Genomic DNA, 72,089 nt, shown 5'->3' with positions numbered 1-72,089 from the left:
GTGTTGAGAATCAGTGAAGTGGAGATGTTGTTTCCTACCATAACCAACTGGGGGCGGCCCGTCAGGAAGTCCAGGAGCCAGTTGCACAGGATGGGGTTCTGAACCAGGGCCCCAAACTTGATGATGAGCTTGGAGGTCACTATGGTGTTGAATGCTGAGTTACATTCAATGAACAGCATTCTTACATAGGTAGGGCATTGTGTGATGGTGGTTGCATCGTCTGTGGATCTATAAGGGCGGTAAGCAAATTGAAGTGGGTCTAGGGTGTCAGGTAACGCGATATGATCCTTGACTAGTCTCTCGAAGCACTTCATGATGACAGAGTGAGTGCTATGGGGCAATAGTCATTTAGTTCAGTTACCTTTGCTTTCTTTGGTACAGAAACAATGGTGACCATCTTGAAGCATGTGGGGACAGCAGACTGGAATAGGGAGAGATTGAATATGTCCGTAAACACTCCAGCGAGCTGGTCTGCGCATGCTCTGAGGACGCTGCTAGGGATTCCGTCTGGTCCGGCAGCCTTGGGAGGGTTAAAATGCTTAAATGTCTTACTCATGACGGCCACAGTGAAGGGGTGCCCATAGTCCCTGGTAGCGGGCTGCATCGGTGGCGCTGTGTTATCCTCAAAGCAGGCTAAGAAGGTGTTTAGCTTGTCTGGAAGACGTCTGTGTCCACGGCGTGGCTGGTTTTGGTCAGACCAGCGTTGAATAGTCCTTAGCACGGGTACTTCCTGTTTGAGTTTCTTCCTGTAGGAAGGGAGGATCAAAATGGAGTCCTGATCAGATTTGCCGAAGGGAGGGCGTGGGAGGGCCTTATAGGCATTCCGGAAATTGGAGTAGCAGTGGTCGAGTGTTTTAGCAGCGCGAGTACTATAGTCAATGTGTTTGTATTTTTGTTGGTATTTTATTAGGATCCCCATTAGCTGTTGCAAAAGCAGCAGCCACTCTTCCTGTTGATGAGAACCCAACTGGTTGTACGTGTTTAGACAGTGTATCCCAAGAGAGCCATGTTTCCAAGTATGTTATAATCCCTGATGTCTCTCTGGAAGGAAATCCTCTCCCTGAGAATGTCAATTTTATTATACAGAGACTGAACATTAGCGAGTAATATTCTCGTAAGCGGTGAGTGGTGTGCACGCCTCCTGAGTAAGACTAGAAGTCCACTCCAAATACCTCTTCTCCGCCGGCGATGTTTGGGATCAGCCTCTGGAATCAGTTTAATTGCCCTACATAGGATCCAATTCGGGAAAGTCGTATTCCTGGTCATAATGCTGGTAATGCTGATATCCAAACGTTCTTCCAGGCTGTCATAAAACAAACACAATTCTTGGCTAATAATGTAAGAAATAACACATAAAAATCTAAATAGTGCCAATTTGCCTAAGAACAAGAAGTTTAGAACATCTGTCGGCGCCATTTAACATTGTTAGTATTCAGACCCCTTGATTCTTGATTTAAAAATGTCCCTCATCAATCTACACACAATACCTAATGACAAAGCAAAAACAGGTTTTATTAATTTCTGCAAATATATATTTAAAAAAATAAACTGAAATATCACATTTACATAAGTATTCAGACCCTTTACTCAGTACTTTCATGGGTATTACGCTACAAGCTTTGCACACTTGTATTTTGGGAGTTTCTTCCATTCTTCTCTGCATATCTCTCAAGCTCTGTCAGGTCTCTCTCGATCCGTTTCAAGTCCGAGCTCTGGCTGGGCCTCTCAAGGACATTCAGAGACTTGTCCCAAAGCCACTCCCGCATTGTCTTGGCTGTTTGCTTAGGGTTGTTGTCCTGATGGAAGGTGAACCTTCACCCCAGTCTGAGGTCCTGAGTTCTCTGGAGCAGGTTTTCATCAAGGATCTCTCTGTACTTTGCTCCATTCATCTTGCCCTCAATCCTGACTAGTCTCCCAGTCCCTAGTGCTGAAAAACATCCTCACAGCATGATGCTGCTACCACCATGCTTCACCATAGTGAGGGTTTCAGGTTTCCTCCAGATGTGACGCTTGGCATTCAGGCCAAATAGTTCAATCTTGGTTTCATCAGACAAGATAATCTTGTTTCTCATGGTCTGAGAGTCCTTTAGGTGCCTTTTGGCAAACTCCAAGCGGGCTGTCATTTGCCTTTTACTGAGGAGCGGCCTCCGTCGGGCCACTCTACCATAACTGCCTGATTGGTGGAATGCCCTTCTCCCCTCATTTTGGCTTGGCAGCCAGCTCTAGGAAGAGTGTAAGTGGTTCCAAACTTTTTTCAATTAAAAATGATGGAGGCCTTTTTGTTCTTGGGGACCTTCAATGCTGGTACCCTTCCCTAGATCTGTACCTTGACACAATCCTGTCTCGGAGCTCTACGGATAATTCCTTCGACCTCATTGCTTGGTTTTTGTTCTGACATGCACTGTCAACTGTGGGACCTTATATAGACAGGTGTGTGCCTTTCCAAATCATGTCCAATTCATTGAATTTACCACAGTTGGACTCCAATCAGGTTGAAGAAACATCTCAAGGATGATCAATGGAAACAGGATGCACCTGAGCACAATTTTGAGTCTCATAGCAAAGGGTCTGAATATTTATTTTCGCTTTGTCAATATGGGGTTTTGTGTGTAGATTGATGAAGAATAAGTTTTATTTAATACATTTTAGAATAAGGCTGTAACATAACAAAATGTGGAAAAAGGGAAGGGGTCTGAATACTTTCAGAATGCGCTGTAGTTGACTGCAGAAATCAAACTGCACCTGCGAGTAGTGTGAAGATGGTTATCATCTCTACGGGCAAATGTTGGGATATATCCTGTATTCCTGTGCCTGCTTCACAGGCTGTATTCTACCTCATCAAAACACAGGGCTGTGGTTCATAATTAGGTAGGTGTAAGACACGGCAATCTGTTGCATGGAGAGCTGTCTCTTTTTTAATTATTAAAATGAATATACTCTTATCCCTATTTGCATAAGTTAAATTAATATTTGTTCTGCACCGCTAGGCAAACACATTCCCGTTCCTAACAGTGTACAAGCTTTCTTACTTGCAATGTGTGCGTTTTTGTGGATCCTACAGGAGCAATATAATCCATAGCTCCACTGATAGCAGAGAGAGGACACAGTTCAATGGCATTAAATATGACCCTATCATATATGATTAATCTCCTTTCAATGCTGTCATGACACTAACTATTTTAAGTGATTCAAGTACTGTGCATTCCTTGAGGTCAGACCAACAACACCCGTTCCTTTTGACCTTTTGACCCTGTGACCTTTGGGGTCATTATAGGGCTCTGTAATCGCAATATTGCCTGCCTTACTCCTATCTCCATCTCTGCCTTCTGCTACTAGTCCATAAGGATCAAGGAAATAGAGCCCAGCATATGAGTCTTATTGATTGTCATGAGCCCCCTACTCCAAACTGATGTTATAATATTCTTGTGATGGAGCATAGTCCCATTGCATCAGTCTGCATGGAATACATTTTGGAGAGGCTTAAAGCCAGTTCAAATCAATACATTATATAAAGAGAAAGGTCTGTGAATAATTTTGGGGGGGATTTTGTGCTTTTGTGTCCGTATTGCATTCCTCCCTGAGCCTCAGAGACTTCCTATTGTCTGGGAGAATGTAGCTAGCAGTCCAGCCTGCCTGGGCAGGTTACATTTACAGCTTGATACTTTTGTGATGGTCAAAGTGGTTGAAGGTGAAGGCAATAGTAATTACAAGGTAGTAGACTTGCTGTGTAACTAACCACTGTGGCCCATCTGTTTACATAATGTTGTCTGAAAGTCAAATTGAATCATACTTAAAACCCCTTGTTACCATGGTGTCCAGGCGCTTGGCCGTCCAAGATTGTTTCAGCGGAGAGAGAACCAGCATTAAAAGCATAATAATTAAGTCTTATATGTTCAAGCAGTGCGGTTGTAAATAAATTATTTCCAGAAGCTTCCCGGATAAAACTGCTTGTGTTTATGCTAATGTTTTGTTATAGCAATGAGTTCTGTGTTATTCTCGTCTGCTTGGAAGCTTTAAACACAGCACAGAATCCCCCTGGTGTATGCCAGTCTATTTATCATACCTGCTCGAGGTGAATGAGCTTCTCCCTGCGTGTGAGGTAAAGAGATGTATTAATAATTTAATTTACAGATGTTTACTCTGATTTATACCACAGTATTGTTGAATACTCGTTTCTGATTGGTTAGAAGGGCATTCTAGAATGGACAATGTTCCTTTATTAAAGTGTTTTAATTACATACCATTACAATCAGATGTAGTCCTGAAAAAATGATGACTCCATGTATTTTTGTCTCAAGGTGACATAGATGTATGTAGGTGAGTTTTTTATGTTAATGTATTGTTGTGCGGTACTTGAGTGCTGCACGTGTTTATATGGTCGTAGTAAGTGTTGCCTAACAGATGCAGTGAAAATTACGGCGCAGGATTAGCTGACCTTGTTGTCTGGCCTTGACTGTTTATGTTGCTGCAGGTTGCCTGTCCTTGGTGGTGACTTTGTCCTGTTCAGTGTTCACTTGTCAACAGTTGAGCTGAGACGGGAGATGGCTGGCGAGCCCTGCTGCCTGCCTTTGTACACACTGTGAGGGGTGGTTGGGTGCCAGCATCGTCTGGGCTGGGGGGTGGCGGGCCACTAAATCTCCCCCACACTCATCCATCAATCTTCCCATATTTCTGCTCTCTTCTCGCTCTCTCTCTTCCTCTCTCTCTCCCCTATCTCGCTCTCTTTCTCTCTGTCTCTTTCTCGCTCTCTTTTTCTCACCTTCCCTCCCCTTCTCTCTTTTAGCAGAGGCTGAGAAACCTCTCTGTCTACACAATTCCTGGGCTGCATGATTAATCCCACCTCTCATATCTCTGCTGATGTGTCAGCACTGTCACTGGTTTATAGGATTATTTTCAGATCAAGTGACAGTTCCACACTAAAATATCACCAAATTAAGATCACTGGCATGTGGAAACAACACAAATATAATTCTATATCGTCAATAAATCTTTGAACCTGGTTGTTTTAACACTTCATTGGCCAGTAGTGCTGTTGTTATTCACTGGATATCAAATACATGTAGTGTGTGTATAATCAGTTTACTATTAGCCAGTGGGGACATGTTTATTGCCTATACAAGTACATTCAGAAAGTATTTAGACCCCATGACTTTACCCATATTTTGTTACGTTACAGCCTTATTCTAAAATTGATTAAATAAAAAATGTTCCTCATCATTCAACACACAATACCCCATAATGGCAAAGCAAAAAACAGAAATACCTTATTTACATAGGAATTAAGCCCTTTGATATGAACCTCGAAATTCAGCTCAGGTGCATCCTGTTTCCATTGATCATCCTTGAGTTGTTTTGGCAACTTGATTGGAGTCCACCTGTGGTAAATTCAATTGATTGGACATGATTTGGAAAGGCACACACCTGTCTATATAAGGTCTCACAGTTGACAGTGCATGTCAGAACAAAAACCAAGCTATCAGGTCAAAGGAATTGTTTGTAGAACTCTGAGACAGGATTGTGTCGAGGCACAGAGCTAGGGAAGGGTACCAAAACATTTCTGCAGCATTGAAGGTACCCAAGAATGCAATGGCCGCCATCATTTTTACTTGGACGAAGTTTGGAACCACCAACACTCTTCCTAGTGCTGGCTGCCCAGCCAAACTGAGCAATCAGGGGAGAAGGGTGTTGGTCAGGGAGGTGAAGAAGAACCCAATGGTCACTCTGACAGAGCTCCAGAGTTCCTCTGTGGAGATGGGAGAACCTTCCAGAAGGACAACCATCCATGCATCACTCCACCAATCAGGCCTTTATGGTAGAGTGGCCAGATAGAAGCCACTCCTCAGTAAAAGGCACATGACAGCTCTGTTGGAGTTTACCAAAAGGCACCTAAAGGACTCTGACCTTGAGAAACCAGATTAAAAACCTGTTTTTGCTTTGTTATTGTAGGGTATTATGTGTAAAAAAAATATTTAATTAATTTTAGAATAAGGCTGTAAAGAAACAAAATGTGGAAAAATTGAATGGGTCTGAAAACTTCCCGAATGCACTGTATAAGAACATGTTATACAGATGAGCTCTACAGAGTTGGTTTTGAGAGAAACTTTTCTGATCAGAGATGATTTATTTATCTTTCTTGTCAGTTTTCCATAAACCTTTTACTTCTAAGTATTCCTTTATAACCTCAAGTAATATTTTCAACCCACATCTTTATCCAGAGCATATTTACTTTGAGCTTGTATCAAGTCACAGGGAGCATTCTGTTGTGTAACAACTTGAAAGTTTGTCAGGGTAAGTTTGTCAACTTGGTGGAAGTGTGAAGCACTTTGACGGGGAGGGAAGGAAGGGAGCTTCTCCCACTGGAGTCTAATCCAAGGCAAGGCCCTGCAGTAGCCCCGCTGTGTAGCAGACAGATGGGGAAGGATTTTTACTGTGCAAATTTTAGAGAAACGCTTACAGTCTGAGATCTGACTTACCTGCATATGCATGAAGTTAATTTGCTAAGTGTGTTGAATCCGCCAGAAAAAAAACATGAAATAAGCTCCATCTCAAACACATTGTTTTGGCACAGCTCTGTAACCACATTTCAGACTGTTCAAGCATGTTTGAGTTATCACCCATCAGGACGGATTTAGCCCTGCTACTGAAGGGGGCTGGAATTTCATTTCTCAGATCTACCAGAGAAATTATTTTCTCCTTTCCATCCGCCATAAAATACAGGCAAATGTGAGACAGAGGCCTACCTATCAATATTCTTCATTTCTCTTTGGAACTGGAGGGATTTATCTCACGTTTACCCAGAATGCTTTGCACAACGATTAAGAAGCAGGAAGGGAAGGATATAAATGGAGTTCTGTAAGCTGTCCTAAGCGTGTTGACAGATGACAGCAATTATGGAAAAAAATCAAATACACAGAATTATTCAAGAATATGAGAAAAAGGAATATGATTATTCCATCTGAGCTTTCAGATATTTTCTTCCCCTCAGTTGGGTTTTTTTCATGCACAGAGTATCTGTGCTAGGCCTACTAAACTGGGCTGAAATGTGACAACAGCTTGCGGCTAATTGTATTGACAGAGAAACATACATCATTTAGGCCATTTACATTTTCATCAGCTGAATCATTATCACTTTGACAAGACCAGCTGAAGGAGAATGGCATTATGAAGTCTGCATTTTCTGCTTTGTTTATGATCAGCTGTCTGTTGAATCACGATGGAGGGATAAAAGTGTTAGCTCACCTTTTGGAGCATTGCTTTGTATGCAAGTAACTGGCCACAAGCAAATGGCACTAAAAGTAATGATGCAATGACCTTTAATTCTATACAAATTGGATGCCTAGGTCCCAGACCTGAAACGTTCAATCAATGCGATCAAAGGCGGCCATCGGCCATCCTGTTGTGCTCTAAATGTTCCAGCAGAAATATCAAAGTTCTGCACTACTTACTGCCCCTCTCTCACCTTCAGGTGCTGCAATATTTCATCAACTCAATAGAATATATTGTTGGGCTGGCTTATTTATGGATCGACGGTGTTCCCTTTTAGTTTGCAGGGCAGAGCTCGGCCACGCTCTAATGAGGCAGAACACGAGCTGAAATCAATAGCTGCTCCAAGTGCAATGCAATGAGTTCTAAGCCAAGGCAACACAGCTAAGACACCAATAATTAAATGTATTTCACCATGTATAACAGCAGACTGGTTAAAGGTTGTAGGACCAGAGAATTACTCTGTAGATGCTGCCTGGCTGTCAGAATGGAGGTTATTCATCTGTTGGAGGGAGACCATTTCACACTGGCCCTGGTACTGAAGAACGTTTGCTTCTAGGGTTAGTGTACGTTGAAGGCCTGTTAGTTTTCACTGTAGGAGACGGAATACTTTGGCCCCGATGTTAAAGCTTGATGTAGCACAAATGACTAACATAGGAGCCGTTGTACAGATTTGCTTGGTTGCTCTCTTGGTGTGCTGTACAGCATGGAAATGTCAGATGATTCCCTCAAGAAGAATAGAGTGTTGGTTTGGAACTGCCCTTGCATCTCCCAATCGCTCCACACTTCAGGGTGAATCAAGGAGTATCCATCAGTCTCTGCTAATAAGGGAATGGAGTCAATCCCACCTTACTGGACTAGTCATGGGTATCAGGAATCAAGGTAAGACCCAAGTGCAGACTGTGTGAAGTAACAATGTTTATTGTAACCCCGGTAATCGGTAATCCAGAGCAGGAGCAAATGTACAGGAGGGCAGGCAGGCTCAGGGTCAGAGACAGGCAGTGGACAGGTGGGTGGGTGGGTGGGGGGGGGTACAGGGTCAGGACAGGAAAAGGTCAAAAACCAGGAGGATGAGGAAAAAGAGAGACTAGGGAAAGACAGGAGCTGAGACAAAACGCTGGTAGGCTTGAACAAACAAGACGAACTGGCAACAGACAGACAGAAAACACAGGTATAAATACACAGGGGAAAGTGGGGAAGATGGGCGACACCTGGAGGGGGTGGAGACAAGCACAAGGACAGGTGAAACAGATCAGGGCCTGACAAGGTGGTGTAATACAGATGTTCAAATTTAAACTATATGTAACGTCTGAAGAAGAGGACCAAAGCGCAACGTGTTCATGATTATTTATTCAAACTGAACACTGAAACAAAATAACAAAGTGGAACAAAGGGAAACAGTTCTGTCTGGTGCAAACACAAAACAACTACCCACAAAACACAGGTGGGAAAAAGCTGCCTAAGTATGATTCTCGATCAGAGACGACGATAGACAGCTGCCTCTGATTGAGAACCACACCTGGCCAAACACACAGAAATAGAAAACATAGAAATAAAGAAACTAGAATTCCCACCCTAGTCACTCCCTGGCCTAACCAAAATAGAGAATAAAATCCTCTCTGTGGCCAGGGCGTGACGCTATAAGAGATTTACAGCTTGTTTTAGGTTTTGGTAATACAGTATGTAGTTTTAAACAATACACATTGCACTCAGTTCTTGGAAATAACAGATATTAACATCAGGGTCTGCAAGAGAACACAGCAAGCTTTTGCATCATAACCTCAGTAATGTCTTGTATTGACACAAATAATCAAAAAACACCACTTCCCTGTTTTATAATTAGCCTGTTATAATTTCCATATTTCCTATTATTCAAGAGTTTCAGAAAACAAAGGAATATTCAGGGCCACTGCTCCAGGCACTGTGGCTTTATATTGCTGTATCCCGGTGCTAGGCAACCTTCCTGTGGAGGGCCATAATTGAAGTTGATATCATGAGAGGAACAGGACGAGGTCATCGGAGGAATACATCCAGCACGTGGCCAGATGACACGCTGGTGCAACCGAGCAGTCTACTGCCACCAGGGCGAGTGTACACAGTGGCGAAATGGATGCATAAACCACAGCCTTTCAAACAGGCCTTTGCCTTAGATACTTTGGCATAATTACATTTTGTATAGAGGTTATTGTTATCATTTTGGTTGAGATGTACAGTGGTGTATGAGCTATAAGAGAATGTAGTTTGAAGGACAACACATATTTTTTAAAGAGAGTTGAGTGACTGTGTTCTTCTGACATACTGTATACATATGACAGTGCTCTTCACATGCAATAGACTTGATCGTTTAGAAGACTACAACAGTGAGAGGTTTTTATGGAAGGTTTTGTCTGATTAGCTTTGGCAGAAATAAAGTTTGAGTTGAAATAGATTTGTTCGGGTTTGAGAGTAAATAGCAACATGTGTTAACAGTTTAATTCCACAGGTGATTAATTAACAGTCTAAATGGCTTGCAGGTTCTGTAGCCCAGATGGGGAAAACACAATATATTATATTCTGGAGTCCCAATTCACACTATCACACATTGCATGTTGTTTTTTGTGTGTTTTTTTTTCACCCCCCAAATATTCAACGGATTCTAATCATACGCTTGTCTAGTTTCTACTGACAGGATTATACTGTGCATCCTCTCACTGAAGTAGGAAATTGGATACATACTATATTTCATTACACTCCAATACATGAACAGTTAATAGAGTTGATCTCTGCCTACATTTGTAGAACCTATAGACTGGAATATCTCCTAATGGGCCACTAGTGACATCTTCTAGACAGAGCCTGTAAAGTACAGTGCGACGGTATGTAAGAGCGTGTGTATGAAGTCTTTATCCTACCCCAGAGTGCTTGGACTCTATGAGATATTCCTAAGATCACAGTCAATGCATGGCTTAGATATGTTTAGCAAGCACTGGGTTCACCAGGCACGTACACAAAATGAGAGAGAGAGAGAGAGGAGAGAGAGGAATGGTGTTATTCAGCAACACAGCAACACACTGAATCCATTATTCATGAGCCGTGTACTCACTACAGTCTTCATTTCGTGTAACAAGGCTTTTCGATTCCATCCACCCGGCTTTGGAGGCAGAGCACCCTTCTATATGAAATGGTGGGTTTTGCCTACCTAATGTGGCCTTATAAATAATGAATTGTAATAAGTAGAGCGTCCAAGCTTCTATGTTTTATTGCCTCCCTCCGTCTGCATTGCCCTGGCATTCCAGAACTGGCAAATATGTCTGGAAATGGCCAGAGCACGTTAATAATAGAGAAGGCTTTAGTTATTTTGAGACTCGACTTCTCTCTCTAGCATGGCTTCAGAGCTGCACTTCTAGTCCACATAGCAGGATTTTCAGCTCCGCGTTAATGGCCTTTCCTTTTATCGCTTCCATTGTGCAAATGTTATGATGGATATAATATGGGGCGTAATACATGTTTTTAGACAAAGCTTTATAAGTCGTTCATTAAGTCACCAGAGCCACGTGCTGTGGAACTGAAGGGAAGTTTTGGAAGCAGGACAAATGTCAGAACCTATTTGAGCAAAGCTATACTATGCAGAGCAATATCCGTACCTCTTCTTCTCTTTCTTCTCTCTCTTCCTTCCCTTTCAGTCTTCCACTGAGCTCCAAATTCTCAGCTAGGACAAATGCGTGGCCCATCAGTGCTGTCTCTCTGCAGAGAAAAAAAATATTTCATTATTGTTCTCCATGCATGAGATAAATCCACCTCTCCACACTGAGACATGGGTTGACTATAGACTACTACTTTGAGCTGTTAGGTAATACTTCTCCTCTGTGGCTTTGATTGTTCTAACAGATGGCTGAAGGTACAGGACAGGCGCTGCTACTGCCCATGTTGTCGTCCCTGATGAAGGAGTAGGGATGCACACAGAGGTTAAAAACATGGATTGTAAGTTATTCCGTGCTGCTTTATTCTGTCTCATATGCAGCTAGTGAGCTGGTTTTAATCATACTGCTAATAGATTTGAGAGAAAAAGAGCCTGCTACAAATTCACAAATACCCCCAAAATATGATAACACGTTGGGATATGATTTACAAAAGAAGCATGCAAACAATGTTCTCTCTCACATGGGGTTTTGTAGATGGACATCATGTTTATTTCAGTTTGATTGTGTCTGACAAAAAATAAAACAGAGCCTCTTTCTAAAAGTGAATCTGTTTCAAAGTCTGTATTAGACGACATCGACAGGAGCACAAACAGGCCAGAATAAATATTTCATTCCTAGTTGAGAGGTATTCCACAAACAGAAAAACATGGCTGCATATATTTAGAATACATTATTAATAGCACATCAGCTATTTAATGCGTTAGTATTCTCCGAAGACTCAATTTGATTTGACTGCTTTGCTGTATGAGATGGATCTTATGAGCCAGTTCTTCAGTGACACCATTAGTCGGGAGTGAGGGGAGATCCATTAGAACTCATTTTCTGTTTCGCTCACGCAGGTGATTCTGTTTTACCTTTAGTAGTGATGGACAAATCCTCTAAGAGTATGACACATACTTTGGTGATGAAGCTAATGCATAATGACACCTTTTCACTTTGTTTGGCAACATGGTGAAACAGGCACTTAAGGAAAGAATCCGAATGTGCCGCCAATTAGTTTAGAGTGTGGCAAACCACCAGAAGTTGCCCGCCCGGGGCAACAGCACACTAGGCACACTTATTGGCCTAGATGGTGTGAATCTCCCCAGTGTTCAGTGGTAGAGAGAGGGTCTTCCTCCCACAGTGGGGTCTAACATTGTGTGGCAGTTCCACTAATCAGCTGATCTGCCGCGGCAATCTCCACGCTGTGGTTGGTCAGTACGATCAATCGCCTGATTGACCGGAGACATTGACTGGGCTTGATGGAGTGTGATGGAGGAGGACGAGAGTCTAGAGACAATAAATTGTTAAAGGAGTGGATACATGATGTAAACAGAACTGACCAGCATTGGGACGACAGTAGCTATGTACTCTATGTGGGTTTAGCTATTGTCAGCTGACATTTTAATCCAAAAAGGAAGCATGTTGTCAGTGGTGGAAAGTACTTAAGTTAAAATACTTTAAAGTACTACATTTACTTCACTACATTCCTAAAGAAAATACTGTACCTTTTACTCCATACATTTTCCCTGACACCCAAAAGTACTCGTTACATTTTGACAGGAAAATGTTCCAATTCACACTTATCAAGAGAACATCCCTGGTCATCCCTTACTGCCTCTGATCTGGTGGACTCGCTAAACACAAATGCTTTGTTTGTAAATGAAGTCTGATTTTTGGAGTGTGCCCCTGGCTATCCGTCAATAAAAAATAAATGCTTAATATAAGGAATTTGAAATGGTTATACTTTTACTTTTGATACTTAAGTACATTTGAGCAATTCAATTTGCTTTTAGACTTTTACTCAAGTAGTATTTACTGGGTGAATTTCACTTTTACTTGAGTCATTTTCTGTTAATGGTAATGGTGGTGAGACTTTAATGAAAGTTCCTAGTTTCACATTTTTTCATGATTATTAAGTTATAACAGTGATGATTCAACTCAACAGGGTTAAAGTTATCTGGACAGCGGACACCACTGAGGCAATTGCCATGGAGCCCATTTTGTCTTCTCCACCTTGTTCACATCTCCCATTTTTCACTCTCGTAGACCAGACGAGGCCTTGAGCGGTGCACACTAACAAGGAACCAATTACAGAGAGAACATGGTGCTCAGGATCAGCTCATTACAGGGACTAAAGGAGTGTTCGCTTCAGTCCGTTACAGCAGGGGATAAGTATCTACAACCATTCAAGTGCAGGGAACAGTGATGGGGATCTCACTCACTCCAGTTCTCCACTGTGAATTTCCATTTAGATTCCCTGCGAGAACAAACTGCTTGTGTGATTGAAACATGAGATTGAATCTATCGATCCGGCGCTTGATTCAATATCATTGTTTTCCACCCCAAATGAAAAAAGTGTCAAATGCTAATATTGATTTGATTGTACGTGGCTGGTCTACTATTAAAGACATAGGAGACAAGACTATAACAGCATTAATAGGGATGTCCTGCTGTGCTGAGATGGGCTGTTTGCTGACAACTTGATAGAGCAATGAAATCCTGGGCACCAATAGGTCTCTGCGGATCAGAATGGATGAAATGTTAAACAGCTTGGTGGGGTAGATTCTTTATGCAAGCCAGAGCAGCAGGCCTGTCACTGATAATCAGAATGATCTTGATGGCTGTACACAGAGAATGTTCTGGGTAAGAAGAGCCTGCTGCATATATGGGTTAAAAGGTCCATGTGCATTTTGTTGTCTCTTGCCAGGGGGTCCCCCCACCCAGAACCCCTTCTCCCCCACACCTCTCCCCCACCAAATCGACCCTGTGCCCATTACCCATGAGCACCCAGGCAGACACCAATAAGCCTCATCTTCACCACTGCTGGATGACAATTGAGAGCTGTGTGCACATGCATTACCACAGTAGAAGTTACATTACTCCATTTTCATACCAATATCTTGTGATACATTATCGTGTGCAATATGTCTGAAATTGATATCTTTATATAATGTACTGATGCTTCAGCACTAGGATATAAAACCTTCTTAAATGCAGATACCCTTGGATGTTGCATTGCATTGCAAATGAAACCTTCAGAGAGGAAGAAGCAGCCAGTATGAGGAAATGCTGACCCAAAAGGCTGGGATATGTTTCACATGACTCACAGGGTTGCATCTCAAATGTCACCCTATTCCTTATATAGTGCACAACTTTTACCAGAGCTCTGACAGGAGCCTCAGAGTCTGATAACTTACACATTAGTCAGCTTTTAACCTCCACGTGCACCTGCCTTGATCTGCTGTCCCTCAGACCCTTCATAGACCAGCTTTAAAATCATGGATGTGTCCCAAATCCCAAATGGCCCCTTATTCCTCATATAGTGCACTATTTTGACCAGCTCTATGTGCCCTAGTCTAAAGCAGTGCTTTTTAGGGAATATGGTGCCATTTGGGATTCACACCATGTGAGACCGATGACCCTGTTAGGATAGGCCCTCTCACTCTGAGCTGTGTGTGGATGGCAGAGTTTATTTACTCAAGTGTGTGCATGCATAAGCCCTTGATAAGATCTGGTCTTGTTATCACTGGGCTAATGGCGAATGTGCTTTCATCTTTTGACACCTGCTTGTTTCTCTCTCGTGCCATATCATGGGAAAAGCATTGTTGCTGATCTGCAAGATGATCCAGTGTTTGCTGACTGGAACAAATATGAAAATACCTTAATAACAGATTATTAAAAATAGATGTATTTTATACATACAATTTAACAAAACAAATGTAGTGATCTTGCAGTCTTGGGCGATGGTCTTCCATAGCTTTAGGCGATAGGCAGTTCAGAAAGGTAGTGGCCGCGTTCCAGAGCCTAGGCGTTGCTGACAGCGCCCAGTATCTTGAGAGGAGGAAGCATAGATGGTACAGCCAGACAGGGAGGAAGAGATATCTGACAGAGGCCACAAAGCTCTTCATTGAGCACCTCGTTGTCTTTAATAGCCACAGCTTCTTGTCTGTAGGTAGGCTGGATCGTCTACTACTGAAATTTAGCAGCCACCTGGGTGATGCTTCGGCAACTGTAAAGCACCAGTAACATCACCACACCTCAGCAGTGGTCCAGAAAAACCCTCTACGAAACGAGCCTTTGCATCCCCTCACACCGCAGTCCACTTCCCTCTAGTTCCTGGGGCAGGGAGCCAAAAAGCTGATGCTGTTGATCTGGTTTTGCTGCATCATTCAAATGGCTAGCTAGCCAAGCTCAATAAAAGCAGACTTGCCGTAATCAGTCCTGCAATTCAGTGGGTCACCACCAGATATTTCAGTTCATATATCAACAAAAAAACTCTCTGCCTAGGCTACCTCACGGCGCCATGGCAACCCCGGAACATCCTTGTACCTCAAGACACACACACAGTCCACACAGACACACATTAATGCACGCTCATGCAGGCATGTCTTCTTTTAGATCCTGCCAACAAAAAAAGCCCTCTAGTCAGCGTGCTATGTCTAGATGACGGTATCCGTCTAGGAAACATACAGGCACGACACTGTTCTACAGAACTAAGCTTGTCTCCCCTGGATATCTGGATTAAGTTGTTTCCACTTGACAACCTCTGTTTTAGCCGTGTCTGCCCAGTCTCCTAGCTAGCTGTAATAGTGGGGGGCAGAGCAGTGCCCAGTACAGCCAGGGAACAAAGTTCATGTAGCAGTAATGGAATTGAATTAGAGGAGTTGAAGCAGCAGCAGTCACTCTGGCTCTCGGGAGCTTGTGATTGTGCAGCACTGCTCCTCTGGTGGAGTACCAGACAGACAGACATACCGACATTAGCCTGCCGATGGCCGAGCCGGGCGCTTTACTGAGCACTGAGCACAGCCAGCCAGCCTACATGGCCCAGCCGGCCTTCAGAGGAGAGTCTGCTGATAGGGAAGGGGGGTTGGGGGGCACAACTGTTAGGGGATCCAGCTGTTCCAGAACAGAGCCCATCTGTCAGATGTGGCCCAGGTTCTCCCCAGAGAGGAGAAAGGCAGCCACAGGCACCCCATAACCCCCTTGTACACCCCCACCTTATTGCATTCCCACACAACTAAAGTCCATCACGTGCCTCCCTCTCACAAGTAACATTTGCATATTTAACTATAAAAGTAAAAAAGGCCTTTCTTCTATTAGCATACTTATCTACAATGGTAAAATCCCCCCTTCCCTGATACACGTGTAAATATTGGACTATAAATTTGTGCCTTCCTATGTTATACTGATGCTAAAATGTCTATTCTATTCTACTGAGTCATTTACGTTATGTTCGTATTCTTTTATCATTTCTTATTGTTGTTGCATTGTTGAGAAGGAACTTGCAAGTAAGCATTTAGTTGGACAGTGTATACCATGTGGTACCTGTACATACACTTTATATACAAAAGTATTTGGACAGCCCTTCAAATTAGTGGATTCTGCTATTTCAGCCACAAACAGGTGTATAAAATCGAGCACAAAGCCATGCATTCTCCATAGAAAAATATTGGCAGTAGAATGGCCTTACTGAAGAGCTCAGGGACTTTCAACGTGGCACCGTCATAGGATGCCACCTTTCCAACAAGTCAGTTCATCAAATTTATGCCGTGCTAGAGCTGCCCCGGTCAAGTGCGGTTATTGTGAAGTGGAAACGTCTAGGAGCAACAACGGCACAGAACGGGACCCCGAGTGCTGAGGCGTGTAGCGAGTAAAAATGGTCTGTCCTCAGTTGCAACACTCACTATCGAGTTCCAAACTGCCTCTGGAAGCAACATCGGCACAAGAACCCATCGGTTTCTCGGCCAATGAGTTTCCATGGACGAACAGCCAAACACAAACCTAAGATCACCATGCGCAATGCCAAACGTCGGTTGGACTGGTGTAAATCTCTCCGCCATTGGACTCTGGAGTGTGGCAACGTGTTTCCTGGAGTGATGAATCACTCTTCACCATCTGGCAGTTTGACGGACAAATCTGGGTTTGGCGGATGCCATGAGAACGGTACCTGCCCCAATGCATAGTGCCAACAGTAAAGTTTGGTGGAGGAGGAATAATGATCTGGGGCTGCTTTTCATGTTTCGTTTTAGGCCCCTTAGTTGACAATGCAGGGTATCTCGTTAGTCGTCAGTGTCTGTGATGATGCAGGGTATCTCGTTAGTCGTCAGTGTCTGTGATGATATGATGCAGGGTATCTCGTTAGTCGTCAGTATCTGTGATGATGCAGGGTATCTCGGTAGTCGTCAGTATCTGTGATGATGCAGGGTATCTCGTTAGTCGTCAGTGTCTGTGATGATGCAGGGTATCTCGTTAGTCGTCACTGCCTGTGATGATGCAGGGTATCTCGTTAGTCGTCAGTGTCTGTGATGATGCAGGGTATCTCGTTAGTCGTCACTGCCTGTGATGATGCAGGGTATCTCGTTAGTCGTCAGTGTCTGTGATGATGCAGGGTATCTCGGTAGTCGTCAGTGTCTGTGATGATGCAGGGTATCTCGTTAGTCGTCAGTGTCTGTGACGATGCAGGGTATCTCGTTAGTCGTCAGTGTCTGTGATGATGCAGGGTATCTCTTAGTCGTCAGTGTCTGTGATGATGCAGGGTATCTCGTTAGTCGTCAGTGTCTGTGATGATATGATGCAGGGTATCTCGTTAGTCGTCAGTATCTGTGATGATGCAGGGTATCTCGGTAGTCGTCAGTATCTGTGATGATGCAGGGTATCTCGTTAGTCGTCAGTGTCTGTGATGATGCAGGGTATCTCGTTAGTCGTCACTGCCTGTGATGATGCAGGGTATCTCGTTAGTCGTCAGTGTCTGTGATGATGCAGGGTATCTCGTTAGTCGTCACTGCCTGTGATGATGCAGGGTATCTCGTTAGTCGTCAGTGTCTGTGATGATGCAGGGTATCTCGGTAGTCGTCAGTGTCTGTGATGATGCAGGGTATCTCGTTAGTCGTCAGTGTCTGTGACGATGCAGGGTATCTCGTTAGTCGTCAGTGTCTGTGATGATGCAGGGTATCTCTTAGTCGTCAGTGTCTGTGATGATGCAGGGTATCTCGTTAGTCATCAGTGTCTGTGATGATGCAGGGTATCTCGTTAGTCGTCAGTGTCTGTGATGATGCAGGGTATCTCGTTAGTCGTCAGTGTCTGTGACGATGCAGGGTATCTCGTTAGTCGTCAGTGTCTGTGATGATGCAGGGTATCTCGTTAGTCGTCAGTGTCTGTGATGATGCAGGGTATCTCGTTAGTCGTCAGTGCCTGTGATGATGCAGGGTATCTCGTTAGTCGTCAGTGTCTGTGATGATGCAGGGTATCTCGTTAGTTGTCAGTGTCTGTGATGATATGATGCAGGGTATCTCGTTAGTCGTCAGTGTCTGTGATGATGCAGGGTATCTCTTCGTCGTTAGTATCTGTGATGATGCAGGGTATATCGTTAGTCGTCAGTGTCTGTGATGATATGATGCAGGGTATCTCTTAGTCGTCAGTGTCTGTGACGATGCAGGGTATCTCGTTAGTCGTCAGTGTCTGTGATGATGCAGGGTATCTCGTTAGTCGTCAGTGTCTGTGATGATGCAGGGTATCTCGTTAGTCGTCCGTGTCTGTGATGATGCAGGGTATCTCTTCGTCGTCAGTATCTGTGATGATGCAGGGTATCTCTTAGTCGTCAGTGTCTGTGACGATGCAGGGTATCTCGTTAGTCGTCAGTGTCTGTGATGATGCAGGGTATCTCGTTAGTCGTCAGTGTCTGTGACGATGCAGGGTATCTCTTAGTCGTCAGTGTCTGTGATGATGCAGGGTATCTAATGACAGTTCACAACACAACACCTGTGTTATCAAGCAATTGACTTCAAGGGATATCTCCAGTTTACATAGAGGTTGTGAATATCGTTTGTTTGCGCATATATGATTCGTATTTCATCAGTGTCTGGGATCTATGGTGCCATTCATGTCATCTTCAGAATGGGTGGGGAAATTAGATGTAGAGTAAATGCCACCCTATAGACAGACTTTGTCTTGAGGGGTAGAAGCATAAACCTTGTATCTCTCCCTCTCTATCTCCAGGCTGTGAGTTTATTGCATCAAGGTCGCAGCATAGTCAGCAATAAAGCAGATATTGTATTTTGAGTTAATTGCAGTGATTCTGTTTATTATTTCACCCCACTAGTTAACTTCCTCCGACCATGTCTGCATGACCTTTGTATGGATATTCTAAAGACCTCTCAAAGGGACTCCTACCAATTTGTGTCTTTATATTTGGCGTTGTGTCTGATAGCAGCTTGCCTGGAGTTAAAAGGGAAAGCTGGCATTTATGAAGAGCTGAAGCACTTTCAGGTTGTCTAATTGAGCCTGACATTAGTAAAGTCGCTTGACAGTAGTCATGTGCTGGGAGGATCAAGCCTTCACAAAGACATGAATGGCTTAGTCAGTTACCCTCAAAACAGCCTCAAATCATCAGGGCATGGACACTACAAGGTGTCGAAAGCCTTCCACAGGGATGCTGGCCCATGTTGACTCCAATGCTTCCAACAGTTGTGTCAAGTGGTCCTTTGGGTGGTGCACCATTCTTGATACACACCGGAAACTGTTGAGCGTGAAAAACCCAGCAGCGTTGCAGTTCTTGATACAAACCAGTGTCAAGGGTTTGTGGTACTACCAGTCACTTACATTTCTCAATTGTCTCAAGGCTTAAAAACCCTTCTTTAACCTGTCTCCTCCCCTTCATCGACACGGATTGATATGGATTTAACAAGTGACATCAGTAAGGGATCATAGCTTTCACCTGGTCAGTCAATGTCGTGAAAAGAGCAGGTGTTCTTAATGTTTTGTATACTCAGTGTATCATTTTGATATTAGCTTATTATGTTCCGTTGTGTACTGTGTTTGTCTTTACTGTGGAGCCAAAGCAGCCACCAACTGCTTCTTTTGATATGTAAATCATAACATTATCCCAATGTTCATGGCTTCTCTGCTGTCTATTTCCCCCAAATCACATGTTGATAATTCTCTCACTGTTGTGTCACATACAGCTGGAGTGTGAGGAGTGAGATCCTCTCCACGGAAATGAACAGCACTTTTGAAATGTATTTTCAAATAACAGAATGCAGCACAGCGTAGACTTATTGAATATAGGGTCATTCACTATCCATGTCAGTGTGGTATAGAGCTTCAAAGTTGACTCACTGGATGGACACAAGCAGGGGTGTGCGTGCAAGCATGCGTGTGTGTGTGTGAATGTGTGCATGTGTGTGAGGGGGTGTGTCTGTGGACAATGAGGGGTGGCGGCTGGGCTGGCTGCAGCCAGGAGCGGACTGAGGCACGCAGACACGTTGGTGCCAGAGGAGAGTTCAGGACAAAGCCAATGCAGTGTGCTGGTGATAAATAATGTAGGTGTAATATCACAAAATGAAGGCTTGGCGAGGCTGGTGGAAGTGCTCGGGTGGAGGCTGGATGCAAACAGAAAAGTAAAATCGTTCCCCAGTGCATAAGCATACAGATCAATAATAATAATAAACCTCACACACAGTGGTGAATTATTCATAACCATTCTGTATTTTTTCATCTCTTTCATCCCTCCATGTTGTCCTCAGATGGCATTGCAGGGCATTAGATGGAATAATGGTGCCAAAGTCTGTCTCCATTAAACTTCATTGGGATTTTTTCATTAACAAAGAGCCACTTCGAAATGTGAGAGATCCAATAATATATGAATATGTTCGGATGAATGGGATGGAATGTTGTTTGGCCTACATCAATAGTCTGTATCCTTCCTTGTGCACCGTCTACTGCCCAATCCCAGTCTTCTGTCAACTATGGAGAATGAGAATCCTATTAATCCCAGTATTCTGTCAGCTATGGATAATGAGAATCCTATTAATCCCAGTCTTCTGTCAGCTATGGAGAATGAGATTCCTATTAATCCCAGTATTCTGTCAACTATGGAGAATGAGATTCCTATTAATCCCTGTCTTCTGTCAGCTATGGATAATGAGATTCCTATTAATCCCAGTATTCTGTCAGCTATGGATAATGAGAATCCTATTAATCCCTGTCTTCTGTCAGCTATGGATAATGAGATTCCTATTAATCCCAGTATTCTGTCAGCTATGGATAATGAGAATCCTATTAATCCCTGTCTTCTGTCAGCTATGGATAATGAGATTCCTATTCCTGTGTCAAGTAGACTGTCAATTCTAGTGGTAGTTTCTCTGCTGCTGGACTCTTGCCAGCAGCAGTGTTACAAATAAATGGTATGAGGTAAATCACTCAACTCAATGTACTTGCCCCAAAAGTAAGTGAATTTCACCTCTCATATTCAGCAGTCACATTACATGAGCATAACTCAAGATGGGACATGATTCTGAATAAAAATATAGTAATTTGCTGTGAACAATGACTCGTTTGAGGAAAAAATGTTCCTCCTGGAAATAGTTCCTCATATCACTTCTTTGTGTGGATCATTACCATTTCCTAATGTTCCGCTCAATCCCATAGACATTCTGTTTCCCCAATGGTTTATTTGAAGTGGAGAAAATGGTATTGATCTGACATGATAGTTTAGATCAGAGACAATGTGTTTCTCTAGACAGTTCTTATGGTATCCATGTGATGTGACACTCCACAGTTTCTGACTGTTGCTGTTGCTGCTACTGCAGGTGTCCCTGTGCCCTAGCTGCCTGTCTGTCCTCATGGTCCTTGTGACAAACAGGGAGTAGCCTAGCAGCCAGTAGCCCTGAGACCCTACTCTGTGAGGCTCTTGGGGGGCAGGCAGGACCAGAGACTAGGGCGGGTTGAGGTGGGGATAGGGGGTGCTGGGGGTCTTCCCTGGCTTGTCTATCAACACTGGCCCACTCAGGTGTTCTACTATGAGCTCAGACGACCATGGACTCCACTGAGACCAACTGCAGCACTGATCTATTCTTACCACCCGACCACAGCATGATGTCCTGAGAATTAGAACAGCAGCATAGCGGTGTACACATAATTAGCAGAACACAGCAAGCACCTTAATAAGTCAACAAGATTTTATGCAGTATCACTGTCTATAAGCACATGCTACAGTACACTAATATGAGGGCTTTATTATAGGGTGCAATAGTCTATATTGAAATGACTGTTATTATGTAGCCTGTAGATATTAAACATTTACTCGATGTCGCATATAATGATCTCCATGCTATTTGCAATTGCAGAGGACGCATTGTGGTAAAAAACAACAACATTGTATTTTAAAGCCTATGCTGTACTTCAGAACTCATGTCAGTCAAAATAAATGTGGGAAACAAATAGTCTGCCCTCTAGCTCTGATTTGCATACAATAAATATTTGAGAGGTAAGAATGCTCTGAGACAGTTACAGACATGCTCTGGAAATTTTTCGACTAGTAAGTCATTTTAAAACCTCCCGCTTTGAGTTGGATGTGTCAATGTGTAGTTCAGACATGCGTAATCTATGAGCAATTTCCGGGGACCACTTTTGGCTTATGAACGTTACTTTCTGAACTACTGGCTAAAAAGTATACAAAAGGTCAGGAGCATAGATGAGAAAAAATAGAAAATTACTGAATAAAAGGTTATTGATCTGAGAACTGAAATATCAGAGTGCCTTATTATGGATATCCATGCTTTGATGTAAAAAAAATCTATACAAGAGACTACCAGATTTAAGATTAGAATCCCATACATTAATGTAAATTCCTTGTGTTGTCTGTTAAACTGTATATTTGCTCAGTGTTGGACAGAGCAAGACTTTTTGTAAAACTGAGAAACTAAAAATAAATGCATCTTGTCATAAACTTGCTTCCAGAATCTAGTAAAATTGTCAAGGTGAATGTGATTCCTTCTCAAAATGTGTATTGATGCTGCTGTTCAATTTATTTGTATACAATTCCATTTCTCTCTCAAAGGACCTGGCTGCTTACAAATGCATCAAAAAATATGTCAGTCTTCATTTCCCTCTGTCACTAGTAGCTGTACACTCTCTACTCTGATTGTTCAAACTTTTCTCTTTGTCAAGTCCATCAAAGGGAATATCTCAGAGGCTCATCTCGGTTTATTTAGGTCAAATTGTGTGAGTCTGCTGCTCGATTGCCTTCTGAGACTATTGTGTTCCTAACTTAGTTTTTGCGGCTATAGACTATATATACAGTGCCTTCAGAAAGTATTCCTACCCCTTGACATAATCCACATTTGATTGTGTTACAACCTGAACTCAAAATGGATGAAACAAAAATCCAGAAAATCACATTGTATGATTTTTAAGTCATTAATTTGTATTTTATTGCATGACATAAGTATTTGATACATTAGAAAAGCAGAACTTAATATTTGGCAAAGAAACCTTTGTTTGCAATTACAGAGATCATACGTTTCCTGTAGTTCTTGACCGGGTTTGCACACACTGCAGCAGGGATTTTGGCCCACTCCTCCATACAGACCTTCTCCAGATCCTTCAGGTTTCGGGGCTGTTGCTGGGCAATACGGACTTTCAGCTCCCTCCAAAGATTTTCTATTGGGTTCAGGTCTGGAGACTGGCTAGGCCACCCCCAGACCGAGGGTGATTGACCATCAACTTGAACTTCTTCCATTTTCTAATAATTGCGCCAACAGTTGTTGCCTTCCCACCAAGGTGCTTGCCTATTGTCCTGTAGCCCATCCCAGCCTTGTGCAGGTCTACAATTTTATCCCTGATGTTGTTACACAGCTCTCTGGTCTTGGCCATTGTGGAGAGGTTGGAGTCTGTTTGACTGTGTGGACAGGTGTCTTTTATACAGGTAACGAGTTCAAACAGGTGCAGTTAATACAGGTAATGAGTGGAGAACAGGAGGGCTTCTTAAAGAAAAACTAACAGGTTTTTAACAATTCTTACTGGTTGGTAGGTGATCAAATAATTATGTCATGCAATAAAATGCAAATTAATTACTTAAAAATCATACAATATGATTTTCTGGATTTTTGTTTTAGATTCCGTCTCTCACAGTTGAAGTGTACCTATGATACAAATTACAGACCTCTACATGCTTTGTAAGTAGGAAAACCGGAAAAATCGGCAGTGTATCAAGTTCTTGTTCTCCCCACTGTACATGCCCGTCTGCCATTGAACATCTGAATGATTCAGAGGACAACAGGGGGAAAGTGTTTTGGTCAGATGAGACCAAAATGGAGCTCTTTGGCATCAACTCAACTCGCCGTGTTTGGAGGAGGAGGAATGCTGCCTATGACCCCAAGAACACCATCCCCACCGTCAAACATGGAGGTGGAAACATTATGCTTTGGGGGTGTTTTTCTGCTGAGGGGACAGGACAGCATCAAAGGGACGATGGACGGGGCCATGTACCGTTAAATCTTGGGTGAGAACCTCCTTCCCTCAGCCATGGCAATGAAAATGGGTCATGGATTTTTTTAAATTAATTTTACTAGGCAAGTCAGTTAAGAACAAATTCTTATTTTCAATGACGGCCTAGGAACAGTGGGTTAACTGCCTGTTCAGGGGCAGAATGACAGATTTGTACCTTGTCAGCTCGGGGATTTGAACTTGCAACCTTTTGGTTACTAGTCCAACGCTCTAAACACTAGGCTACCCTGCCACCCCAATGGGTATTACAGCATGACAATGACCCAAAACACACGGCCAAGGCAACAAAGGAGTGGCTCAAGAAGAAGCACATCAAAGTCCTGGTGTGGCCTAGCCAGTCTCCAGACCTCAATCCCAGAGCAAATCTGTGGAGGGAGCTGAAGGTTTGAGTTGCCAAACGTCAGCCTCGAAACCTTAATGACTTGGAGAAGATCTGCAAAGAGGAGTGGGACAAAATCCCCCCCGAGATGTGTGCAAACCTGGTGGCCAGCTTCAAGAAACGTCTGACCTCTGTGATTGCCAACATGGGTTTTGCCACCAAGTACTAAATCATGTTTTGCAGAGGGGTCAAGTACTTATTTCCCTCATTAAAATGCAAATCAATTTATAGCATTTTTGACATGCTTTTTTCTGGATTTTTGTTGTTGTTATTCTGTCTCTCACTGTTCAAATAAACCTACCATGAAAATTATAGACTGATAATTTCTTTGTCAGTGGGCAAACGTACAAAATCAGCAGGGGATCAAATACTGTTTTCCCTAACTGTATGTAAATTAGATATTTTTGCATTTAATTTTCAATATATTTGAAAACATGTTGGCGCTGTCGTTATGGGGTATTTTGTGTAAAGGGGTAGTACAAAAATCTATTTAATCCATTTTGAATTCAGGTTGTAACACAACAAAATATACAATAACTCAAGGGGTATGAATACTTTCTGATGGCAATGTATTACTAAAGTACAGTTAGAAGAAGACTGGCCACCCCTTTGGAGCGTGGTTCCTCAAAGTTTCTTCCTAGGTTCCTGCCTTCTAGGGAATTGTTCCTAGTGTTACAACCTGACTCAAGATTGTAACAAACAATGGGATACCACACACTGAGTAAAGGAATAACAAAATGAATTTATTCCATAAATAAAGTAAACACTTACAAAAATAATCAGACGAGGCATGGTCAGTCAATTAAGTGTCAACTGCCGAAGTCACAACCAAAGGAATGCATGGAGAGAGGGATTCTCTTGCTGAATATGGGGGGGAAGACTTTATGCCACAGCTGAGTTTTCACAGGTGTGCCCCATCAGCACTGACGACACTGATGACCACCAATCTCTTGCAGGAAGTAAGCACAGCAAAACCCAGAAGTGTCACGTTCACTATCTTCAAAGTCCCTGTCATAAATGAGCCAAGGCGCAGCGTGCATGTCATTCCACATTTTTTATCCTCGGTAGCGCTCCGGTTCGGGGTGTAGCCCCCGCTCCGCACGCTTATCTCTCCACTTCCGTGGAACCGGACCGTGGATCGTTGCCGGAGGAACTGGACCGTGGATCGTCGCCGGGGGCACCGGACTGCAGACCGCCGCTGGAGGCTCCGGACTGGGGAACGTCGCTGCAGGCTCCGGACTGGGGACAGTGGCTGCAGGCCCCGGACTGGGGAACGTCAATGCAGGCTCCGGACCGGAGACCATCGTTGGAGGCGCCGGACTGGGGACTGTAGCTGGAGGCTCTGGATTGGGGACTATCGCTGGAGGCTCCGTGCCATGGATTTTCACTACAGGCTCCGGGCCATGGATCATCACTGGATGCTTCGTGCCATGGATCATCACTACAGGCTCTGGGCCATGGATCATCACTGGAGGCTTCGTGCCATGGATTATCACTGGAGCCTTTCGGGCCATGGATTATCACTGGAGCCTCCGGGCCATGGATCATCACTGGAGGCTTCTTGCCATGGATCATCACTAGAGGCTTCGTACGTGGAGCCGGAACAGGTCTCACCGGACTGAGGAGACGTACTGCAAGCCTAGTGCGTGGAGCTGCCACAGGGCTTACCAGGCTGGGGAGACATAGTGGAGGCCTAGTACGTGGAACCGGAACAGGTCTCACCGGACTGGGGAGATGCACTGGAAGCCTGGTGCGTGGAGCAGGCACCGGATACACTGGGCCGTGGAGGCGCACTGGAGGTTTCGAGCGTAGAGCTGGCACTACCTGTCCTGGCTGGATACCCACTTCTGCGCTGGCACAGAGCGCACCAGCCTGTGAATGCTCACTGGAGACACAGTGCGCATCACCGCATAACACGGTGCCTGACCGTCACATGCTCCCCACGGTAAGCACGGGGAGTTGGCTCAGGTCTAAACCCTGACTCCGGCAATCTCCCTGTGTGCCGCCCCAAAAAATGTTTTTTGGAGCTGTCTCTCAGGCTTCCGTGACCGGGTCTTGTCCCCTGACTTAATCTTCTCCCTGGTCCAGCTCGTCCTCCAAGTTGGCGCACGCTGCTTGGTCTTTTTGTGGTCGATAATTCTGTCACGTTCACTATCTTCAAACTCCCTGTCATAAATGAGCCAAGGTGCAGCATGCATGTAAGTCCACATTTTTCAATTGTAGTGAAACCTTCACAAAAAAACAGGAAAACAGTTACCGAACGAGACGCAACTGTGGTGCACACAAACACACACAGAAAATAAATAATTACCCACAACATTAGGTGGGATAAAGGCTGCCTGAGTATGATTCCCAATCAGAGACAACGATAGACAGCTGCCTCTTATTGGGAACCACACTCGGCCAAAAACAAAGAAATAGAAAACATAGAATGCCCACCCAAATCACACCCTGACCTAACCAAATAGAGAAATGAAACAGCTCTCTAAGCTCAGGGCGTGACAAGAAGGCAGAGAAGGGAGGGGACGTCACATTAGTCACTGTGCTTCTTCCCCTGCATTGCTTGGGTTTTAGACTGGGCATCTGTAAAGCACTTTTATATTTGATAAAATACATTTCATAATAAAGTGTTGACTGTTTATGTTGACACTGGGGATTCATAGAGAATACCCCACATGGCCAGTGCACAACTCTTCTTAGCGCTTGATGACCAAAATGTCAATTTAACATGTCCTGATAAGCGCAAACACGATCTTGTTGCAGAAGTTCACAACATGGGTCAAGAAAACTGGTCTGAAAGGCAATTTACAATACATTACTCTACTCTAAAACTAATTGGAACACAAGTCTCTCAGACATCTTTGCAGTGCTAAAATAAGTCAGGGTTCATCATGTGAAAGAGGTAATTAATTCAGACACGATTAGACTAACACTGTGGATTCCACAGTCTGAGTGAATAGAAGGAATTGAAATACATCAGTATTTGGTAAGACGACTAGAGATATGGGGGTAGCAGGGGAATATGTTTCCCACAGATTTCCTACAACTGAGTCAAATGTAGGTCATCTGTCCCTGACCATAGCGTAGTAGAGGATAGGAAAGAATGGACACCCTGGAATTCTAAGGGTGTACATTAAGTGTACTCTAAAGTAGGTTGGGACTTCAAAAAACAGTACATTGATTTTGAGAGTCAACTTCAGCATTGTAAGTAGGAGCATTGTTCTGCAAATGACATCCTCTATAAACCAAAGAGCCATTAAAATGAAAGCTCCCCCCAGGAGATCTGTGAATCGCTCCCCAGCCCTCTCAAAGATATCACCTGTAATGAAAAACATTTCATTTCCAAATGGGAATCCACAAACAAGGGGACTGAACTGGCCCTCTGGCTAAATGGGTTTATTCTCCTATATTGTTAGACTGATAAAATAGCAATTGCTTGGCTAGAGTCCCTTTAGAGGCCAGGCAAGGCAATATGACTTATTTTGTAGTTACAGCGAGAGTCAAAAGCCCACTCGACATGCCTGTTATGTGTTATATTAAATCAAATGAAATGCTATTCGTCACATGCTTTGTAAACAGCAAGTGTAGACTAACAGTGAAATGCTTCTTACAATGCAGAGCACGACATGGGGCACGGCAACAATGCAGAGAGTAAAAAAGAAATAGAGAAATAATAGGAAAGTAATAACACATAATAATATAAGTAATAATAAATACACAATGAGGAACGAGAACTTGGTTATATACATGGGGTACCAGTACTGAGTTGATGTGCAGGGGCACGGAGCAATTGAGGTAGATATGTACATAGTACTAGGAATAAACTGACTAGGCGACAGAATAGATAATAAACAGTGGCAGCAGCATATGTGATGAGTTCAATAAAGTTCAATCAAAACAGGTCAATGATAGTCCGGGTAGCTATTTGGTTAAATATTTAACTAACTATTTAGCAGTCTTATGGCTTGGGGGTAGAATCTGTTCAGGGTCCTCTTGGTTCCAGAATTGGCACATCAATACTGCTTGACATGCAGTAGCAGAGAGAACAGTCTAGGACTTGGGTGACTGGACTCTTTGAAAACATTTTGGGCCTTTCACTGACACCGCCTGGTATTGATGTCCTGGATGGCAGGGAGCTCAGCCCCAGGGATGTACTGGGCCGTACCCACTACCCTCTGTAGGTCCTTGCAGTCGGATACCAAGCAGTTGCCATACCAAGCGGTGATACAGCCAGTCAAGATGCTCTCAATGGTGCAGCTGTAGAGGATTTGAGGGCCCATGCCAAATCTTTTCAGCGTCCTGAGGTGGAAGAGGTGTTGTCGTGCCCCATGACTGTGTTGGTGTGTGTGGACCATGATAGATCCTTAGTGATGTAGACACAGAGGAACTTGAAGCTCTCGACCCACTTTACTACAGCCCCTTTGATGTGAATGGGGGGCGTGCTCGGTCCTCCATTTCCTGTAGTCCACGATCGGCTCCTTTGTCTTGCAGAGGGAGAGGTTGAAGTCCTGGCACCACACTGCCAGGTCTCTGACCTCCCTATAGACTGTCTCATCAATGTCAGTGATCAGGCCTGTCGTCAGCAAACTTAAAGATGGTGTTGGAGTGATGAGCGGTAATGTAGTCGTGGGTGAACAGAGAGTACAGGAGAGGACTAAGCATGCAGCGCTGAGGGGCGCCTGTGTTGAGGGTTAGAGTGGTGGATGTGTTGTTGCCTACCCTCACCACCTGGGGGCGGCCTGTCAGGAAGTCCAGAATCCAGTTGCAGAGGGAGGATTTCAGTCCCAAGGTCCTTAGCTTTGTGATGAGCTTGATGGGAGAGGGCAGTGTGGCGTACAATAGAGGAGGATCTGTGGATCTGTTGGAGTGGTATGCGGATTTGAGTGGGTCCAAGGTGGGTCCAGGGATGATGGTGTTGATGTGAGCCATGACCAGCCTTTCAAAACAACTGATGTGAGTGCTATAGGGTGATGTAATCACGCTCTCCATAGCCGATGTGAGTAAGACCTTTAAGATGGTAATCTGGCCCGGTGGCCTTGTGAATGTTAACCTGTTTAAAGTTCTTACTCACATTGGCTACGGAGAGCATGATTACACAGTCGTCCGGATCATCTGCTGCTCTCGTGCATGGTTCAGTGTTGTTTGCCTCGAAGCAAGCGTAGAAAGCATTTAGCTCATCTGGTAGGAACCCTTCACTGGGCAGCTCACGGATGGGTTTCCTTTGGTAATCCGTGATGGTTTGCAAGCCCTGCTACATCCAACGGGCTACCTCGTATTGTATTTGGAAGATCTAAGCCGGATATTCCCAACCTGGGGTACGCACAATGCCGCCGGAGGTACGCCAAATAAAAATAGATTTCCCAATGGGGCTATAGATTTGGGTGTATATTTTTTTCTCAACTGAGTAGCCTCGTTTCACTGCCAAAAATAAAATTAAACCATCAAGTGTTGAGCGAAATAACAACACAATGTAAAATACAGGTAGCCTAGTCAAATAATTAACATCCAATCACATTAACCGATACTCTCTCGCAGGAAACCTTCACTCTTGCGCAGATATTTAATAACGTAACATGCCAATTTGAAAAATAAGCCACGGCAGTGTTTGGAGCGAGAATTAAGATGACTTTTGAGTAGTAAGACCTGTATAAAAGAAACAGGTACCATTAATAAGAAGGGGCTAGAAGCTACCGAGTGGCTAGGACAGGCAAGCCCCATACTATTGTGAAGAAAATAATTATTCCTGCTGCCGTTGATATGGCTGGGACAATGCTGGGGGAAAAGGCCAAAAAATATATACAGACAATGCCTTCATCAAACAACACGGTTTCTTTTTTTCTTTTACCCCCTTTTCGTGGTAAACAAATGTTAGTAGTTACTATCTTGTCTCATCGCTACAACTCCCGTACAGGCTCGGGAGAGACGAAGGTCGAAAGCCATGCGTCCTCCGAAACACAACCCATCCAAGCCGCACTTCTTAACACAGCACGCATCCAACCCGGAAGCCAGCCGCACCAATGTGTCGGAGGAAACACAGTGCACCTGCCGACCTGGTTAGCGTGTACTGCGCCCGGCCCGCCACAGGAGTCGCTAGTGCGCAATGAGACAAGGATATCCCTACCGGCCAAACCCTCCCTAACCCGGACGATGCTAGGCCAATTGTGCGTCGCCCCATGGACCTCCCGGTCGCGGCCGGGTGCGACAGAGCCTGGGAGCAAACCCAGAGTCTCTGGTGGCACAGCTAGCACTGCGGGAGGCCCTAAACAACACTGTTTCATGACACATCAGTGACATGGCAGGAGATGTTTTGAAACAATTATACTTGTCTGACCACTTGCATGATGATGTTTTTTCTCACCTGAATGATCTGAATCTAGCATTACAGGGACTCTCCACAACTATATTCAATGTGCTGGACAAAATTGAGGCTATGATTACGAAGTTGGAGCTCTTCTCTGTCTGCATTAACAAGGACAACGCACAGGTCTTTTCATCATTGTATGATTTTTTTGTGTGCAAATGAACTCAAGCTTACGGACAATGTCAAATGTGATATAGCGAAGCACCTGAGTGAGTTGGATGCGCAATTACTCAGGTACTTTTCCAAAACAGACGACTCAAACAACTCCCACTGTTAAAAAACTGATGCCCTTTGCAACCACGTACCTATGTGAGAGTGGATTCTCAGCCCTCATTAGCATGAAAACTAAATACTGGCACAGACTGTGGAAAATTATTTAAGACTGAGACTCTCTCCAATACAACCCAACATTGCAGAGTTATGTGCATCCTTTAAAGCACACCCTTCTCATTAACCTGTGGTGAGTTATTCACATTTTTTTATGAACAAATAAGGTTTTAAATGTAAGATGGCTAAATAAAGAGCAAAAATATTGATTATTATTATATTATTATTTGTGCCCTGGTCCTATAAGAGCTCTTTGTCACTTCCCACGAGCCGGGTTGTGATAAAAACTCACAAATTCTCATGTTTAATAAATGTATTGTGTGTGTGTGTGTGTGTGTGTGTGTGTGTGTGTGTGTGTGTGTGTGTGTGTGTGTGTGTGTGTGTGTGTGTGTGTGTGTGTGTGTGTGTGTGTGTGTGTGTGTGTGTGTGTGTGTGTGTGTGTGTGTGTGACAGGCTTACAATTATGGTAAAAAAAAACATTTGAGAGTGTGCTGACACTGGTGCTAGAGGGGGTACGCAGCTGGAGGTTGAATGTTTGAACGGGTACAGCACTATTAAAGGTTTGTCAACCACTGATCTAAGCCATCTGCTAATTGGTTTTGGAGACTGATCTCTCTGGGTCCACAGGGGTAAACAGTCAAGGCTGTGTAATTTGTCAGTTGGTGGTTATTCTTTGGGGAGGAAGTGGGCTTCCATTTGCTGATCATAACAGCAGTTACTTTCTATTGTAAAGCCTACAAACATCAGTATGTTGCAGACCTGCAAAAATTATCTCTCCAGATTCAAATGTCAATAGCCTAAGTCTACATAACTTTGCAAAGCAGTGTTCTACTGCTCCCTCTTATAATTGTTCTAAAATATTAAACATCTGCAACTACTAAAAACCACTATTATGTTTCAACCTGGAGCCCGATAAAAGACGGTGATGTCTGTGAGAGTCACAGTACTTTGATGTCATTCTTAGATAATGAAATACTGCCCCCGCTTGGTTTACAGGGGAACAGGTTTTACTTTTACATCATTGAAGGTCAAATGAGTCATGCTGTACACGATAAAGACACAGCAGTTTTAATTTGTATGCTAATCACAACAAGGGAGATGTGCTGAGGCAGATGGTTATTGATGATATTACACTATTAGCACCAACAGTAGTCTCTGGGCGCAGTTTTTCAAAAATGATCAATCTGGGTTGTGTCTACCGGATAGGAATAGAATAATGAGAATGGGTCCCAATTCAGAATGAATACAATGAGTCCCAGTTCAAGTAAATTATTTGTATAATGGGAGTCCATATTCAAGTAAATTATTTGTATAATGGGAGTCCATATTCAAGTAAATTATTTGTATAATGGCAGTCCACATTCAAGTAAATTATTTTTTTAATGGGAGTCCCCATTCAAGTAAATTATTTGTACATTCTATTCATTCTATTTCTATGCATGTACTCCTGTTCGATAGCCGTAATCAAGATAGACAAAAAAAAATTTAACTCGGCCCTGGGGATTAATCCCTTTCCGCTCTAAAATGTAAAAAAAACACACATATAATGTTGTGAATACTAGGATCTGTTCTAGATTACAGTAAATTAAGTGTAGCCTACAATGAATTGAGGTCAGGTTTTTCTGTTTCTTTTGATCATTTTTGTTTTGTTCCCATGCTGCAGCTTCTCACACTGATGCTTTCTTTTCATAGAACATGATAGTGTGTGTGTGTGTATGTGTGTGTGTGTGTGACAAAATGGTTTGAACATCTAGTTAATAACATCCAAATATACAATTTTTATCTTGTTTCCAGACTTTTGAGGTGAACTATTTTCACGTGGCACCAATTTACAGTATGTATTCTAGACTGCTGGTTTTTCTTTAGCTCCTCAATCCTCTGAAACGTTATAATTGAATGGAAGTCACAGTAATCTAGAAAGTTAAATATATATATATCTATATATATATATATTAATTAGCTAGAATAAGATCAAGTTTAACTTTCTAGATATATATATATATATACAGTACCAGTCAAAAGTTTGGACTTTCCAGGGGTTTTCTTTATTTTGACTATTTTCTACATTGTAGAATAATAGTGAAGACATCAAAACTATGAAATCATGTAGTAACCAATAGAGTATTATACAAATCAAAATATATTTTATATTTGAGATTCTTCAAAGGAGCCACCCTTTGCCTTGATGGCAGCTTTGCCCACTCTTGGCATTCTTTCATTCAGCTTCATGAGGTAGTCACCTGGAATGCATTTCAATTAACAGGTGTGCCTTGTTATAAGCTAATTTGTGGAATTTTTTTCCTTCTTAATGCATTTGAGCCAATCAGTTGTGTTGTTCCGCTAGCGGAACCCCTCGCCAACAGCCAATGAAATTGCAGGGCGTCAAATACAAATCAACAGAAATCTCATAAATCAAATTTCTCAAACATACAAGTATTAGGCACCATTTTAAAGATAACATTCTCGTTAATCCAGCCACGGTGTCTGATTACAAAAACGCTTTACAGCAAAAGCTCCACAAACGATTATGTTAGGTCACCACCAAGTCACAGAAAAACCCAGCCATTTTTCCACAAAAAGCATAAATAGAGATAAAATTAATCACTAACCTTTGATGATCTTCATCAGATGACACTCATAGGACTTCATGTTACACAATACATGTATGTTTTATTCGATAAAGTGAATATTTATATCCCAAAATCTCATTTTACATTGGTGTGTTATGTTCAGTAGTTCCAAAACATCCGATTTAAAAAAAAACGCCACGGAAAAAAGCACACCTTGCAATAATCTGAGTACGGAGCTCAGAGCCCAAACCAGCCAAAATAAATATCCGCCTTTTTGTTCGATAAAGTTCATAATTTATGTCCATATACCTCCTTTTGTTAGGGCGTTTGGTAAACAAATCTAAACGCGCGTGCAACTTCCAGCGGAAAGGTCGGACAAAAATTCCAAAAAGTTAGATTACTGGTCGTAGAAACATATCAAACGTAGTATAGAATCAATCTTTAGGATGTTTTTATCACAAATGTTCAATAATGTTCCAACCGGAGAATTCCATTGTCTGTAGAAAAGCCATGGAATGAGAGTTAACTCTCTCGTGAGAGACTGACTGCTTTCTTGGCCCAAGCAAGTCTCTTCATCTTTTTTGAGAGCTGTTTGAGTCAGTGGTCTGGCAGATTGTCAGGTCTCAGTCTGACTGGTGGAAATCTGTCCTTTGGTCTGATGAGTCCGAATTTAAGATGTTTTGTTCCAACCGCTGTGTTTTTGTGAGATGTAGAGTAGGTGAACGGATGATCTCCTCATGTGTGTTTCCCACCGTGAAGCATGGAGGAGGAGGTGTGATGGTGTGGGGGTGCTTTGCTGGTGACACCGTCTGTGATGTATTTAGAATTCAAGGCACACTTAACCAGCATGGCTACCACAGCATTCTGCAGCGATACACCATCCCATCTGGTTTGCAGTTAGTGGGACTATCATTTGTTTTTTAACAGGACAATGACCCAAAACACACCTCCAGGCTGTGTAAGGCTATTTGACCAAGGTGTGTGATGGACTGCTGCCTCCACAATCACCCGACCTCAACCCAATTGAGATGGTTTGGGATGAGTTGGACCACAGAGTGAAGGAAAAACAGCCAGCAAGTGCACAGCATATGTGGGAACTCCTTCAAGACTGTTGGAAAAGCGTTCCTCATGAAGCTGGTTGAGAGAATGCCAGTAGTGTGCAAACCTGTCATCATGGCAAAGGTTGGCTAATTTGAAGAATCTAAAATATATTTAGATTTGTTTAACACTTTTTTGGTTATTACATGATTCGATATGTGTTTTTCCTAGTTTTGCTGTCTGCACAATTATTCTACAATGTAGAAAATAGTAAAAATAAAGAAAAATCCTTGAATGAGTGGGTGTGTCCAAACTTTTGACTGCTACTGTATATATATATATATATTCTCAGTCGGTTTTGTCTGTTGCAAAACGTTTTGCAATGGAAACCTTTTACTGTTTACTCTATGAACCAAACGGAACCAAACGGGGAGGAACCTACCTGAATTTGCCCAATAGAAACTATATTTTTGTTGGAAAACGTTTTACGTTTGGAGTAAACGGTTTCTGTTGCATAATGTTTTGCAACAGACAAAACGTTTTACAACGGAACCCGACTAACCCCAGCCGTCTGCTCTAATGGCACTGCAGCACTTTGCAGGCTCCTGTGAGTTTGGCTTAATCACTTGTAAGACTTGATTTAGTGTGTGTTAATAAACATTAGTCAGTCTCTCTCCTCGCCAGTGATTAGTGGTTTATGTACTCTGCTCTCCCGTCCCCAGGCTGAAGACGCAGTCCTGAAGATTGATGGAGGGCCATGCTATTCAAACAGCAGGCGTTGCTGAGACAGAAGCTCTTCTTGTTGGGCAGCCTTGCTATTGGGAGTCTCCTCTATCTAGTGGCCAGGGTTGGGAGCTTGGATAGGTACGTTGTTTGCTGAAAGCAATGCCTGTTGAATGTCAAGTATAGAATGATTTTAGTTTATATAAATAATCTAATTTTTTTTTCAAATATCAAAATCTTGATCATATATGATTAGATTATGATAAGACTTCATTGTATTTAACAATGTGTTTAAAGTTAATTCAAAAATGCTCTAAAGATTATTGATGAAATTATTATATAGAACTAAATGTCTCTTTCTGTGTTTTCCCCTCCTCCAGGCTGCAGCCTATTTGCCCCATAGAGAGCAGACTGGGCCCTCCTCACCTGCCGGAGCAGTTCCCTCTCCGGACCCTGCAGTATAAGCGTGGTCTGCTCCACGAGATCCGCAAGGGCAATGCCACCAAAGAGCAGATCCGCCTGCACAACCTGGTGCAGCAGCTGCCCCGGGCCATCATCATCGGGGTGCGCAAGGGAGGGACGCGCGCCCTGCTGGAGATGCTCAACCTGCACCCGGCGGTGGTCAAGGCCTCGCAGGAGATCCACTTCTTTGACAACGAACAGAACTACGCCCGGGGCATCGACTGGTACCGGGAGAAGATGCCCTTCTCCTTCCTCCACCAGATCACCATTGAGAAGAGCCCCGCCTACTTCATCACAGAGGAGGTCCCCGAACGCATCTTCAAGATGAACTCTTCCATCAAGCTGTTGATTATTGTGCGTGAGCCCACCACCAGAGCTGTGTCCGACTACACACAGGTGCTGGAGGGCAAGGAGCGTAAGAATAAGACCTACCACAAGTTTGAGAAGCTGGCCATCGACGGCAACACGTGTGATGTGAACACAAAGTATAAGGCGGTACGGACCAGCATTTACACCAAGCACTTGGAGCGCTGGCTGAAGTTCTTCCCCGTGGAACATTTTCACATTGTGGACGGCGACCGTCTGATCACAGACCCGCTGCCTGAGCTGCAGCTCGTCGAGCGCTTCCTTAACCTCCCCTCCAGGATCAGCCACTATAACCTGTATTTCAATGCCACCAGGGGATTCTACTGCCTGCGATTCAACAATGTCTTCAACAAGTGCCTGGCAGGCAGCAAGGGGCGCATCCACCCTGAGGTGGACCCCTCAGTGGTGGCCAAACTGAGGAAGTTCTTCCACCCCTTCAATCAGAAGTTTTATCAGATTACTGGGAGGACGTTCAACTGGCCCTGAGAAACTAAGGGAAGGTCTAGGCCTAGCCTATTTGAACTTCTTACTGAAGTTGTTCCGTTGGCATTTTCAAGATGTCAACCACAACAATATTAAAGGATATTAAAAGCACTTTGATTGAATTTAATACGTCGAGGAGAGTGGGGTAAGTCGAGCCGAAGGGTTAGTTGAGCTACTCCTTGTTTCTAGGAAAACATACACAAAATGTACCATGTGACCAAATATTAAGGAAGAGGTCGTCATTTCATGGAGTCTATGAAGAAAGAAAGTGGTAAGCAAGTGAGGGCAAATGAATGTATTGTGTTATAGGTTTCATGTGGCTTGTATCTAAACCAAGGTGGATTGTTTTGAATATCAGTTGGGGTCTCTATAAGCTACAATATGAGGTCCTAAACCTAGCATGAAAGCGCATCCTTGTACCTGTGTGGGCTAATATAGTAAAAATGTTTGCCTTGGGGTAAGTTGAGCCAATGACCACCATACCCCATACATATTATGATTACATTTAGTCAGGTTTATGCATCATATGCATAGTATTTTTGCAATGTGTCATGCATATGAACTCAATATACTGCATTTGTATTGTTATAGAGCAGACCTAACCATTCCCTGTGTATACAAATGTAAAACATGCAGGGATCTAGCCCCCCTTTAGGTTCTTGAGAGAGCAGCCAAGGAAGTGAGAGAAGGGAAGAAGTCCATTCCAGAAGCACCAAGGGATAAAACAAATGTACTGAATGATGCTGAGGTACATTGACAAAAATGAAAACATTTGTGTGAAAGAGAGGCTGTGACAGAGTAGCAGAGACACACACACAAGGTCTTATCTGATGACATGGAGTCTGAGCTGTATAAAGAGAGCCTGTGACAGAGTAGTAGAGACACACAAGGTCTTATCTGATGACATGGAGTCTGAGCTGTATAAAGAGAGGCTGTGATAGAGTAGCAGAGACACACAAGGTCTTATCTGATGACATGGAGTCTGAGCTGTATAAAGAGAGGCTGTGATAGAGTAGCAGAGACACACAAGGTCTTATCTGATGACATGGAGTCTGAGCTGTATAAAGAGAGGCTGTGACAGAGTAGCAGAGACACACAAGGTCTTATCTGATGACATGGAGTCTGAGCTGTATAAAGAGAGGCTGTGACAGAGTGGCAGAGACACACAAGGTCTTATCTGATGACATGGAGTCTGAGCTGTATAAAGAGAGGCTGTGACAGAGTAGCAGAGACACACAAGGTCTTATCTGATGACATGGAGTCTGAGCTGTATAAAGAGAGGCTGTGATAGAGTAGCAGAGACACACAAGGTCTTATCTGATGACATGGAGTCTGAGCTGTATAAAGAGAGGCTGTGATAGAGTAGCAGAGACACACAAGGTCTTATCTGATGACATGGAGTCTGAGCTGTATAAAGAGAGGCTGTGACAGAGTAGCAGAGACACACAAGGTCTTATCTGATGACATGGAGTCTGAGCTGTATAAAGAGAGGCTGTGATAGAGTAGCAGAGACACACAAGGTCTTATCTGATGACATGGAGTCTGAGCTGTATAAAGAGAGGCTGTGACAGAGTAGCAGAGACACACAAGGTCTTATCTGATGACATGGAGTCTGAGCTGTATAAAGAGAGGCTGTGACAGAGTAGCAGAGACACACAAGGTCTTATCTGATGACATGGAGTCTGAGCTGTATAAAGAGAGGCTGTGACAGAGTAGCAGAGACACACAAGGTCTTATCTGATGACATGGAGTCTGAGCTTGCTAAACATATCCAGAATATCGCGGACCAGTTTCATGGGCTTAGTAGTCTCAAATGCAATGAACTTGCCTACGAATTGGCACATCGAAACAATATCACTGTCCCAGACAACTTGTCAATAAATGCAAGGGTATGTCATATTTAACAGATCCATCTATATCTGAATATAGGCATACATTTGAAATTTACAGTACAATATACCTCACCCCCATTCCATGAATTAAACTTTGACCAACCAGCACCATCACCCACTGTCACAGGGCACCTACACCGACTTACCCCAAGGTGGCTCAACTTTTTCCCTATGCTCAATTTACTCTGGGATAAGTTGTGCAAAGAGACCAATTTTGTTTTTGACAAACTATGTTTTTAAAACTGTTATGTTTACATGAATTATGATTATTTCCAGGGATACACAACATCCTGAAATATATGTAGATATCTTTGTTAAAAAGAATACTATATTGCCGTAGTGAGGCTGAATGTAAAAAGGGCTCAACATACCCCACTCTCCCCTGTGAGAATGACAATGTGACCAAAATCTGTAATGGAATCAATGTATGTTTGTTTCTTAATATGTAAGGGGGCATAAGAGGATAAAGGGTTTGTGAGTTGTGTGATTACAAAACAGTTCAGTTTAATGCACCTGATCTTTCTTCATAATAATTAACCTGTCTGACACCTATAACGTTATATATAAACTCTGCATTTTGCCATCATCTCAGCCAATATTGAATGAAGGGTATACTACAATGAGCGATAAACATGAGATTATGTTAAGTGAACATGTGGATTTTAAAGGACGAATTGTCAGTCAACAACACATACATTTAACATATTTAAAGGCCATATCATGAAGCCAAATATAAGTGGCAATGTTTCATATAAAAACAGTGTTGACGAAGACAAAGGCTTACGTGTTCTTGCAGTTCTGAGTGTGATAGTCTTGCATTTATTACAGTCCTCTCATTTTGGTTTTGCTTTTCTCCTGCATGTGTATTGAACATTCAATCGACAAAGCATGGGCTCTCTAATGTAGTTTTGTGTTATTTCATTTATTCCAAGTATCATTCTTTAAACATATGCTACTTTTATTTGTTTCTATGTTGTTTTTAGGTAGTTTAATTTTTCTCAAACTACCATGACGTACTTGTATCCGTAATATAACCCAGAAATCTGTAGAAGGGTAGGAGATTCTCATGAGGGAATGGGAACATAGATTTCTCATAAAATTCTGACTCCGATGATGTCCTCATACATCAAGCATTTAAATGTTGAATAAGGGATTTAAGTGGTAACTTTGTTCTCGTTCTTTCTCTCCAGTATTAATAACATGTTTGTCATTCCCCTTGGTGAAAAGCCACAGTAAAAAAGTAATTTGTTAGTTACTGTCAAACCATCTAATGCTTATTCTACTACAATTAACATATTTGTCTTATGTGCAAATAGCCATCCTGTATCATAAGTGTGTTGTTCTGTAACAAAAAATTATTGAATTAAAATGACATTTAAACACGTGTCAGCTGAGTCATTCATTATTTCTGTTTTGTCTCGTAATCTATTGTGTGGTTCAAAGACTGAGACTCTTCCTTGATCAAATAAAATACAATTTATTTATATAGCCCTTCGTACATCAGCTGATATATCAAAGTGCTGTACAGAAACCCAGCCTAAAACCCCAAACAGCAAGCAATGCAGGTGTAGAAGCACGGTGGCTAGGAAAAACTCCCTAGAAAGGCCAAAACCTAGGAAGCAACCTAGAGAGGAACCAGGCTATGAGGGGTGGCCAGTCCTCTTCTGGCTGTGCCGGGTGGAGATTATAACAGAACATGGCCAAGATGTTCAAATGTCTACCACTCCTGCTGTCTGTAGAGAGTTGAAAACAGCAGGTCTGGGACAGGTAGCACGTCCGGTGAACAGGTCAGGGTTCCATAGCAGCAGCACGGCCAGGTGGACTGGGGACAGCAAGGAGTCATCATGCCAGGTAGTCCTGAGGCATGGTCCTAGGGCTCAGGTCCTCCGAGAGAGAGAAAGAAAGAAAGAAAGAATGAGAGAATTAGAGAGAGCATACTTAAATTCACACAGGACACCAGATAAGACAGGAGAAATACTCCAGATATAACAGACTGACACTAGCCCCCCGACACATAAACTACTGCAGCATAAATACTGGAGGCTGAGACAGGAGGGGTCAGGAGACATTGTGGCCCCATCCGATGATACCCCCGGACAGGGCTAAACAGGGCTAAACAGGCTGGATATAACCCCACCCACTTTGCCAAAGCACAGCCCCCACACTACTAGAGGGATATCTTCAGTTAACCCACTGTTCACAACCATCCGGTTCCTAGGCCATCATTGAAAATAAGAATTTGTTCTTAACTTACTTGCCTAGTTAAGTAAATTAAAATTATCCACATTTCTTAGAGCCTTCTCGTGGGCTTTTTGGCTGATGGTGGCTACTGCATTAAAAGCATTGTTCTTTGTTTGAGAACCTTTCTGTTTAAGAACCGGATGCTACCCAACGCCCCGGGAGTGGTGCAGATGCAGGCTATCCCTGAGGATGCCATCCCTAATGACACAGTGGACGAGAATACAGAGGACCCTGACAAATTCATGTCCGGTAAGACACGCCTCCTCTAACCCATCACAACCTCTGAACCATCTCATTGACCTTTCCTGTAAATACTCTCTGTTGCAGTTATATCACTCAGGGAGTTCGTTTTAATTTGTATTTTCTTTTGCCAGGATAGTAAACTCTACTGTTTTCCAGTAGTCCTTCCAGGAGTCCTCGGGTCCATTCGTATTGTATCAGCGGCTGTATTTTCCATATTCAATCCTATTGGATCCCATTTTGGATCCTATTGCCAGCAGCAGCATCTGAATGGTGACTTCCTGTCTCATTTCAAACAGTGCTTCAGACAAGAGGATAGCCTGCGATAAGGAGTTCTCTGACTCGGAGGACAAGGGACAGGGAGGAATTAGGAACGTGGCCGATAACAAAAAAAGAAAAAAGCGGCCCCGGGTAGAGGAAGACAAAGAGCGAGAGGAGAAGAAAGAGTAAGTTGGTAAGTATTCAGAACTTATCCTGAGTACAAACCTGGCAAGAGCACTGATTTCAATATGATAATAGAAAAGCACCGAGCAATATTTAATCCAAGTGGTGATAGCTTGATGTAATGCCGCTTGTGATGTAGCTTTCTGATATATGTGTATATTTGTGCTGTTTGAGGTGAAAGAGGAGAAAGCAAAAGAAACAAGCACTGAGAAAACTGACACAAAGGTAAGAGTGACTGTGGTCTCTGCTATATTCACTTGTCAGGACTACGCTTATAGTTGGACCATGCATTTATGATTTATTACAGGCAGTCACAAATGTATTCAGACCTGACAATGACTTATTGGAGGTGAAATGGCACTCTCATTTTTCCATCTGTTCTTTCTGGTGTGAAGACTGAGCAGACTGGTAGTGCCTGATTCAGCCACATGGTGGCACTGTGATCTCTCCATGGACAGTCCTGAGTGTGGCAGTAAGGGCTGTTCATCTCGGCTGATTCTACTCCCTCGTGTCAGACTCCATAACTGAAGCATTATATTTATTGTCATTGATCTGTATCAAAGATCATTTCTTATATTGACATGGTGGTCGAGGGGCCACTCTAGCAATAAAAATGCATGCCCTCAAAGATGGAAGGCAGGCGAGATCAGGTGGGACCATTCTAGCAATTTTATGAGAGGGCAGATACGCATGTGAACAACAGACAACTCTGATATAAAGTTGTTTTTTAAAAGTTGCTGAAATGCCACGTGCATCCACTTATGTCAGTGCATTCGTAACAACCTAACCATTACACACATTCTATATCAGGGATCATCGACTAGACTTAGCTGGGGGCCAATTAGTTTTTTCTTGAGCAGATGGTCATAGAGCCAGAACATAATTATAAATCATTTGTAGACTACAAATTGACAGCAAGAAGCCCAAATATATATTTTTTTACTAAAACATAATCATTTCTAATCTTGCTTACATTTGTACATGATCATGTGTCTATCTATTATCCATAGGAATTCTTGGGAAAATATTTTTATCAGAGCTTTTATCCGTAAACTGCAATTGTGCAAGTTCTCCCACTTAAAAAGATGAGAGAGGCCTGTAATGTTCATCATAGGTACACTTCAACTATGACAGACAAAATGAAATAAGAAAATCCAGAAAATCACATTGTAGGATTTTCAATGAATTTATTTGCAAATTATGGTGGAAAATAAGTATTTGGCCAATAACAAAAGTTTATCTCAATACTTTGTTATATACCCTTTGTTGGCAATGACAGAGGTCAAATGTTTTCTGTAAGTCTTCACAAGGTTTTCACACACTGTTGCTGGTATTTTGGCCCATTCCTCCATGCAGATCTCCTCTAGAGCAGTGATGTTTTGGGGCTGTTGCTGGGCAACACGGACTTTTCAACTCCCTTCAAATTGTCTATGGGGTTGAGATCTGGAGACTGGCTAGGCCACTCCAGGGCCTTGAAATGCTTCTTACAAAGCCACTCCTTCGTTGCCCGAGCAGTGTGTTTGAGATCATTGTCATGCTGAAAGACCAAGCCACGTTTCATCTTCAATGCCCTTGCTGATGGAAGGTTTTCACACAAAATCTCACGATACATGGCCCCATTCATTCTTTCCTTTACACGGATCAGTCGTCCTGGTCCCTTTGCAGAAAAACAGCCCCAAAAGCATGATGTTTCCACCCCCATGCTTCACAGTAGGTATGGTGTTCTTGGATGCAACTCAGCATTCTTTGTCCTCCAAACACAACGAGTTGAGTTTTTACCAAAATGTTCTATTTTGGTTTCATCTGACCATATGACATTCTCCCAATCTTCTTCTGGATCATCCAAATGCTCTCTAGCAAACTTCAGACGGGCCTGGACATGTACTGGCTTAAGCAGGGGGACACGTCTGGCACTGCAGGATTTGAATCCCTGACGGCGTAGTGTGTTAATGATGGTAGACTTTGTTACTTATTCCCAGCTCTCTGCAGGTCATTCCCTATGTCCCCCCGTGTGGATCTGGGATTTTTGCTCACCGTTCTTGTGATTATTTTGACCCCACGGGGTGAGATCTTGCGTGGAGCCCCAGATCAAGGGAGATTATCAGTGGTCTTGTATGTCTTCCATTTCCTAATAATTTCTCCCACAGTTGATTTCTTCAAACCAAGCTGCTTACCTATTGCAGATTCAGTCTTCCGAGCCTGTTGCAGGTCTACAATTTTGTTTCTGTTGTCCTTTGACAGCTCTTTGGTCTTGGCCATAGTGGAGTTTGTAGTGTGACTGTTAGAGGTTGTGGTCTTTTATACTGATAACAAGTTCAAACAGGTGCCATTAATACAGGTAACAAGTGGAGGACAGAGGAGTTTCAGGTCTGTGAGAGCCAGAAATCTTGCTTGTTTGTAGGTGACTTATTTTCCACCATAATTTGCAAATAAATTCATTAAAAATCCTACAATGTGATTTTCTGGATTTTTTTTCTCTCATTTTGTCTGTCATAGTTGAAGTGTACCTATGATGAAAATTACAGGCCTTTCTCATCTTTTTAAGTGGGAGAACTTGCACAATTGGTGTCTTGCCCCACTGGTGTTTGCCCCACTGTAAATACTTAGGGATGTGGTTGGATGATAAACTGTCTTTTAAAATGCATGTTGATGAACTTTGTAAACGGCTAAAAATCAAGCTAGTCTTCCTCTATAGAAACAGGACATGTTTGTCCTCTACAAATAGAAGACACCTTGTGCAAGCTTGGACCTTTGTTGAAATAAAGGTTTAATAATTTCCCAATTTAAAATCACTTGGAGCTGACTTCATATCGTTTTTAGTCTTATGTCAAACAATAATAAAAAAATATATTTTTTTTTTATTGCTCAGAAAACTTGGGGGGGGGCAAATAAAACCCGCTGGCCGCCAGTTGGGGAACCCTGTTCTATTTGATCAAATAAATCTCACTTAGCAAATTAGAAATTACATTTTATGTTCACCGATTTCTACACTTTCTCATTGACCTCCATACAACAACACCAGGCTGGTATGACCTCCATACAAAAACGCCTAAATTCGTGGTCTTATTTTTGTGGACAGATTTTAAGCAAAAAAAAACACTATCTTCGCCTTGTCCTCTCTGTATGTTCTAGTTGTTGTGAAGATTTAGTTTCCTTTATGTACTGTAACAGTTGATTTCAAGGATTCACAAAACCAACCTGGATTTACCGTGCTTCCCTTTGGTACTCCTTGAATGCCCTTATAGTGTGACGTGCTTTATCTTCTGAATGCAATATCCACCGTTTAATTAATGAAATGTTTTTAGAGAAGATGATGTGGGTGTTCCCGTAATTGAACCTACTATCATTTCATATTTGTTGAAAATGTGATATTTTGCATTTTCCAATTAAAACCTTTGTATACTAATTCTTAGTGTGAATGTATGAATTGGAGTAGTTAGAAATCAGTTAAAGTATGGGATAAATATGCTAAATCCACCATGATCATTCAAATGATTTACACCCATTGACTCCTGAAGAATATACATTTTAAATGCCATGAGTTCAGGTCAAATGTAACCAACCCTATCACAATCCAATATATAAGGTTGTTTTACTCTGTTTACAAATAATAATGTACTGTATTTTCAAATATGCATAATGTACTATGTCAAATCTAAGATACAAAATCCACTAGACATTTTTGTGGTTGTTGCATTACATGGCAGCCACACGATGGCGTTATAACACCTACAATACACAGGTCATTATTTTCATCAACACACACCTACAATTTAGGCCTATTTATTTCAACCGCCATGATTGCTAGCTAATACAACCTTGATCTTCAAGTTGTGTGGACTTTACACCTGAAGAACAGACAAAGTATATTTAGATTTGCAGTCCAGCAACTTACTAGTATTAGTGATTACATGCACCTGCAAGAGGGAAACGAGCATGTGTGGATTTAAAAAATTGGAGTAGCATGTGCACATGTTTATTTTTGGCCTACCCATAGCTGTGGGAAGATATGTTGGGTTGCAGCCTTCCACCCTCGCTTAAATGGCGCTCCCACCAGGAATAATAAAGGCGTAGTTCACTGATTTCGTTGAAAAAAACACGACGCTCAGAGTAATAAAGGCCTGTGTCCCCCAAATTTTGGGGGTAAAAAACATTAAAAAACAAAACAAATAAATGGGCATGCTGCAGCACCCTCAGCACCCCTACTTCCTGCAACTATGGGCAACTAGAAGTGGTTCTTAACTGACAATTTATGAGGCATGTATAACATGCTCTTTAGTTTTGTTGCAATTATTGCAATGTAGTATAACATAACTTGATACAGAATGATATATGCTACAATGTTGCAGCTCCCCAACTGCTCATTGAGTCAATTCACTTTACTTGGAACTAGTTGCACAGGCCACTGCCACAGTTTTGACCAAGAAGCCACAGTCTTCATTAGGTAGTAGGTAAACTGGGCTAATATGAAATCTTTCCTATTTCTGCAACAAATGAACAGGAACAGATGCCAAATGACTAGTCTGTTGTGAAATAGGCCTTTCTTTGAAAAGGTTTGTACCCAATGCATCTGACATCAAAATATGTTTAGTGTCTGCAACACCATTCATTGAGTCTCTGAAGCTGAAGAGCATGGTATCAGGTTAATAAACACCTCCTTACAGAATATATGGCCCATATAGGCCCTAAGCTACAATAGAAACTAACGTATAACATGTAAACACTGTAGCCGGGCCTTCTACTGCCAGGTGTTAGCCCAGCTACTGTAAAATAGGTACATTTTAGTCTCTAAACATGGACACCTTGCGAACTTTGACTAGGTTACTTGTGAGCTAACCTGGCTGGGAGGGACCCCTGGCCCTGAAACAAAATCTGTGATAAGCATTTTGCATTGTCCATGTGTAGCTTCAAACCACCGTATTGATGGTTTCTTTTAATGTCTTGGGTGGGTCTGTGATCGATTCATTGTTCAACGTCATTGCAAAGTATTGAGTCTGCAGTGACGGTCTCTTGCTACAGCAATGAGCTGCTCAATAGATCTGCACTGACTTTTTTTTAAATTTTCAGTTAGAATTGTACCAGTCACAGAATAACTACTGTTCTACAATCTCACACCAGTCAAAATATAATTAATGTCAGTGATGTAGACAGCATCTGATGTTGAGGTGGAATAGCACTCTATAATAGTGGAACTTGCAATGAAAAAAACCTGATCCCTGTGACAAACGCATGTACAGTGCATTCTGAAAGTATTCAGACCCCTTGTTACATTACAGCCACTTTGTTACATTACAGCCTTATTCTAAAATGGATTCAATTGTTTTTTACCCCCTCAAATCTACAGACAATACCCCATAATGACAACACAAAAACAGGTTTAGACATTTACATAAGTATTCAAACCCTTTACTCAGTACTTTGCTGAAGCATCTTCAGCAACGATTACAGCCATGAGTCTTCTTGGGTATGACGTTAATAAGCTTGCACACGTATTTTGGGAGTATCTCCCATTCTTCTCTGCAGAGCCTCTCAAGCTCTGTCAGGTTGGATGGGGAGTGTCGCTGCACAGCTATTTTCAGGTTTCTCCAGAGATGTTTGATCGGTTTCAAGTCCGGTGCCACATTTCCTCTAAACGTGACGCTTGGCATTCAGGCCAAAGAGCTTAATCTTGGTTTCATCAGACCAGAGAATCTTGGCTGATTGGTGGAGTCCTGCAGAGATGGTTGTCCTTTAGATGCACTATTGTAAAGTGGCTGTTCCACTGGATGTCAGAAGGTGAATTCACCAATTTGTAAGTCGCTCTGGATAAGAGCGTCTGCTAAATGACTTAAATGTAAATGGAAGGTTTTCCCATCTCTACAGAGGAACTCTGGAGCTCTGTCACTCCCTGACCAAGGCCCTTCTCCCCCAATTGCTCAGTTTACCTAGAGCTGTCCGCCCGGCCAAAGTCTTGGTGGTTCCAAACTTCTATTTAAAAATGTTGGAGGCCACTGTGTTCTTCAATGCTACATTATTTTTTTGCTAGCCTTCCCCAGATCTGTGCCTCGACACAATCCTGTCTCTTGAGCTCTATGGACGATTCCTTCAACGTTATTTATTGGTTTTTACTTTGGCATGCAGTGTTAACTGTGGGAACTTACATGGGCAGGTGTCTGCCTTTCCAAATCATGTTCAATCAATTGTATTTACCACAGGTGGACTCCAATCGTTGTAGAAACAGTTCAAGGATGATCAATGGAAACAGGATACACATGAGCTCAATTTCAAGTCTCATAGCAAAGGGTCTGTAAGTTGTATTTCTTTTAAAGAAATAAGCTAAAACCCTGTTTTTTTGGGGGGGGGTGTAAATTGATGAGGAAAACAATGAATTTAATCAATGTTTAATCAATAAGGCTGTAACAATCAAGTGTGGAGAAAGTCAAGGTCTCTGAATACTTTCCAAAGGCACTGTATTCAGGTGCATACTTGATTTTAAAAGGCTTTGAACAAGTTAGACCTAGTTTATGTTAGTTGAAATAATGTGAGATTAAATAGATTTGGCCAAACCATTGAGGAGTCTATGTTTGACTTTTGTAAATGACCGAGGGGCATTGACACTGGCTTTGATCAGCAAAACCATCTTGGTGTTGTTAAGGCAAAGTGCTTTTGCAAACATACCGTAACGTTTGAGTATGTAGAAAAGGCAGTTAGCCTGAATACACTACTGTTAACACACTTGTATCCAAATGATGACAAGTCCTCACTTCGCTGTTGAAATGACTCAATTTACCACCTCCATCATTACAGTTTACTGAACAGAAATGGTTAAATGAAAACACAGATGCTGCACAAATTTTATTCACATTTATTTTTGCTTTTAGTGTGCTCACAGAAAATTAGAACACCTTAAGCAGGAGTTTAATAGCAATTTTTGTAAGCAAAGTTACATTCCATCTCTAAGTCAAATTGGTAAAACCTTCTCCAGTATTTACAAAAGAAAAGAAAGAGACAAGATGCTACACAAACATTGCATCTGATAGAGATTCCTTAATTCGTCAAAGACCACTGAAAAGCATTGTCTGCTGTAATCAAAACATACCACAGTATATAAACAGTAACCATTCCACTTATCACAGCTTGGTTGAGTTCAAAATTGCTTAAAAGGTCTTCCAGGATGAATTTGTTTTCGTTATCTTACAAAAATGAGCGGGTGGAAAAAGAGCTGCAAACTTCATGTGCTTCTTGAGATCAAGATTTCATTTGTACAATAATCACAGTTAAAAACACCCCGCCTATACATACTTACACTTTATTAAGGTCATAAAACCAGCAATAAACAATAAAGCCTATACAACTTGTATTTCTACTGAATCACTGACTGGTACAGCTAATGAGAAGTGAAAAGCTCCTATGATTTCTTTTAAATGACTTCCTAAACCTAGCTCTGGGAATTTAATATTTTGTCTCATAGTAAAAATTACTTAGTGTTGTAAATCGCATGGTACTCTCGTGGTACACAGGTGTTGGTCGTTTCATTCAATTTTTTTAAGATTACTCTTTACATCAGTCTGTGGCACAATTGTGCCACCTTCTATTCCATCCCCTGCCCACCCCAAAATCCCCTTCATATACAACTCAACTTTTCCCCAAATCCTTCATACCATGGGGATGTCCATACATTTTGACAAGTTTACATTTTGTATAAAAATGCAAAAACAAAACATTTAATACTGATGCAAAAAATATATGGCAGAGCGTGGATGTATTTTTCTGTAGTTTTACATTTAAGCCACCCACCTCTGCCCGTTGGAATGGTAGTAACAATGGACCGAGATAGGTTTTGTGGGGGGGAAGGGAAAACCAAAAAAAGGAAAGCTTTAAAATATCCCTGGTTGTAGACAAGTTCTCCAAAGCCATCAACTGGCACCACTCCAACATACAAACAGGGAAATGTTCTTTGATTATCTTTTTTTCTCCTTTTTTAATTTTTAATTTATCCTGTTTTGCTCTGAGTTTCCAGCTTTACTCAACAGCGGCCTCTGCAGTAACGGGGGCTTCTGGACTGGATGCAGCCTCTGTTGCAGGTGCAGCCTCCTCCGAGATGGGTGCTTCCTCTGCAGCAGCAGGCTCAGCTGGCTTTTCTTCTGCCTTTGGCTCCTCAGTGGCTTGGGCTACCCTGGCCTCCTCAGCGGGGGCTGCTGCTGCTTCCTCAGGCTTAGCCTCTGCAGGGCTAGCTGCTTCCTTGGCCTCCTCCTCAACAGCAGCAGCAGGTGCAGCCTCTCCCTCAGCAGGCTTGGCCTCCCCACCCTCTGCCGTGACCTCTGGGGCCTCGGCTGTCTCAGCCTTGGCCTCCTCAGTGGACGCAGCAGCCTCCTCACCCTCTGCCCCATCGCCAGTCTCCTTTTTGGTTTTCTTGAAGGAGAAGCCACTGAGCTTGAAGGACTTTTTGAATGAGAAGCGCTTCTTCTTCTTTTTGGGGGTCTCGTTGCTGGTTGAAGCCGTGGCTCCCTCCGGCTTGGCGGCCTCACCCTCAGCTGCTGGAGACACAGTCTCTGCATTCTCTGTCTTCACCCCATCTACTGCCACCACCTCTACAGGCGCAGCCTCCGCTTTTGGAGCCTCCTCAGCTGTGGTGCTGCCATTGGCCTGCACCCCTTTGCCTGCCTCGGCAGCTGCAGGAGAGGCATCCCCATTCACTTTCACATGGCCATTTTCCTAAAGAGAAATTGAAGTCTTATCATACAAGTAACAAACGTGGAAATATAGTGTGTGGAGTGGACCATTGCCACACAGTTACACAAGGGGCAGTAGACACCACAAATTCAACTGAGACAAAGCATGTAGCCTCATCTCAAGTTTTTACCTGTTTAGTATCACTGGACTTTTAGGCACGTGCGGCGGTAATTACTTTGCGAGTTAAGAATTTAACATTTTTTTGTGATTCATGATTGAAACATTTCCCCACTAATCACAAGCGAGAATGAGCTGATTCTAACATTGACGGAGTCAATGTTTCGTGTGTTTCACTAGGGGGCGATGCGCCTCTGCCAGTCTCTCCAATACCGAAGCACCAACGCAAAGCAGCTGCTCATTAAAACAGCAGATGCTCATTAATACACCCGACTACGCAGAGCAATATCTCAAAAACGACACAGAACCTTCAAACAATTATTTTTTTGTTGCAATATCGCGTTCATAAACACCACCCTTTCCAACACTTATTATAAGATCTTCAGGACGGGCGCATTATTCGAATGTGGCTCCGCTGCCTTCAGTGTCATAGTAACCATCCCTGTTCTCTACACGAGCATCTGTAACAAAAGGCGAGGTGATGTTAGCTAGACCGTGTCAAGCCATTGTTGGCGTCGTGCATCTCCCCCATTCACTTACCGATAGCATCAAGTTATTACATTTGTGCTGTTTTAAATATGATTTTGATTCCAAATATTATCGATCCAATTGCCATTTAACAATTCATGGCCACCTATGGACCGACCCTACAATGTGATACCAATTCCCAATGTCTCACAATCAGACATTTCAAACAAAGGCTGTGGATTTTAACGGTGTGGAAATCCCCACATTGCAAATGAATCAATGAAAACGAGTTTAATTTACAGCATTTGTCTGCACATAATTATCCAAATCATTTTGACTTAATAATAATATTTTTTAGAAATTACATTAACTCAATGATCAAATAGTACTGATTATATAAAACATGTAATCTTGTGAATCAATGTTTTCCCATCGTGGTCGTTTGCTCCAACAGCCTGGCGTGCGTCTCCACAAGTGCCCACAATAACGCAGAGAAAACTTTTACGCAAACCAACCGTATACATATATTTCATTGAACAAACGCAATTACCTGTCCATTGGTCTTGGTTGGTGAAGCGGCAGCCTCTCCAGGCTTTTCAACCGCGGTTTCGCCATTTGCAGCTGTCTTGGAGAATTGCGCTCCCATGCTTTCGCTCCAACAAAGAAACTCAACAGATCCAAAAAACGAACAAAGACCGACCACTTGCCTCTTTTTTAAACGCAAGCTCTTTGCGAAGGTTCTTCTTTGAAAAGTTTACTGGAGAAGCAATCAAAGTCCAGTCGCAGTGAACAAAATGGGAAAATGTCAGAAAACCTGCCAACTGAAGAGAAGTAATAAAAAATCCCAGATTTGTGGCTTTCGCTGTAGACAGGGTGGAAAATGGAGAAATTTCCCTTGTTGCTAATAAGATGCGGAGTCCAACGCCCAAGTACACAGATGAATGAGCATTCCGAGCGATGACGGCATCCGCGCTCAGATACAGCCAATCAGAGTCCTCACACAGAAAGTGGGCAAGGCTTAAAAACGAGTGAAACAATGGATTTTTTTCCAGATTGTAACAAATATGAAAACAATAATCTTGTCGCGGCAACAAATTTTACTTTCAAAATCACAAAATTAAAAAAAGTCAACCGAGAAGGTAATTTGGGCAATTATGGTGTATACAGAGGTTTTAAATACGTTTTAATCACTCATAACAAAGTCATACCTAATTATTGATTAATAATGATCCATTTGTTAGGGTGACATTATTGTTTGTAACAATTTCATCTCAATTATGTAATGTGAATATGAGGAATCGGCATTTGCATTAGGCAGAAATTGGTGTTTGGCTTTTTGGCTCGGTGAGCTCGAGCAGCCACCACTTTCAGAACGTGCTCTGAATACAGCCAGATTCACTTGAAACAGACAGTGTTCATAGAAGGTATATTTAGTGGCGGCTGTTTTTCATCTTGAAAAAATACTGCTTATGTGAGACAATCAAATATTGATAAAATGCACATTTCAACCCTTTGCCATCTTGTAAGAAATTAATCTCAAATCACAATATGCACCACATTTAAGTTACGTTTATATATATTTTTGTAATTTAAGATGTTTATTTTTAATAAAGATACCGTCGAATGGATTGCATCATTCTATGTATTCTACAGTATACAAAACGTCAGTTAGGATATTAATAATGAGCAATTATGGTGCAGTTTTTCCCTCAATGCACACCGTGTGTATACACAATAAATTGACTGAACGAATAATATTTTAGTGTCCCGTTATGCCTACCAAACGAAACGAGAGGGAGGGGCGACAGGCTTAAATTAAAGCTATATAAATTGCAATAGCCTTGGCTACTGAATACATGTTTAAAGTCAGAGGTTTCAAAAACGTTGCTGTGGACATTCTCAAATGTCTTGACAACATGGTCTAACTGTACTTTTCCCTCATTGATTGCAATACTTATTGCATGGCAGTGATATATGTGTATGTAGTCTATGGAAAGAATCGTATTTGGATTTATTGAACACATTTTTTTTTCTCAACTCAAACATTCAGTGTTCTCCTATTGTCTTGTCGCTCGGAATCATCATGTTTCCATGGTAATCTGACCGGTTTAACTGAGGTCAAAGCTTGAAGGAGAGGCGAGTAGTAGACTTGCACAAAGCTTTCAGCACACGGTCAGCGTCTCAGCAGGGTAGTGTCATTCGAACGCGGTATGCAAAACTCCACGTAATCTTGAGGACGGTGAATGAGAGAACTCGTTATTGAGCGTACTAGAGCACAAATGCTGGGTGGTGAGTTGTATTTCCGTAAAGTTAGGTCTTCGGATATTTTATTACAGTCTGCGGCCGTGTTCGAGATAATCAAAACGTAATGCATCATGGGTAAATTGTGATTGACTGATGTACAAGTAATAATGAGTAGTTATTTATGACGCAATTTTGTTTGTAGATCTGTCAGTCGGCTGTCGCCTGCACAGTCTGCTGCAATGTCGAACAAGCCCAATGAAAAGGACATGACGCTGCGATTCAATTGTCATAAGTGAAGAGAGTGACTGCAATGTAAGGCTAAATCATTCAGGGGATCTACTTTGCTGAGGACACCCCTAGTTGACTGATTGCGGAAGTTGCATACTTTTGGCATTATGCACAACCTTTTGGAGACTCATTTGGAACCCAAGTGGTCACCATTCTGCTTTTCTTCTCTGCTTTTCCAAGACACATTAGCTGGACTGAAATAATAATTTTACTGTATTGGAAACCTAGTTAAATATATGTTCTCTTGAAGTATGTTGGAGATGTTTATTAAGTGAACTTAGAAGATAAAGTTAAACCTTGATGTGTTTTTGCCTTACCTTGCAAGCCATATTGGTTTGTGTAAGCATCCAGAAATATTATGCATGATATGATTTATCACTAGTGCATTTCATCACTAGTGTGCATGTCTGTCTTTCTGTCTTGCATTCATTTTGCAAGTTGCCATATTTCCATTGTGAAGATGTGTGGTAACAAAAGCACAGCAAAGATGACCATCTCCTATTCACACTTCCCTGTCTGGCCATGGTTCTGCAAAATAGTTTGTCCACAGTTTCATAGTTGTGGTGTTACACACACACACACACACACACACACACACACACACACACACACACACACACACACACACACACACACACACACACACACACACACACACACACACACACACACACACACACACACACACACACTCACACACACACACACACACACACATTCCCCAAGTTGGACAAATAGCTTATGGCACTTTGCTTATTTCACTTATCTGAGAGATAGGAATGGTGACAAATGAAGGGTGAAGACTTTCTCCTCTCAGGTGACAGGTCAGGGGCAAAGAGCCTTTCAGGGTCAGTGATAAAACTGATAGCCATTCTCTCTCCCTGCACATTCCTTTCTCAACAGCTCCCCTTGGAAGAATTCTGCAAAAATATACTCTGTACAACGTAGAACACCAAATAATGCATACCCACTAATGATCCAAATCCAGAAAAGAGCTGTTAAATTCTACAACCACCTAAAAGGAAGTGATTCCCAAACCTTCCATAACAAAGCCTTCACCTACAGAGAGATGAACCTGGAGAAGAGTCCCCTAAGCATGCTGGTCCTGGGGCTCTGTTCACAAACACAAACACACCCCACAGAGCCCCAGGACAGCAACACAATTAGACCCAACCAAATCATGAGAAAACAAAAAGATAATTACTTGACACATTAGAATATTATTTTTTATTCCTGACCACATTGACAGACCCAAACCTAAGGAAAGCTTTAACTATGTACAGACTCAGTGAGCATAGCCTTGCTAGTGAGAAAGGTCACTGTAGGCAGACCTGGTTCTCAAGAGCAGACAGGCTATGTGCACACTGCCCACAAAATGAGGTGTAAACTGAGCTGCACTTCCTATTCTCCTGCCCAATGTATGCCCATATTAGAGACACATATTTCCCTCAGATTACACAGATCCACAAAGAATTTGAAAACAAACCCGATTTTAATAAACTCCCATATCCACAGTGTGCCATCACAGCAGCAATATTTGTGACCTGATGCCACAAGAAAAGGTCAACCAGTGAAGAACAAACACCATTGTAAATACAACCCATATTTATGCTAATTTATTTTCCCTTTTGTACTTTAATTTGTAAATCGTTACAACACTGTTTAAATACCTAATATGACATTTGTAATGTCTTTATTATTTTGGATCTTCTGTGAGTGTTATGTTTACTGTTCATATTTATTGTTTATTTCACTTTTGTATATTATCTACTTCACTTGCTTTGGCAATGTTAACATATGTTTCCCATGCCAATAAAGCCCCTTGAATTGAATTGAAAGAGCAGTGTGTTGGGTGAGATGACATATCACAGTAAACACTGTGGCAGCCAATCAGGAGCTACAGCCACTTAGAGTAGTCACTCAGCTACACTCTTGAGCTCTGAGTCTCCCCCTTGTCACTCTCTCAGCTAAATGATGGTTTAACAAGCTCCAGTCGTTTTGGCAGTGGTGGAGAGGGGAGGAGGAGGGAGGGGGGTTCTGCAGAATGGAGGAAGTGGTCTCCTGAAAGTTTCAGTTACTCACAGCACAGGCTTGTTGACATCTAGTGATTGGCCCTGGGGGGAAGTGAGTGTTCAAAAAAGTACACGGTTTGCAGTGCAATTGCAGCACCAAATACAGTCAACTGTACTCTCTTGTATGAGCCTGATAAAGAAATCAAATCAAATTGCATTGGTCGCATGCACATGGTTAGCAGATGTTATTGCGAGTGTAGCGAAATGCTTATGCTTCGAGATCCAACAGCTTAGCAGTATCTAACAGGTCATATCTAACAATTCCACAACAAAACCTAATCTCTAACAATTCCACAACAAAACCTAATATCTAACAAATTCCACAACAAAACCTAATACACACAATCAAGTATAGGAATGGGATGAGAATATATAAGTATAAAGTCCAGAAGACAAAATCCCGAAGTATACCTTTAATATATAGTGATAACAATATCTAGCTTTCTGTTAACAACAGCACCAAAGTATGACCAGAACCACTGAACTCCTCTGAATACAGATCCACACTCTCTTTGTTTCCTTTTTTTACTTCCCTGTTTCTTATTGGTTCTGTCAATGTTGACTTTTTTTCTATTGCCTCATAGGAAAACATTCAATAGCCTTACTCTGAGCATATCTTCAGCATTTAGGAATGCAATAATTCATTTGTTTAGGGTCAATATTGTGTAACGGCACTGAGGGCAGGAGGAAGCAGAGAGGTGAAGGCACTGGGCGATGGAGGGAGAGCTGTGAATAGCTGCACACAAAACACTAGGGAGGAGCCTGGTGACCTGGCTGAATAGGACAGGGACATGAGGTGAAAGGAACCTCTTTAAAACTCAATCTGCCCAACCGTAAATGTTAGTCCATACAGCTTTTCCACCACCATTACAGGAATCCTATTAGTTGTGCCCATTGTGTCCTCCACTCAACCTCAATGGCTAAACTAATATTTGTCCATGTAGTTGTACCAACAAAAGGTACAGGAACCAGAAACCCCAGTCTGCACAAAAGATGTGGAAATATAATACTCTATTTCATAAGCCTGAGTTGTTTGTGTGAGGTAGAGGAGGAACAGCTTCTGCTGGGCTAATAATTGCAGGTCTCCACTCCCCTCTGTGGATCTGGCCTTGATTCCTGCTCCCATTGCTTTGTTTCTTCCTCTGCACCACTACCCCACCCCCCTGGGTGCATTGGGGGAATATCTCCTTCTGTTTTGGGTGTGCCTCTGTGCTGACACAGATGGCGATTCAAGCCCCTGCATTTCAAACACCACAGTGTGCTAGCCTAGCTTATCTCTCACAGCGACTCCACTCTCCACATGGATGGCTTTTATTTATCCACCAGATCACATTCTGAAACAGAAGTAGTAAGATATGTGACATTTTTAAAGCCCTGGTTTCTGCCATCTTGTTGAAGCATTTAAGCAGTGGGACTGGGTGTGCATGCAACATGGTTTTACCCTCCCTCTCCACTCCCCTATCCCCTAGGACCCATCCCATGCAGGGCCTGTTAACTATCCCCTCAGCCTCTTCACATCTGTGAGTGGGAGCAGCGCAACACCGGAAGGAACACCATTCAATTGTTGTTATGGAAATGCTTCTATTATGCAAGTGAATTACATTTGTGTTTTACTGCAAAGTGTTTTTGGAATTATGATCATGTTTTATATTCCCCACAGTACCACATTGTAGGAAATTCACTGGAAAGTCAAAGTCCCAGTGCTCCCAAGTGTGACTTAAATGCATCATTGTATTTAGGTGTTTACATATTAATGATCTTGGTAAACATTCAAGTACTCCACAGATATGGCTCTTTTGCAACTTGTGGATAAAATCTTTCAAGCCCTGAACTACAATGAATACGCTCTTGGCATTTTGATTTATTTATCCAAAGAGTTTGACACGGATGATCATGAAATATTACTTTCTAAATGGCATTGTTACAATTTTCATGATTATACATATCATTGGCTAAATAGTTATGTTTATGGTAGAGAACAATGTGTTTATGCAAATGGCTGTGCATCTACCAGAGCCAAGATATCCTGTGGCGTGCCACAGGGTTGGATAATTGGACCGTTGTTATTCCTAATCTATATCAATGACCTTGCTACTGTCTTCTACCGTACTTCCCATTTTTCTTTGCTGATGACACCAATTAGATTTTATCACACAATAATTTTGATTCACTAATTCATGAAGCCAACACAGGCATTGCCAAATGTTATGAATGGTTCAATATATTGTTCATTGTCATCAATTTGTCATCTCTTAATCTCTGGTTAAATTACTGAAAATAGTGAGTGTGTGTATGTGGGGGCATGGGCAGCTGGAAGTAATAGTTACACAATCCCAAGGTGATGTTAAATGTTTCTCATTAGTACAGGAGGAAACAGTCGCTCCCATTCAACCTTAAAGCATGAAAGCATTCCATCCACACATCCTTGGAAGAGACCTCATTATTATTCACCTTGAATGTTGAAGCATCTATCATCGGTATCTTTCACAAGCAGCCAGATAGCAGAAGGGATCAGGCTCAGTCAGATCAATTGTGCTTCTCTGATCAGTGACACTAAGATGGCCCTCTCCTATGACTGATGGAGAGTACACCGCCTCCCCTTATGGAGAGATACAATTGATTAAAAGCAGGCCCTGTGGTTTGGAGTGGAGAGTGGTGGTGGGGTTGGAAGGGGCAGACTGTTGTTTGTGTGGCGGTTCGATAAGACTTTTTGTCTGCACACATCGCTGCCTCAGCACAGGCTGCAGCTGCAGGAATGCCATCGTCTGACAGATGCACCAGAACAGAACCGTCATGTGTCTGTCTCCCAGAGTAACTGTTCAGCCCGACAGCCGCGGTGGGTGCCAAGCTCACTGTTTCAATCTGACCACTGTCCTGTCCGTACCCCCTCTTAGACCACAGGGAGAAAAGCCACGGCATTGTGTAAGCTTATGATCCCGGTATCTTTGGTATGCCAGTTAGAGTCGATGCTACCCCAACCAGTGTTATTTGTAGATATAATGAATGAATGGTGGGCATAGAGCTATGTGCACTGAATGTTTACAGTCATATCATTAGTTTATCTGACTGACTTCTTTCCCAGGATAATCACTGCTCTTCCTAGCTAGAATCAGGAAGTAAGGACATGATAATGGCCAGTGGCCATGCTTCAAAAGAACATGTGCTGCACATATTGGAGTAGCATTTCTGCCCAATGTGTGACAGTACAGAGTTGTCACAACATGATGGCTGGCTGGTTAAAACTTGATCACAGTAAATTATCATGATATACACAATAAAGCCTAGACATATCTGCTTCCCAAATGGCACCCTATCCCCTACATAGTGCAATACTTTTCAGCCCAATGGGCCTGATCAAAGTAGTCCACAATAAAGGGAATAAGGTGTAATTTGGGGGACACATATTGTTATTCTTGACCATGGTACTGACTGAGCTGGGCTCCTCCTTCCTGGGTGTGGTGCTCTCCACTCCCCTCAGTCTCCACTCACTGCCCCCCAGCAACCAACGGTCCCCCTATGGCCTGAGGAGTAAACACCCCTGCCCCCTTCTCCTTTGATCCCCTGCCACCTCTCCTTTGATTGTCCCATTGGCCAAATTTGGTATTTGGTATTTTATTAGGATCCCCATTAGCTGTTGCAAAAGCAGCAACTACTCTTCCTGGGGTCCAAACAAAATATGAAACATAATACAGAATGACATAATACAGAACATCATTAGACAAGAACAGCTCAAGGACAGAACTACATACATTTTTAAAAAGGCACACGAAGCCTACATATCAATGCATACACACAAACTGTCTAGGTCAAATAGGTGAGAGGCGTTGTGCCACGAGGTGTTGCTTTATCTGTTTTTTGAAACCAGGTTTGCTGTTTCTTTTGTTGCTCCCAATTAATGACAAACACGTGCCTGGGATTTTTGACCTCTGACCTCAGTAAACAGGCCTGACGCTGCGTGTGTTGTGTGAGATAAGAGGTGGTTTAAAGCAGGAATTTAAGGGGCACAAGAACAGGGACAGAGTACCCAAAAAGTTATACCTGCACCATTGACAGCATCTTGACTGGTTGCATCACTGCCTGGTATGGCAACTGCTTGGCATCTGACCGCATTGCGCTACAGGGTAGTGTATACTAACCAGTACATCACTGGGACCAAGCTCTCTGCCATCCAGGACCTCTATACCAATCGGTGTAAGAGGAAGGCCCTTAAAAATGTCAAAGACTCCAGCCACCCAAGTCATAGACTGTTCTCTCTGCTACCGCACGGCAAGCGGTACCGATACACCAAGTCTGGAACCAACAGCACCCTGAACATCTTCTACCCCCAAGTCATAAAACTGCAAAATAGTTAGTCCAGGTAACTATTTAACTATCATTAACCCTTTTTGCACGAACTCTTTTGACACATGCGCTGCTGTTACTGTATATTATCTATCCTGTTGCCTAGTCACTTTATCCCTACCTATATGTACATATCTACCTCAATTACCCCTGCAGATCGACTTTGTGCTGGTACCCTGTGTACATAACCAAGTTATTGTTACTCATTTTGTATTTATTCCTTGTGTTAGAATTTTTTTTCTTCTCTGTATTGTTGGGAAGGGTCTGTAAGTAAGTACTTCACTGTCAGTCTACATCTGTTATTTACCTTCTAGCCCCCACAAGGCATTCCAGCTTCCCTCTCATCAGTTAAATCAGAGATAAATAACCACACCTTTAGGCCATAAGTGGGAGGAGTCTTCTCCAAATGTGATTGATGGATGGATCAATTGGCACATACTGCACTTGTAACAGTTATTGACAAAAAATATATTGTGTTTTATTAATGTAAATCCATTGATTGAAAATCACAAAGCAGGAACAAAGTTGGGATGTTTTTGATCAAAGAGTTTTAAATGCTGCCATATGGGTGAATTATGGAATGAACACAAGTCTTTCTTGATCGATATATTTGGCAAAGTCAATGATGGCAATGGAGATTTGTGTTTTGCATGAATGAGTTGTTCGAGCCAGTGTTTAGATATATGGATATGTTTTACAAGCAAAATACTTTTTGGAACTGCTCAAGTTCTCCCGGGTACTTTAAAGAGGAAGTTCACCCATATTTCCATGTAAACTTATTTTCACTTGTTCAAAATGGGTGAACTTCCCTTTTAAAAGTGCTTTGAATCTCTTCCAATTAGAGAAAGTATCCTTAATTGGCATGATTGACTCTTTCACTCTTTATTGGAGGAGTAGCTTCTATTTAGGCTCAGTGTGTTGGTGATGACACACAGTGAATGATGCCCTCCAGATTACCTAGGCTCTGGTTGTCTGTACTCAGACAATGGTGACATAAACTGAACGTTTCCCTTTTTCAACAAAACATTCCAGTGCACATTGCTGATGAATCAAACATGGTTTCAGTGGTTTGCAGTGTCAAGCATTTTGAGTATGAGTCGGTCGTTAGTCCAGCTCCAAACAAGATGACTATCAGTTTGCTTCGAATCCAATTGACTTAGTTTTCATACAGAAAATAATTACTGCTTAGGTAAGCACTTGAGTTGGTTCTCATTTTACTTGTTGCAACCCGTTGGAGGCAAAAGTGTGCATGATTTAACATAATTACAGAATTTGAATAACTCTCAATGAGTCGTTCACCATGGGGTGGAGAAAAAGAAACACATAACCAGTGAAGGCTGCTGAGGGGAGGACGACTCATTTTAATGGTCAGAATTGTACATTTTAAATGTATTTATTTCACCATTATTTAGCCAGGTAGATCAGTTGAGAACAAGTTCTCATTTACAACTGCGACCTGGCCAAGATAAAGCAAAGCAGTGAAACAAAAAACAACAACACAGAGTTACACATGGGATAAACAAAAGTACAGTCAATAACACAATAGAAAAAAAATCTGTGTACAGTGTGTGCAAATGGAGTAAGGAGGTAAGGCAATAAATAGGCCATAGTAGTGAAGTAATTACAATTTAGCAAATGAACACTGGAGTGATAGATGTGCAGATGATGATGTGCAAGTAGAAATACTGGTGTGCAAAATTGCAAAAAAGTAAATAAAAACATTATGGGGATGAGGTAGGTAGTTGGATGGGCTATTTACAGATGGGCTGTGTACAGCTGCAGTGATCGGTAAGCTGCTCAGATAGCTGATGCTAGTGAGGGAGATATAAGTATCCAACTTCAGCGATTTTTACAATTTGTTCCAGTCATTGGCAGCAGAGAACTGGAAGGAAAGGCGGCCAAAGGAAGGAATGGAGTGAATGGAATGGTATCAAACACATGATTTTGGAATGGAGTGGTGTTTGATATCATTCCATTCACTCCATTCCAGCCATTACACTCCATTCCAGCCATTATTATGAGGCATCCTCCCTTCTTCAGCCTCCACTGTGATTACCAAAGTATGTAATGCAAATATAATTTCATAATGATGGTGATGTATCAGGGAGTTTGACAATATCTTCCATCTTTTCTGCTTGGTTGGTTCAGAGGCCCAGCCTGGACAGATATATGCATAGTTACACAAGAGGAGAAAGGTGTTCCTCTTCAACCCTTTATCTCAATTTGGCAGTGCTCATTCTTGCATTTTGAGTGTTTTAAGTCTTACATAAATCACAAAAAGGACAAATTAGTAATGGCGATGAATAAATGCACGTTGCAGTGCTCTGAGGAATTCCACATGTAGGATTTTAGATACATGGTATATCCTATAATGTATAATTTGGAATGAATCAATTTAGCTGGTAGAAAATGTGCAAAAAACTAAACACCAATCCAGGTTCAGAATTTAATGTTTGCTGTTTCTGCTCCTCTAAACAATAAGTAGTGTGACTCTTAGCTAATTCCGGATGTCCATTAAACCTTGTTTTTGTGGTGTGGTTAGACCTACTAATCTATCTGGAAACCACAATGTGGCATGTGCATCCCCTGCTACTCCTGAAAACCTGACCCTAAGCAACACTAGGGTCTCTTTGCAATGAGACACTTTGTCACTTCCTATGTCGATGCCGGGGACTCTCCCAACAGATTATGAGGCAGACATGTCTGAACGTCGCGATTCAAAACCAAAGTTTGCAGGAAAAATCTTTGCAGTGATTTTAGTTAAGATAGTTGACACAAACTAGCCACTTGTGAAATGCACTCATGCACCATCTTGCTAGCTACTGTTTTGTATTTTATTAAAGTGGATGAACCAGACCCTAGAAACCAGACCCTAGTCACTTTATTGTTGTTGGGAGAGGTGCTCTGTTCTGGCAGCCAGTCAGCTAGCATAACAGTAACCTTGGAGAGAGAGATTGTTTTGGGTGGTGGGGGAGGGAGGCAATTGCCTGGATAACAGCTTGCGAGCCCCTGCCTGCACAGCCCTGATGCACCTGTTGTTTGTCCAACAGCAGCAATCATGTAAGTAAATAGCCCATAAAGCCTCAGTGTTGAATACACCAAAGTAAAATAATCCTTATTTGTATAGGGTAACTCCCGGAAGAAAAACATCGGCCAAAAATAGTATTTGGCAAGAAGTCAGATTGTATCTGTGAGCGAAGGCTTAGCAGAGGGTCAATAAAGCCGTTTCATCTACAATATAATAACTCACTTCCTTTCATTTGTTATGTTAGCATAGAAAAGCAACATAAATCACCTGTCAAATTGAAATCAGTGACCAGGTAATCGGGCATGCTCAAGACCACTTAACTGGGGAATTGCCCAGATAATAATAATGTCAAACACCAGGTAATATAGAATACATAAGGTCTAATTATGGTATGTTTCTGTTGATTAGGCCTGCATAGGCTGTACACATAATCTCTTTCCTATAAATCCTAAAACACTAACGTTACACAGGCAGGCACTGCACATCCACGGATATCATCATCAGAACAGAATGGAGCGGATCCACTCTGTGTGATCTTCTCTGTCAATTCTATCTCCATGGTATCCAACGAGCTACAGTGAGACTACTATAATGGATTGTTGTGCAGCTGCACTTCCTGTGAAAAGCAATGCAATCCAAAGTATCTATTGTTTTATGTCACTGGGCACCACAGTCATTTCAACGTGGATAATTGGGTAATATGGTGATATTTGGTTGTGGCGTTGATCATTAAGATTACAACCTATATTTTATTTTATTTTATTTCACCTTTATTCACCCAGGTAGGCAAGTTGAGAACAAGTTCTCATTTACAATTGCAACCTGGCCAGGATGAAGCAAAGCAGTTCGACACATACAACAACACAGAGTTACACATGGAGTAAAACAAACATACAGTCAATAATACAGTATAAACAAGTCTATATACGATGTGAGCAAATGAGGTGAGATAAGGGAGGTAAAGGCAAAAAAAGGCCATGGTGGCAAAGTATATACAATATAGCAAGTAAAACACTGGAATGGTAGATTTGCAATGGAAGAATGTGCAAAGTAGAAATAAAAATAGGAGCAAAGGAGCAAAATAAATAAATAAATTAAATACAGTAAGGAAAGAGGTAGTTGTTTGGGCTAAAATATAGGTGGGCTATGTACAGGTGCAGTAATCTGTGAGCTGCTCTGACAGTTGGTGCTTAAAGCTAGTGAGGGTAGTATATATATATACAGTATATATATATATAGTATATCCACGAACAGCCAAAAGTTAGCAACGTTTTCTATGTGTTATTACTATGCTTTCAACCATCTAGGAGCACAACCAAATTCCAATTCCTATACGTGCTATCTTGAACATGTGCACTTTATATTATTACATAAAAACAGCAAACATGGATGTATAACTCATTTTAATGTTAGTTTGTAAGATAGCCTTCATTTTAGGCTATTTACTGTATCACAAAGAATTCTTGCTGAGATAGTTGTATGATTAAGACATGAATCTACTGTGAATCTACAGTCACTGTTATACTGTGCCCCGTAGAGAAAGTCCCCTTAAAAGTTGTCATTCATGTTCTTTGACAGATTATTAATGGTACAATCCTCTGAGGCCTTTCAGTAGAAACAGATGAAATCAGGATTTGAAAAATAAAATTAGAGCAAATGGATTGGTTTGGGATAATACTGTAGGCCTACAGTTGACTGACTAGCATGTGCGTTTGGCTAATGTGAGTGTGGGCTGGGGCATGCTTCAGCTTCATCATGCAGATCAGATCAGATCAGTCCTATACCGTTCACCCTGCTGCTATCACACAGATCATCCCAGATTACCACTGTAATTAGTTCATCTCAAGACAGGATCAGTCCTTAAACCTGTAGAAAGAGATAAAGACCCGGAGCCAGGAGTTTTATCAGTTTTATCAGTTTGCTGTACTATAGGATTCCATAATTGAATGTATGGTAGCCAGTGAAGCGCTTAAAGTAGAAATCTGAAGAGAGTTTATAGAAGCCACTTTGGAAAGTTAAACCAGTTGTTTCCAGTGGATTTACTACTGTTAACGCAGATAGATTAACACAGAGCAGCCTAGCTGACAGTAGCCAGCTTATTCTTCATCAGAGTGTCAGGGTTAAGAGCTTGGAGAGCTTCTCTTCTGCTCATTTAACATCTGTTTCTGTTTGGCTGGTCAAGAACCTACTTTATTGGATGTGCTGTCTGCCTAAAACACTCCGGAATCTGTGTTCAGTCTGTCTGTTCATGGACTCCAGGGTTATACATGATTTTCAGGAGCTAAAAGAGGAGCACCAAGCTCACCCATGGGTTTGTCATGAAAATAGCATTGCAAACATACTTCTCCTCAATGTCCATTCTGCATACATTAAGTAGTTTATGTTGACTCTGCCCTGATTTGTCAACACAGTCTTAATCTGACACTGATGTGTTCTTCCGTTTTTCTTCTCTGCTCCTTCATTAGCTGCAGATGTGATCCTTTATTGGAAGCTAGTTAAGAGAACATTCTTTCTAATTGGCCCTTAGTAGCCGCTCTGATGTTTCAGCTCATTCAGCGACAGCTAAACCCCTACATACTTCCTCTTGCTCCTTAAATGTGTCCGCTCAAGAGGACACTACATCAATATTTTGTCCAGTCCGGCATTGTTTATCAATACAAAAAGAACATGAAGTCATCGCCCACCCTAGCTGATAATAGATGACCATTGTCTCTCTGAGTGATATCTCATCTTGAGCTGATGGCCGGTATGAAAAACGACGTATTCCTTAGCCTCTACCACATTGGGATTACTAATACTGTTGTAGGATTATTTGATGAGGAATATTATTATTGACTGCATTCACAGTAAATGCTGCATATATTGGCTCAAATGGAAATTACCTTTACATTTCTATTGCGAGATCTCAAATGCTTCAGCGTTACAGATTGAATAGAGCCATAAATTACTGTTGCGTGTAGTTCTAAAATATAGATAATCAGGGGTCTATTCATGACGTCTTGCAATGGAAATCGTTTACCGTTTAGGAACCAAACGGAAGCAAACAGAGCAAATGGAACAAAACAGGGAATGACCTACCTGAATTTGTCCAAAAGAAACTCTTGTTTTCTCTGCAAAACGTTTTCCGTTTGAGTCAACAGTTTATGTTGAAAAACGTTTTGCAACAGAATCGGCATAATGAATACACCCCAGTTGTTTGGGTATTGGTATTGTTTATCTACCTGGCAACAACTGCTCTATTATCATTGGTCAGATGTTTACTAATTGTTGGGAGAGAACATGAAGTTGATTCAAATAGCTGGACCAGAACTATGAGTTAGTTCTAAAATGGCGTTCCTTGAGAGGGACAGAACAAGATGTATGTCAGGAGAAGTGCTGTATTATCATAAGGATACATATACTTGGAGGAATGAAGGAAAAAAAGAGAGGCAGAGGTGGTCGAAGAGAGAGGGAGGAAGAGGGTGAGCTTGAATCGGTTAAAAATGGCGGAGAAAGGGGAGATGGTTTGTTAAAGAAGAATGGTAGAAAGTGTAAGAAAGTGTATGCCGGATCAAAGACAGGAGGAGACATGGAAGTGAGTGAGGGCGAATTGTCTGATGGGGTAGGTGTGGTGAAGTTCTCGGATTCCGAGGCTTGCACCGAGGGTCAGGATAAAGATGAGTCTGTGGTGACAATGGGGACAAATGATGTGAATTGTTTTGCTCTCAAGAAAAGGGCACTATGGAAAGGAGTGATTACTGGGGTAGCAGTACATGTAAAAGTTGTTCAACTGTAGGTGAAGATTCCCAGTGTTTGGTGCGATGCAGACAGGATGGCGTGAGTGGTGAAACAGAAGACTTGTTGCCTGTTCTTTTGAGTTTTGATGTTGAGTCTTTGCTGGACAAAGTGATGTAAGGATATACAGTGCCTTCGGAAAGTATTCAAGACCCCTTTTCCAAATAGTTTTACATTACAGCCTCGTCAATCTACACACAATACCCCATAATGACAAAGCAAAACAGTATAAAAAAAGGTATTCAGACCATTTCCTCAGGACGCTGTGGAAGCACCTTTGGCAGCGATTACCGCCTGAAGTCTTCTTGGGTCTAACACTACTTTCTCTGCAGATCCTCTCAAGCTCTGTCAGGTTGGATGGGGAGCGTCGCTGCACAGCTATTTTCAGGTCTCTAGAGAGATTTTCGATCGGGTTCAAATCTGGACTCTAGCTGGGCCAAAGGACATTCAGAGACTTGTCCTGAAGCCACTCCTGCGCTGGAGCAGGTTTTCATTAAGGATCTCTCTGTACTTTGCTCCGTTCATCTTTCCCTCAATTCTGACTAGTCTCCCAGTCCCTAATGCTGAAAACATCCCCAGAGCATGATGCTGCCACCTCCATGCTTCACCGAAAGGATAGTGCCAGATTTCCTCCAGATATGACGCTTGGCGTTCAGGCCAAAGGAGTTCAATCTTGATTTCATCAGACCAGAGGATCTAGTTTATCATGGTTTGAGAATTTTAGCTGCCTTTTGGTAAACTCCAAGCGGGCTGTCACGTGCCTTTTACTGAGGAGTGGCTTCTGTCTGGCCATTCTACCCTAAAGGTCTGATTGGTGAAGTGCTGCAGAGATGGTTGTCCTTCTGGAAGGTTCTCCCATCTCCACAAAGGAACTCTGGAGCTCTGTCAGATTGACCACCGGGTTCCTGGTCACCTCCCTGAACAAGGCCCTTCTCACCCAATTGCTCAGTTTGGCCGGGTGGCCAGTCTAGGAAGAGTCTTGGTGGTTCCACACGTCTTCCATTTAAGAATGATGGAGGCCACTGTGTTCTTTTGGACCTTCAATGCTGCAGACATTTTGTGGTACTCTTCCCCATATCGGTGCCTCGACATAATCCTGCCTCGGACAATTCCTTCAACCTCATGGCTTAGGGGACCTTATATAGACAGGTGTGTCCCTTTCCAAGTCATGTCCAAACTATTGATTTTTCCACAGGTGGACTGCAGATATCTCAGATTTTCTTCCGGAGAGATATCAGGGATTATAACATACTCTGTTTCATGGAAACAATGCTCTCTCGAGATATACCGTACTGTCTGAGTCCAATATGCCAGTTGGGTTCTCATTTCATCGCGCAGATAGGAAAAATATCTCTCTGGGAAGAAGAAGGGAAGGGGTGTATGTTTCATGATTAACTACTCATGGTGTGATTGTGATAACATACAGGAACTCAAGTCCTTTTGTTCACCCGACCTAGAATACCTCACAATCAAATGCCGACCGTAGAGAATTCCCTTCAGTTATAGTCACAGCCATGTATATTCCCCCTCAATCCGATACCACGACGGCCCTCAAAGACCTTCACTGGACTTGATGCAAACAGGAAACCACATATCCCAAGGCCGCATTTATTGTACCTGGGGATTTTAACAAAGAAAATTTGAGAAAAAAATTATTGAAGTTCTATCAACACATTGACTGTAGTACTTACACTGCTAAAACACTCAACCATTGGTTCTTCAACTTCTCGGATGCCTACAAGGCCTTCCCCCACCCTCCCTTCTGCAAATCTGATCACGACGCCATTTTGCTCCTCCCTTCCTATAGGCAGAAACTCAAATCAAATCAAAATCAAATCAAATCAAATTGATTTATATAGCCCTTCGTACATCAGCTGATATCTCAAAGTGCTGTACAGAAACCCAGCCTAAAACCCCAAACAGCAAGCAATGCAGGTGTAGAAGCACGGTGGCTAGGAAAAACTCCCTAGAAAGGCCAAAACCTAGGAAGAAACCTAGAGAGGAACCAGGCTATGTGGGGTAGCCAGTCCTCTTCTGGCTGTGTACAGGTGGAGATTATAACAGAACATGGCAGGAGGTATGAACATGGCATCAAACAGGAGGTACCTGTGCTAAGGACTATTCAACATTGGTCTGACCAATCGGAATCCACGCTTCAAGATTATTTTGATCACGAAGACTGGGATACAGTATGTTACGGGTAGCCTCCAAGAAAAACATAGGCAAATAAACTGATACAGTGACTGAATTTATCAGGAAGTGTATTGGAGATGTTGTAACAACTGTGACTATTAAAACCTATCCTAACCAGAAACCGTGGATAGATGGCAGCATTCACGCAAAACTGAAAGCTCGAACCATCGAATTTAACCATGGAAAGGTGACTGGGAATATGGCCAAATACAAACAGTGTAGTTAATCCCTCCGTAAGGCAATAAAACAGGCAAAACGTTAGTATAGACAAAGTGGATTCGCAATTCAATGGCTCAGACACGAAACGTACGTGGTAGCGTCTACAGACAATCACGGACTACAAAGGGAAAACCAGCCACTTGCTTCTGGACGAGCTAAAAACCTTCTTCGCCCACTTTGAGGATAACACAGTGCCACCGATGAGGCCCGCTACCAAGGACTGTGGGCTCTCCTTCTCTGTGACCTGCTTGAGTAAGACAGTTAAGTGTGTTAACCCTCTCAAGGCAGCCGGACCAGAAGGCATCCATAGCCGCATCCTCAGAGCATGTGCAGACCATCTGGTTGGAGTGTTTATGGATAATCTCTTCCTATCCCAGTCTGTTGTCCCACACAGGCTTCAAGATGTCCACCATTATTCCTGTACCCAAGAAAGCAATGGTAACTGAACTAAATGACTATTGCCCATTTGCACTTACTTCTGTCATCATGAAATGCTTTGAGAGACTGGTCAAGGATCATATCACCTCTACCTTACCTAACACCTTAGACCCACTTCAATTTGCTTACCGCCCCAATACATCCACAGCGATGCAATCGCCATCGCACTACACACTGCCCTATCCCATCTGGACAAGAGGAATACCTACTGTATGTAAGAATGCTGTTCATTGACTATAGCTCAGCATTCAACATCATAGTACCCTCCAAGCTCATCATTAAGCTCGAGGCCCTGGGTCTGAACCCCGCCATGTGCAACTTGGTCCTGGACTTCCTGACGGGCCACCCCCAGGTGGTGAAGGTAGGAAACAACACCTCCACTTTGCTGATCCTCAACACTGGAGCCCCACAAGGATGCGTGCTCAGCCCCCTCCTGTACTCCCTGTTCACCCATGACTGCGTGGCCACTCACGCCTCTAACTCAATCATCAAGTTTGCAGACCATCACTAGCACATTAGAGGCTGCTGCCCTATTTACAGTTGAAGTCGGAAGTTTACAAACACCTTAGCCAAATACATTGAAACTCAGTTTTTCACAATTCCTGACATTTAATCCTCGTAAAAATTCCCTGTCGTAGGTCAGTTAGGATCACCACTTTATTTTAAGAATGTGAAATGTCAGAATAATAGTAGAGAGAATTATTTATTTCATTATTTATTTATTTCATCACATTCCCAGAGGGTCAGAAGTTGACATACACTCAATTAGTATTTGGTAGCATTGCCTTTAAATTGTTTAACTTCTTGAAACTCCCCATCCCGGATCCGGGTTTGTGACTAAAGCCTCAGGCTCATTAGCATAACGCAACGTTAACGATTTCTGAAAATCGCAAATAAAATGAAAATAATGCGTCTGCTCTCAAGCTTAGCCTTTTCTTAACAACACTGTCATCTCAGATTTTCAAAATATGCTTTTGAACCATAGAAATGGACTAATTTGTGTAAGAGTATGCAAAGCTAGCATAGCATTTTGAGTAGCATTTAGCACGCAACATTTTCACAAAAACCAGATAACCAAATAAATAAAATCATTTACCTTTGAAGAGCTTCTGATGTTTTCAATGAGGAGACTCTCAGTTACATACCAAATGCGCAGTTTTTCCTGAAAGCGTCTGTGTGTAGGAGAAATCGTTCCGTTTTCTACATTGCGTCTGGCTACCGAAACGAACCGAAAATTCAGTCACCTACAACGTAAAACTTTTTCCGGATTAACTACATAATATCGACCGAAACATGGCAAACGTTGTTTGGAATCAATCCTCAAGGTGTTTTTTCACATATCTCTTCATTGATATGCAGTTCGTGGAAGCTTGCTTTCCTCTCTGTATCGCATGGAAAAATACTGGCAGGTGACTTTGCGCACCAATTTCGGCGCAGGACACCGGGCGGACACCTGGTAAATGTGGTCTCTTATGGTCAATCTTCCAATGATCTGCCTACAAATAAGTCACAATGCTGCAGACACCTTGGGGAAACGACAGAAAGGGCAGGCTCATTCCTCTCGCATTCACAGCCATATAAGGAGACAATGGAAAACAGAGCCTCAAAAATCCTTGTCATTTCCTGGATGCCATCTCATCTTGGTTTTGCCTGAAGCTCACGTTCTAGGGCACGCACAGAGAATATCTTGGTATTTCTGGACACGTCAGAGTGTTTTCTTTCGAATGCTATCAATTATATGCATAGTCGAGCATCTTTTTGTGACAAAATATCTTGTTTAAAACGGGAACGTTTTTCATCCAAAAATGAAATAGCGCCCCCATAGATGTAAGAGGTTAACTTGGGTCAAAAGTTTCGGGCCTTCCACAAGCTTCCCACAATAAGTTGGGTGAATTTTGACCCATTCCTCCTGACAGAGCTGGTGTAACTGAATCAGGTTGCAGGCCTCCGTGCTTGCACGCGCTTTTTCAGTTCTGCCCACAAATTTTCTATGGGGTTGAGGTCAGGGCTTTGTGATGGCCACTCCAATACCTTGACTTTGTTGTCCTTAAGCCATTTTGCCACATCTTTGGAAGTATGCTTAGGGTCATTGTTAATTTGGAAGAGCCATTTGCGACCAAGCTTTAACCTCCTGACTGATGTCTTGAGATGTTGCTTCAATATATCCACAAAATCTCCCTTCTTCATGATGCCATCTATTTTGTGAAGTGCACCAGTCACTCCTGCAGCAAAGCACCCCCACAAAATGATGCTGCCACACCCGTGCTTCACGGTTGGGATGGTGTTCTTCGGCTTGCAAGCCTCCCCCTTTTTCCTCCAAACACAACGATGGCCAAACAGTTCTGTTTTTGTTTCATCAGACCAGAGGACATTTCTCCAAAAAGTACGATCTTTGTCCCCATGTGCAGTTGCAAACCGTAGTCTGGCTTTTTTTATGGCGGTTTTGGAGCAGTGGCTTCT

General features: G+C 42.4%; 2 protein-coding genes across 2 annotated transcripts; one reads left to right on the top strand and one right to left on the bottom strand.

Annotated features, from left to right (window-relative positions):
* Window positions 1-35,641: 35,641 nt before the first annotated feature.
* Window positions 35,642-37,109, top strand: LOC135505577 (heparan sulfate glucosamine 3-O-sulfotransferase 5-like). Its single transcript, XM_064924644.1, has 2 exons — window positions 35,642-35,748; window positions 35,988-37,109. Exons 1-2 carry the CDS (start codon window positions 35,642-35,644, stop codon window positions 36,919-36,921), a joined length of 1,041 nt encoding a protein of 346 aa, XP_064780716.1. The 3' UTR covers window positions 36,922-37,109.
* An 11,454-nt stretch (window positions 37,110-48,563) lies between these two features.
* Window positions 48,564-51,978, bottom strand: LOC135506051 (myristoylated alanine-rich C-kinase substrate-like). The gene is made up of 2 exons (XM_064925423.1): window positions 51,583-51,978; window positions 48,564-50,429 (listed from the first exon to the last, which is right to left on the bottom strand). Exons 1-2 carry the CDS (start codon window positions 51,676-51,678, stop codon window positions 49,737-49,739), a joined length of 789 nt encoding a protein of 262 aa, XP_064781495.1. The 5' UTR covers window positions 51,679-51,978; the 3' UTR covers window positions 48,564-49,736.
* Window positions 51,979-72,089: the final 20,111 nt, after the last annotated feature.

Source organism: Oncorhynchus masou, chromosome 19, assembly GCF_036934945.1.
Source record: "Oncorhynchus masou masou isolate Uvic2021 chromosome 19, UVic_Omas_1.1, whole genome shotgun sequence".
In the NCBI taxonomy this organism is placed as follows: domain Eukaryota; kingdom Metazoa; phylum Chordata; class Actinopteri; order Salmoniformes; family Salmonidae; genus Oncorhynchus; species Oncorhynchus masou.
Note: the sequence above shows the minus strand (reverse complement) of the source record. Positions and strands in the feature narration are given on the sequence as shown.

Bases quoted from the DNA above. Each gene is read 5' to 3' on its own strand.
- LOC135505577 (XM_064924644.1), top strand. From the start codon at position 35,642: ATGCTATTCAAACAGCAGGCGTTGCTGAGACAGAAGCTCTTCTTGTTG. The intron at 35,749-35,987 runs GTACGTTGTTTG...CCCCTCCTCCAG, and splicing joins AGGGTTGGGAGCTTGGATAG to GCTGCAGCCTATTTGCCCCA.
- LOC135506051 (XM_064925423.1), bottom strand. From the start codon at position 51,678: ATGGGAGCGCAATTCTCCAAGACAGCTGCAAATGGCGAAACCGCGGTT. The intron at 50,430-51,582 runs GTAATTGCGTTT...ATTTCTCTTTAG, and splicing joins CAACCAAGACCAATGGACAG to GAAAATGGCCATGTGAAAGT.